Below are 72,089 nucleotides of genomic sequence, written 5' to 3' on the forward strand. Positions count from 1 at the left end.
GAGTTATGGTCCAAATACTATCAGTCGACGCAGCAGAAAAAAATATCTCGTTTGAGGTTTCCCAAAAATTTAAATTCGAGTGGGAATTTAAATATTGCGTTTTTCCCATATTTTTAGGCCTTCAAGAAGGGAGTTGATTTCATCAAGCAACTTCAGAGAGAAAAAAAGAGAGAATTCAGATACAGAGTGGAGAGATCAACTGCAAAATTAGAGGCATACTTCTCAGGGTTTTCAGCATTCTTCTCTTCTTCTCTTCTCTATTTTCATCTTTTTTCTCAAAGTTAATATGTGTAATTGTGCTTCAATGAACATGAGTAACTAAACACTTTATTAGGGTTTAGATGGATATTGTTTGACATTGTTTATGGTTTTAATATGAGTTATTTTCCCCCTAATTTCTATGTATTCTATTTTATTTGTGCTTAATTACTTTTAATTGCTTGATCACCAATTATCTGTCTATGATTTTGATGCGAGATCTGAGAAGTGAGTGTCAAATATGCTATAGTAAAATAGAACTGAATTTCGATATAGGACGAGAGTACCTATATGGTTTAGATAGCTTATAGGGTTTTTATGCTTAATGCCTGTTGCATGTTAAATTTATCACGAGAGTAGAAAGTTTACATGTAATTGAGGTTTATATATCTGAGAAGACTATAAATTACCTTAGTAAACCTGCTATTGCATAGGAATTAATATTAGGAAAATAATCATATTAGGCTATATTCAATAAAAACAATTGAAATCGACACCCTAGTTTATTAACTATTAATTTTCTCGAATCGTTGCTTCCAACTCTTTTTCTTATACTTCATTGTTTTTTTTTTCCCTATCTTTTATTTAATCAAATAGAAGTAAAAGTTTAATTTCAACGTACTTAACTACACTCCCTGTGGGATCGACCTCACTCCTAGTGAGTCTACTACTTTAAACGATACGTACACTTGCGTGTGCTAAATATCGCAACAAGTTTTTGGCGCCGTTGCCGGGGAGTGATAGTTAATATTATTAAAAATTAAATTTTGTTCTAATTTGGTTTTCTTTTTAGTTTTAGTATTAATTTTTTTTTGTTTTGTTTCAAATTTTTATCTTTTTAGTACTAATTTAGTTTTATTTTATTTTACTAATGTTTTACTTATGAGTTTGACCAGCGAGATAAATCTGAATGCTATATCTTGAGGATTTTGCCCAACAACATAATGAGCCATTCTATTCTGCTTGGAGGAGATTTAAAGAGTATGGAGAGAGATGTTATCCCACTTTCTCAAGTGGGTGTTTTACGTGGCTCTTTTATAATGGACTTAATAATAAAACAAGAAGCTGGGTTGATTATGGAGCAGAGGCAACTGGAGCACCTCTATTAATGAGAGGCTATGATGTAATAAATCTGTTGAATAACATGGCAGATTTTGATTATGACTGGCATTGGGATCCATCACTTCAAGGTTGGAGTCACCAATACCCACCTTATTGCCGAAATTCATCCCAACAAACTGAAAAAGAGGAGCAACTACTAGCACTTATGCAATCACTTCCAGGAGAGATTAATCGCTTAACAGACATGGTGAGATCCTTGTGTGATAATTTAGTGGCTCATGATTCAGAATGTAATAACTCCAATAATGAAAGTTATGAGAGTTCTTGCTACAATGAAGAAGGGTCATTAGTTGAATACAAGGAAGATAATGAGCCTACAATTGAAGATCAAGATCCTTGTGAAGAAGAACTCATTGAATATGAAATCACATGCAAGGATATGGATAGCCAAGTGGAGAGTGAGCAACAAGAAGAAGGGTTGTTGGATGAAAGTGTAGATACTGTGACATTGGAGGATGAGGAAGAACATGACATCATTGATTCGACTTCATCAATGATATTGACTAATAAACCACCAATGAATCCATATATTTCATCAACACCATATTATATCCTCGGCGAGCTACGAAAGGCTTCTCCCCAAGCACATCATCCAAAGTCTTATGTTGTTGGTGCTGATTTTGGTTCAAACTCATCGCTTGCCAAGCTTGAAGGCAAGTACAACAATAATTTTCAAGTTGTCTTGCATGACGCTTATTATGGGCGTCAACCGCTTATTGATGTGGCGCTCAGGTAAGTTTCCTTTCCTTTTTCTTTAATGTCACATTGGGGACAATGTGTCACTTTAGTTTGGGGGGGTGACTTAATTTTTATTTTTATTTATTTATTTTTTTGAGTTTATGACTTTTAATTTTTAGTTTTTAGTTTTTATTGTTTTGAGTCAATTTTCTTAATATGAGTCAATCTGAAAGTAGGTAGATAGCATGATTTGAAAAGTTTATTTATTTTTTTGAAAAATCCGTGTGCTTGGTGATGTTATACTCTTGACTAATTTTAATTTTGTGCTGTAAAAGAACATGGAATCATATTAAGTAATTTTTCTAGTAATTGAATTGATTTATGTATGCTAATTTGACATGTAGAAAGTTGTTTGGAAAATTCTAGAACTTGCTTGCTTGCTATTTGAGGCGAAATAATAAATTATGCATGATTAGGAAAGTGATTTAGGCAATTTTTTGGATCGATTGTACCTTTCAAGCCATCCTTGTAATTTTTATCATAGTTACCTTTTTTTTTGAGCCTTAACCTATTCTTTGTTTTACACATATTGAGCATAAAAAGATAAACCCATGAATATCCACAATTTGACCCTAATCATACCATAAGTAGATCTTTAGTTTGGGAGAATTTGGAAGGGAAGTTTGTTGTATGTGTGTGGAAAAAGTGTGAAAATTGAGAGAATATAAAAAGAAAAAAAAATTGATTGACAACAACTTGAAAAAAAAGGAGAAAAGAAAGAAAAATATGACAACCAGTGTCAAATAAAAAAAAAGATAAATATAAAGTTGTTGCAACCTTGTTGAAAAATATATCTCTCATGTAATTAGAAAAAGGGTATTGGGATTGTGTGAACAATATTGTGGGTGACATGATTGGAGAAGCTTATGGTATAGACAAGCGTAAATGACCATCTCATCTACCCTTACCTAAGCCTAACAATACAAGCCTAGAAAGACCTTCTGATTTTTGGTTGTGCATTAATCTATATTAGTGGAGAATAGTAAGTATTGCAAGCATATGGAATTTTGGGTTAGTGGATTGATGATTGTAATTGGCATGCATAAAGTGGTTTAATTGTTAGTTAATTGTATTCTATGGTTTCATGAGCTAAATGAAAATAAATTGAAATCTGTCAAGGGTGTAATTGAACTAAAATTCTGGATTATATGCATAAGTGAATTTTTTCATAATCATATTATTGAAGCTACTTGAAAATTACTCATGTTTTGGAGATTGACTTGTTTAATGTTTATTTAGTGTTTTACTCGAGGACGAGTAAAAGCTTAGTTTGGGGGAATTTGTTAGGTTATTTTTAATATTAATTTTAGATTAAGTTTAGTATATTTTTAATTAAGTTTTAATCGTATTTGGAGCATTTTTACGCTTGTTATCTTTTATTTTTACAGATTTAAAATAGAAGAAGATTAGAAAAATATCAGAGAAAAAGATGGGAAAAAGATAAAAAATATCATGATATTTTTTATAGAGAAAATTGTGGAAGCCGAAACTTCAAGCCTAAATTCGACGTTTTTCTGATTGGATTTTGGAAAAAGTCAAAACATGAAAGTTCTAGATCTCTCTTTTATCTTTCCGGAACATCTTGAATCGTTCAATTCCGAGCAATATTGAGAGAGTTATGGTCCAAATACTATCAGTCGACGCAGCAGAAAAAAATATCTCGTTTGAGGTTTCCCAAAAATTTAAATTCGAGTGGGAATTTAAATATTGCGTTTTTCCCATATTTTTAGGCCTTCAAGAAGGGAGTTGATTTCATCAAGCAACTTCAGAGAGAAAAAAAGAGAGAATTCAGATACAGAGTGGAGAGATCAACTGCAAAATTAGAGGCATACTTCTCAGGGTTTTCAGCATTCTTCTCTTCTTCTCTTCTCTATTTTCATCTTTTTTCTCAAAGTTAATATGTGTAATTGTGCTTCAATGAACATGAGTAACTAAACACTTTATTAGGGTTTAGATGGATATTGTTTGACATTGTTTATGGTTTTAATATGAGTTATTTTCCCCCTAATTTCTATGTATTCTATTTTATTTGTGCTTAATTACTTTTAATTGCTTGATCACCAATTATCTGTCTATGATTTTGATGCGAGATCTGAGAAGTGAGTGTCAAATATGCTATAGTAAAATAGAACTGAATTTCGATATAGGACGAGAGTACCTATATGGTTTAGATAGCTTATAGGGTTTTTATGCTTAATGCCTGTTGCATGTTAAATTTATCACGAGAGTAGAAAGTTTACATGTAATTGAGGTTTATATATCTGAGAAGACTATAAATTACCTTAGTAAACCTGCTATTGCATAGGAATTAATATTAGGAAAATAATCATATTAGGCCATATTCAATAAAAACAATTGAAATCGACACCCTAGTTTATTAACTATTAATTTTCTCGAATCGTTGCTTCCAACTCTTTTTCTTATACTTCATTGTTTTTTTTTCCCTATCTTTTATTTAATCAAATAGAAGTAAAAGTTTAATTTCAACGTACTTAACTACACTCCCTGTGGGATCGACCTCACTCCTAGTGAGTCTACTACTTTAAACGATACGTACACTTGCGTGTGCTAAATATCGCAACAGGCTGCCAGCAGGGTGTCCGCACGCGCATAGCCCCCAATTCAGACAAATCTTGCCCATCTGACCGAGAAAACTCGGACATGAAGCTTGTTCAAAGCCACACGCACCCGAGAAAACTGGGAATCCACGCGCGTAAGGGAGGTGTCACACCTCCTGATTTTTCTGATTTTCAAAAATTCATAACTAATTTAAATAAAATCGAAATTAAGTTCTGTAAAAAAGTGAATTGCTTAACTTTTCCTATACTATCCAATAAAAATAATTCCAGAATAAAATTCTAATTATTTTATGTAATATTTTTGTAAACATCAATCAATCATCAATAAACACATAGATCAACTTGAATCACATCCAAATCACACATACATCGTTTTAAATCCTTATTTCTTGAAAGTAAATCAATTACCATGGCTCTGAGGCTAGTTGTTGGAATATATTTTACCAGGATCTATATTTACTAACAAGTATGTTTTCAACATCCTAATATGAATTTCTAAAACAATAAAAATAAACACATAAAAGGTATGAGAAACCTTACATTGGTTTAAACGAAATTAAATGACTCCTTCCGCTCAAATCTCTAACCCTTGTATCCTTTCTGTCGAAGAGTATCACCAAGATCTGAGCCCGAAACTCCTTCAGTTGTTTGGATTCTTCACAGTCTTACACACTATGATTGAGGACTCACTTGTTATGTGTGGGCATGCACTCAATCACTAAGGCTTGAATTTGGTTTGTGAAGAAGGCTATAGGTTTCAAAATTAGAAGAAGAAAGGAAGAAGTCTCATAAACCTAAAGAGGAAGAAAACTAGGTTTTTAGCTTTTGAAGCATTAGTTGGATAATGAGACTTTCTTTTCCTTTTATACTACTTCTCTTAGGGTTAGGGTTGATTTATTTGGAATAATAAAATGATAAAAATGGAGCAAAAATAGCACTAAGTGGCCGGCCATCAGTGGGCCCAACACTAGTTAGATTTTTGCCATTTTTCTCAACTATTTATCTATTTTTCCAAAATACCACTTTTTATAATTTCAACCCTATAAATGCCAAAACTATTTATTTAATAATTGAAATAATTATCAAATAAAATTTTCATTTATATTATTTATTAATTAGACTCCACAAAGTCTCTTAATTAATAAATTAACCCTAAAATCCTATTTCTTCACAATCAAGCTATAACATAGTGAAAATTCATAAACTAGATATAGTTTAATTTTAGAATTAAAATTGATTAACTAAAATCAATTAACCGAGTCTTACAAGTAGTTTTTCTCAACTAGTATGGGGACCATGGACCTATATAACCGAGCTTCCAATAAGCAGATCTAGAACTTACCAAGTAAATTCTCTAACTTATTAATTCCTCATTGCACCACTATAGAACTTGGAATTGCATTCTTAGTTATGTAGAACGCTCTATATGTTCCACGATATAGATACGCTATGTTAATTCTATTTTTGGCATATTTAATTGACAAAAATATTTTATTAATTATTGTATATTTCGGCTGGTATATTTTAATATGGTTTCCTTATTTTGTGTATTCAAACTTGAAAGGAAAGTTTTCTAGCTTTCCTATTTATGGAAATTGTGGTAAAAATGGTAAGTTTGGTTACACAATTAATTTCTTATCTAACCAGCTGTATTTTCTGATCTTGTGTGAGTTTTCCATTTTCTTAGATCAGATTTCTTGAAGAGAAAACTGGAGCTGAACTTTCCTTTTCTATAAAAGGAAAGTTGTACTTACTGCCCACGATTCTGTAGGTACAGAAACAAAAATTCCTAGACTGATTGAAGAATTATTTTAGGGAAGTTTCTAGTGGGCTGGGGTCTGGTTCAGACCGTGTGTAAGCTGTCAATAAGGTGTATATTGATTATAAATACACCTTATAGCAACTAGGTTTAGTATCTCTTTCAAACACTTAGAATTGTATTCATATCTTAAGGAAAGAGTGTCTTTGTTTTGTAGAGAAGAGATGTTCGACTCTTACTCTGTTTATTTGTAGTTGTATTGTCTTGAGTCTGTATTCAAGCCTACATCAAAGAAGAACATCAGTGCAACCTTCAGGAGAAGGTGTTTACAAGCTTTCGGGAGATTTCTTTTGAAGTCTTGTATCGGGAGGATACAAGCACACAACCTTCAGGAGAATGTATTTAAAAGCTTTCGGGAGATTGCTTTTGAAGTCTTGCATCGGGAGGATACAAGCACACAACCTTCGGGAGAAGGTTGTACATGCTTTCGGGAGATTGCCTTTAAGTCTTGAATCGGGAGGATTCAATCACTCTTCAAGGTGATCGAAGGGATTTTGAGCTCTTGGAGTTTTATCAAGATTCGGTTAGTAGGTGGAATGCATCAAGCTTGCGACATACAATAAGAGGGAGTCTATTTATGCATAAGTCAATTACTTTGTATTTTTGATACCGATCTAATGAATCTTATCTCTAGGCGTGACCCCGTGGACTAGTAACAATCTGAAAGGATTATTGAAACCACGTACAAAAACCTTTTGTGTTTTTACTTTTATGCACTGTTTGTTTTTCTGGGTTCTTTTGGAGTTACAGAGTTGTATTCTGTAACTACAGAAAAACTGTTTTCAGTACCAGTTTCATTATTCCGCATTTAATTAATCACTTAATTAAATAATTAAACTGGGAATATCAAAATACGGAATTTCAATTTGTATCAGAGCAGGTCACTAAATTCTTAGTGAGATCTCAAATTTATTCCGTTTAATTTGTTTTGTGTGAGATGTCTTTGTTTGCAGAAGGAAGCTCTATCTCTCGACCACCTTTGTTGAATGAATCGAACTATCCTTATTGGAAGGTCAAGATAAGAGCATTATCAAATCACAAGATGAGAAGGCTTGGAGAGCTATACTTACAGGCTTGACACAACTTACTGAAAGTGATGATAAAGGTAATACTAAGGTAAAACCTAAACTCAATTGGACTATCGAAGATGAAAAACTGTCTCGTTAGAATAATAAGGCTTTACATGCTATTTTTGATAATGTTGGTGAATGCTTTATTAAATTAATTTCATCTTGTGAATTTGCAAAGGAGGCGTGGGAAATCCTTCAGATTCAGTTTGAAGGTACCGCTGATGTAAAAAGATCACGTTTTACCATGTTGAAAACTAGATTTGATGAATTGAGAATGTTAGAAACTGAAATTTTGTCTTATTTTTATGAAAGATTATCTGATATTTCTAATGAGTTTTTTGCCTTGGGAGAAAAATTAGATGAATCTGTCTTGGTTCGGAAAATTGTTCGTGTGCTTCTTGACAAGTTTGACACAAAATTGCTAGCAATGGAAGAAGCAAAAGACTTTGGCAAAATGAAAGTTGAGGAACTCATGGGTTCTTTAAGAACTTTTAAGTTAAATCAACAAAATCAAGAAAAAGAGTAAGCAAAGTTTCTCGAATGAGAAAAGCAAAGGTATTGCTTTCAATGCTTCTGAAAATATTGTTTCTGATGATGAAAATGATGACGAAATGGCCTTGTTAGCAAAAAATTTCCAAAGATACATGAAATCTGTTGGAAATAAAAAGAACTTTTCAAAGAACTCAAATGGTAATATTTCAGGTAACAATCCCTCTAAACCTTTTTCATCTAACATTAAAAAAGGTATTCAATGCAAAGAGTGTGAAGGTTTTTGTCATACTCAATCCGAATGTGCTAATACCTTAAAGAAAAATAAAAAGGGATTAAATGTTACTTGGAGTGATGATTCTGAAAGTAGTGAAGATGAAAAAGAAAAGGCTACTCTAACAAGTGCTTTGTCAAGAAATTTACAAGAAAAAGGAAAAACCATTTGTATGAATAATATCTTGATCAATGACAACAAGGAAGAAGCTAGATCCGAATCAGATGAGTTAGAAATTGATGAGAACTCTATGGCTGAATCTTACAAGGTAATGTTTGGTAAGTGGTTGGAAATATGTGCTGAAAATCGTTCCCTCGTTAAAGATAATAAAGTCTTGTGTAACAACATTAATGAGTTGGAAGATAAAATCAAATGTTGTGAAACTGAACTGTCTTCAAAAGAGTCTAAAATTATTTCTTTAACTAAGGAACTTGAAAACATTAAAAAGAATGTTAAAATGCTAAATCCAGGTTCCACCATTTTTGAAAAAATTCAAAAAACTGGCCAAACTAATCATGCTGGTCTGAGTTATGTTTCTAATCAATTTGATTTCAATACCACTTTTGTTAAATCTAATAGTTTTGTTTCTGGAAGAACTGTTTCTACCTCACAGGATTCTGTCTCTACAGCAAAACATTCTGCTGTTACAGAAAAGAAGCACCACGGTAAGTTTGACAATTCCAAAGGGAATGGAAGACGTTTCATCCCTATTTGTCATTTTTGTGGGATAAAAGGTCACATTCGACCTAAGTGTATAACTATGCAGAACATGTTTAAATCTAATTATCTTGGAAATAAATATGTTTTACAAAAATAAAAATGGGTTGTCAAAAATAAATGCTTGGTAGGTTCTTCTTGTTTTAAAACTATTGATACTAAAATGTGGTACTTTGATAGTGGTTGTTCCAGACACATGACAGGTAAAAAAGAATATCTTGTGAGCATTAGACCAATGCAGTGTGAAGAAGTTACATTTGGTAACGGTCTTGTTGGAAAAGTCATAGGGATAGAAACTCTCAAGTTTGATGGGCTTCCTAGACTAAAGAATGTTATGATGGAAAAGTCATAGGATAAAAATTAATCATTTTAAGAAATAGTTAATTATAGTTTATTTAATGTTCTTAAAAAAAATTTACATATTAGTAACTTGTTATTATAGGTCAACAAAAATATAATCATATAATAAAAATGTAATTATTGAATATATATATATAATATATATATTTAAGAAGATAACTTATCCAAAAAAAACGGAAAATGTCTTTCTTGAATGAGTTTGCTATTGTTTTATAATTATTTGATAACCGAAGGTGTATTAGAAGGGAAATTTCATAGTAATTACATTATTAGTTAAAGAAGAGTGTCACAAATTAATTAATAAGCAAAATTCGATAATTTATTTGACTCGGGATTTATTAGCACAACCAGAACCACATGTTTCTTGTTGTCTTTAACTCTCCAAATCCAATTATGTGTTTTTTTTTCTTCCCAAACTAATTTTTAGCTGATCAAAGACTTCATAATATTTGGCCTTTCATCTCCAAATAGTTGACTTTTTAAAGTGAGCTCAAAGTATCACCTTCCTCAAACTCAAACACGCAACCTAATAGCAATACATAATAGCTTATAAACTAGTATAGTGAAGGAACAAGAACTATTTACTACGAACACATGAAACCATGATGTCACATTTAAAATAATTAATGGATGAAATACATCAAAACTGAAAAGTTGAGAATTAAATTATCGTGACTTCTTCAACAGATTAAAAAAGTCATTTAGCGTTACTTAAAAATTGACTACAAAAACATTTATTGTATATCACCAATTTTAGCGTCAGTTATGTTCAACTGATAGTACCACTTCATTGACGCTAAAAGAGAAGGTCAATAGTTAACGTAATGCACTAAACAAGGTCAAACAAACCAAATTGTTTTCAAAAAATAATTTTTTGTTTTTAAAAACAGAAAACAATTTTTTAGTTATAATGCTAAACATGCACTAAGCATTGCTTAACTTTTAATTTCGAGTATTAGTGACGCTGAAAGACATATTTTGGTGTTTCTTTTCTCCTTTAATATAAGCAATACAATAAACTACAATAGAGTTTAAAGAATTGAAAATCATCACAAGAGCCTGTTAACCAAATATTAGTATTTGCTTGGATGCCCACTTTCCAACCAAAAATATTTCTAACTCAACGGTTAGTGAACATGTTCTTGGGGGTATAATTGAACCTAAGACACTGACTTTATAATTAAGGACGAACCTATATGGATAATGACTAATGAGTATGGACAATTGTCTCGCCTCATTTTTTTTAAGAGAGAAATATAATCTTGTTATAAAATAATATAAAATAATATAAAGTAGATGAGAAGAAAGAAGAAGAAGATGAAGAGAGAAAGAGAAAGTGAATGAGAATTTCTGAGTTGTTTATTCCAATGGGGTGAACCCCTATTTATACAAATACAAGAGTGAGATATTAAGAAACTAAGAAAAAGGGAAACTAAGGAAAAGAGGAATGTTATTACAATTCATGGTAATAAATAAAAGATTTGGACATCCACATAATTATTAATATTTATAACACTCCCCCTTGGATGTCCATAATAGCTGCCTTATTAAAAATCTTGCTGAAAACTTGGTCAAAGGAAAAAGAGTATAGTGTAAACTAACTCCCTCCCCCTCATTTAGCCATTTGTGGAGATCTTCTAATCGACGAATTTCGATCTTGTCTGCCGTCTTCTCAAATGTTGATGTTGGTAATAACTTTGTGAATAAGTTTGTGAGATTGACACTTGATTGAATATATTGAACACCAATATGCATTTTCTTGAAGCGTATAAAGAAGAATTTCGTGAAATGTGTTCTAACTCTATCTCCTTCAATGTACCTCCTTTTAGTTGAACGATGCAAGCAGTATTATCCATAGAGAATTGCTTGGGTTGATACTTCTTTATTGAGTGCAATCCATATGTTTCCCGAATATGCTATGCCAATGATCTCACTCACACACATTCTCTACTTGCTTCATAAAATGCAAGTATGTTAACATGATTTATAGTTGTCTCGTTAAAAACCTTGCCAGAAAAACCCAGTGGGACAAAATCTGAGCTAGGGAAAAGAGTACAATATATATTTCATATTCATAATTATTTGCAAGTTGCCTCGTTAAAAACCTTGCCAGGAAAACCCAGTGGGACAAAACCTGAACTAAGGGAAAAAGAGTGCAACATAAATATGTCTCCCCCTCATGCACATATGATCCATAATTCTTTTGGTGATAATAGATCTCATAAGATTATTGTTATCACTTTTAAAATATCACCATATACAATCTTTGATCATATATTTTCTATAACTCTTCCAGAGTATGTATAGATTTCTAAATTATAGATGAGGGGTTCGTGGAACATTAGTCTTTATCCAACTAATTGTATCATTCATGTGTGTATACAACTTTGTTCATACTAAAATTTAAAATTTCAAGTAGATATGAACATAACACATTAATGGTACTACAATTTTCATTTGTGACAATGATGGTACTCCAAGACCATATATTTGTTCCATCTTGTTGTATGATCTTAATTTCCATATCAAATGATCATATATCTATAATTCTTGATACATATGAAGTACTTCAGGACTTCAATACTAATGAACAAACTTTATACATTAATATTTTTCGAAATACAAAAGAAATAAAAGTTTGTTCTTCAATTAATCAAAAACTCTTCAAGAGTCTATCACAACGTATAATTTACGTATTTATATTGCATAGACAACCATAGGTATTTTTCAAATAATAATTTACTTACATGTCTTTATTTCATACAAAGATCTTTGTCATATAGTGCGCGCGACTTTGAATTTATATCACTTAAGACATGTATTAAATTCTTCTAGAATTTTTAGATAAGGCTTATTTCAAATTCTCACTATATTAGGAGCTCTAAATGAATAACCTTTTGTTGCAACATTTATGTGACGCTTATAAATCCTCATAAAATATATTCCAGGCTATAATCAAATCATGATTATATTTTCTCAATATTTAAGCCTTACTTCAATCAATCTCATGTCTATGCAAACTTTGTACAGCAATTCATTATGTACAAATATATATATGCAAATTTCTCATTAGAAATATTTATTTGCACACCCTACAGGTCTTACTTCACTTTATGCGAGTAAACTTGCCTGGACTGCGTCATAATATTTTGGCCAAAAATCAAAATGTATGTCGATAATTCTCGAAAAATCTAATACCATGATCCTTGCTATCTCATGTTAGTTTATTGCATATGCAAACATTCAACATCTATTGTCGACAAAAATTTCATTATATGATAATTTCCTCCCATATTGACATAACTTATAGAGATCTCTTTAAATTACATATTTTCAAATATGTTTATCATTTATAGGTACCTATATAGAATCACTTCAGGGATTCAATTATGATCAAATTTGTTATGTCTAACTTCTCTTGGGAGTCTTTTCGAGTACCGTTTTCATCACGGTTATCATTTTAATACTTTATAACATTAAGGTATCTCCATGAGTACCTCTAGATTTAACAACTTCGGGGCAAATCAAATGAACATTTATTAATAGTTTCTACATTGTTCATTTACGCTTCAGGCGTTTTCAACTCATTCTATCTCAACTTTGAGTAATATTGATTTGCAGTTGGTATATATCATTTTGAACTATATTGTTCTTATATACTTTGTGCAAGGATCATTTTTCAAAAATTATCATCATCCCAACTGCTTCTCCCCCCCTGATCGAGACACTACTACAAATATTCGTTTTCGCGACGGTTTTAAAAACGAATTTTTTTTGGGACCGTCGCTAAAAAAATTAAGTAACTGTTCAAAACCGTCGGGAAAAATAAGCATTCCCGACGGTTTTGAACAGTAGCAACAATAATAGGCGACGGTTATTATTAAAATAATAAATATACGAAAAAAAAAATAATGGGGTATACCCGACGGTTTAAAACCGTCGGGTATAGTATAGCCGACAGTTTAAAACCGTCGGCTATACTATACCCGACGGTTTTAAACCGTCGGGTATACCCCATTATTTTGTTTTTTAATTTTAATACATATAAAATATTATTTCCCCCAATTTTATTAATTTCAGCCAATATTAAGATCAAGAAGAATGTTTTTATATAATGAACTAATTAGAACAGTTACAATGAACTAATTATATATTTCTATTTATTTATATAGTGAATTATAACTGTACAAAAAAGAATTGATACAAAGGATAAGCTAGCACATTATAACTGTATATTATTTGGTTTGGTAATATTATAGTATTCAAATTTTTATTCACATAATTAAATCATTTCTTCTTTGGTATGATGACCTTGACTTTCCTAATTATATTAATCTAGGCAGGTCAAATATATGAAGAATGATTTTTATTATTTATTTCCTAAATTATTATTATTATTTTTAAATATTCCCTCTTTATTTTCTTTCCAGTTTCTTTTTTATATACACTCATTAAAAAAAAAGTTACCCTTTCACATTTATTTTGGGAAAAATTATGTTATTATTTGTTTTTTTAATTTTAATACATATAAAATATTATTCCCCCCAATTTTATTTCAGCCAAAATAACCTAGTCATTGATTCCATTTTCATTTGCCGCCCACTCTCTCTCGTAACCCCATCTCTCTTCGTCAACCTCATCTCCGATAAAGAACGAGGCGTCAAGACCCAGACCAACTCAACAAAGCGAACCGCAATCGTCAAAGCAATCGACGCCTTAGCTTCTCTCGGAGCTGACACCGTTACCACCGGGAGTTCGCTCTCCGCTACTTGGCGGCTGCTCTGGACCACGGAGAAAGAACAACTTTTCATTATCGAGAAAGCCTACTTGTTTGGTACCCAAGCCGGAGACGTATTGCAGGTAATCGACGTCATTACTTTCCCTCCTCATGGAGTTTTCTTTGTTCGATCCAATATTGAAATCGGTGCTTCTTCTAAGCAGAGAGTGAATTTTAGATTCACGAGTGCGGTTTTGCGTGGGGAAAATTGGGAGATTCCGTTGCCCCCATTTGGACAAGGCTGGTTTGACACTGTGTATTTGGATGATAAGATTCGTGTTGTCAAAGATATAAGGGGAGACTACTGTGTATTTCAGAGCATTCTTCACACACATTTGGGTACATATATTCTTGCTCTTTCTCATAATTTATGTGTGTGGTTTTGATAAATTCACATTTGTTTTGATTTATTATTTATGGTGTGGGACTTCATATACATTCATTTTATTTTTTTGTTAATCGATTTATCAAAGTAGGATTGAAGTTTGCTACCTGGATTTGAATATAAAATCACAACGATGTTATCTGTAAAGTTTTCTTCCTTGCATTGAATTTGTCTAGACTTGAATAAATTTGTGAGTAATGAATGATATAAAATGCTTGTACAAATAAATAAATATACCCGATAATTGTATCCAAATGTTTAGCTATTGCACCAAGAACACCCATGGCTAAATATTAATCAAGTAATTTAGATAATAGAAAATAGTTGTAGTTTCTGATAATATTAAACTTAATTATATATTATAGAACAATAATGGATTGCGTGATATGATGATCGATGATGCATGATTATATATATATATATATATATATATATGTAAGATTGGAGAAGTGTTGGAAGGGGTTTAATTTGGTGGCATATCATATGGATGGGGTTATTAAGCGACAAGTAAAGAATTTTGGTTGTTGATGAGATCAAAATTCTTCTTTTCTCTTGGTAGAAGATATATGAAGGAACAGTTCTACTACTACTACAACATCAATGAATGAATGAATGAATATGCGTTTTTTTTAAAGGAAAAAAATAAAAAGTAAGAATAAGGGAAAGGAATAATAATAAGGTAAGTATAATTAGTACGTATACATCTGCCCATGTCTGCCTTTTACAACCTTCTTGGGTTCCATCATATATATTAATTAATTAATTAATGTCAAAATATATTAACATTCCTTTCTTTTACTTTACTTTTTTTTCCATGTATTTTTTAGATATTAAATTAGGATTAATGATTAAGTTGATTTTATTATAAATACTTAATTATTTTTATTTTTATGCTTCTCAATTAGAAAAAGACAGAGAAAAGAAAGCTTTTGTAATGAAATTTTATGCAAAGCCAAATTTCTTTATATTAAATTAATGAGGTGAAGTTGATACAATTTTTGGTGGCATACATACATGAAATAAGAGTCCATTTGTTTAATGAAATTAATTGAATTGGTAATTGATGATCATGTAGTGAGTGATAGATCTATATGTGAGTACAATTAATAATACAATACAATTTCCTCTTAGTACAATACAATACATATTTATATTAATATATTGCATTTGAGAGTTGATACTTGTTAACAGATTATGTATTTATTTGTAGGTTTTGGGTTCTTTGTGTTGACTAAAGGTTGCGCAATTGTAACTCTATCTATTGGAGAAAGGTATAATCTCTAAAAACTTTATAATTCTTTGTTTAGTGGAGTTTGAATATGTTAGATATTCATCCGTAGTGAAGTAGGTTCTCATAACTGTACTTCGGTGCCTGGGATGGGTGAAATATATATGCATGTTAGAAGAGTTTGAATATCTTAAATATTCATCCGTAGTGAAGTAGGTTCTGCGAATACATGTACTGCGGTCGGATGGGTGGAGAATTTTATATTGTTAATGTTATTTTCTTATTATTATATTGTTTTATGTGTTTATTAGTTATTTTTTTTTCATGTTTTTAATTTTTGGAATGTCCGATTACAGCTGTTATGCTGCCGAAATTTTACTAGAATTAGGATAAATTTCACTAAAATGCATAAAATTCAATAAAATATATACACATATTTAAACAAATAACTGAATAATTTTTTTTTTTTTAGAAGTTTCATAATGGATAGAAATTGGATGAGTGCGAATAGATTATCAGCGGAGTATAGTGAAGGAGTTGACCATTTCTTGGACTTTTGTCAGAAGAATGCTAAAAATACTAAATTGGTTCTTTGTCCTTGTCTTAAATGTGGTAACATGGAGCGTGTGGACATTGCTAGTATAAAGGAGCATTTATTTAGAACTAATAGACAAGAGTTATAAGGTTTGGGTTTACCACGGGGAAAAGAATAGAGTTCCGGGCGAAGGAACGTCTAAGTCTAACAAGGTTAAGGGTGTTAATTTGGAGTATGAGGATGATCACATTCCAGAAATGATTGGAGATGCACAATATGAATTAAATGTCGATCCTTTGAAATTTCAAAGTTTTGTAGAGGATGCCGAGAAGCCTATTTACCCTAATTGTAATAGGTTTACTAAGTTGTCGACACTTATTAGATTATACAACATAAAAGCCAAACACGGGTGGAGTGATAAGAGCTTTTCGGATTTACTAGCTTTCCTAGTAGAGTTATTACCGGAAGGTAATGTGGTGCCTTCATCTTTTTATGAGGCGAAGAAGACACTTTCTTCGTTAGGCATGCAATATGAAAAAATACATGCATGTCCTAATGATTGCATCCTATACCGCAAGATGTTTGTGGATGCAATATGGTGTCCCACTTGTGGTGAGTCTAGGTGGCAAAAAAAAAAGAATTCTGACGAGGTAAAGGTTGGTGTCCCTGCAAAAGTATTATGGTACTTACCCCCAATACCTCGTTTGTCTTGCTTTTTTCAAAATGCCAATCATGCAAAAAATTTAATTTGGCATGCCAGCGATAGAAAGGTAGATGGTAAGATGAGACATCCACTCGACTCACCCGCTTGGAAATCAATCGATGCTAGGTGGCCCGAATTTGGCAATGAACCTAGGAATATCCGTCTTGGTCTTTCCGCCGACGGAATCAATCCACATACCGGCCTTAGCAAGTAAGTATAGTTGCGTCGCCTTTGCTCTGTGATGTATAACTTGCCGCCTTGGTTGGTAATGAAGAGGAAGTTCACTATGCTTACACTCGTTGATATCGAATACTTCACAAACTCGGTAATGACATTGATGTGTACTTAGCCCCTCTAGTTGATGACTTGAGTCGATTGTGGCATGAGGGTGTTTTTCGCTACGATGCCTTTAGGAAAGAAGATTTCAATCTTAAAGCCATATTATCGTGGACCATTAATGATTTTCCAAATTTTCGAAATCTTTCCGGATACAAGTGTGAAAGTGGTACAAAGCATGTCCTATTTGTGAGGAGAGAACATGTTCTATGTATTTAAAACACTCGAAGAAGATGTGTTACATGGGACACCGAAGGTTTTTGCCAAAAGAACATGTGTTTCGCACTTGGAAGAAAGCATTTGACGGTAAGCAAGAATTTGGATTGCCACCGCCACCTTGCTGGGGAACAAGTGTTAGAAAAGTTGAATAAAGTTCAATTCCACCTTGGAAAGCGAAAAGCAAATCCAAAGAAAAGAAAAGGTCGTCGTGAGAAAAGTGACGTTGTTGCAAATGAACCTCGAGGGCCATGGAAGAAGAAGTCAATATTTTTTTCGAGCTCGAGTATTGGAAGCATTTGTTGATACGTCATAATCTAGATGTGATGCACATCGAGAAAAATGTGTCGATGTACTCTTGCTTAATACCTTGTTCAATATTCCCGGGCGTAGCAAAGATGGAATCAAATCCCGCTTAGATTTGAAAGAGTTAGTGGATTCGTTCCAATTTACACCCACAAGTTGTTGGTCGACGAACGTTCTTACCACCAAACCTTGTCATGCTCTAACTAAAGCGGTAAAAACAATCTTTGTGCGGTTCTATCTCCTGGTGAAAGTACTCCGAAGTGGTACTCCTCAAATGTCTCCGATTGGGTAGATATGAAAAAATTAATTGTGAGTGGTCTGAAATCTCACGATCATCATATATTGATTCAACATATTCTACCAGTGAGTATCCGTTTCCGTGTTGCCAAAGAAAGTTAGATATGCAATTACGAGATTGTGTTTGTTCTTCAAATCTCTTTGTCAGAAAGTGGTTGATGTGCCTAAGTTACGAATCTCAAGATAGAAATTATAGAAGTTTTCAGTGTTACTTGGAACAATTTTTCCCGCCTTCCTTTTTCGACATAATGGTCCACCTAACAAAGGCATTTGGTGAGAGAAGTAAAGTTATGTGGACTCGTGTACTTGAGATGGATGTACCCATTCGAACGATACATGAAAATCTTGAAGGGTTATGTCGAAATAGAAGTAGGCACGAGGGTTGTATTGTTGAATCATACATCGTTGAAGAGACGATTGAATTCTCGTCGTACTACTTGTCGTAGGTTACCACCGTTGGCTCTCGCTCTACTCGGGTCGATAGGGAAATGCTGGTAGGGGGTAGGGGTTTTTCCGTTTGTGGTGTGAGTCGAGCCGATTGTGAAGAAGCGCACCCAGCTCGTGTTGCAAAATACTGATGTTGTCCAACCGTACATTGAGTAAGTTTAAGTTAATTTTTCATTGTTAAAACATATTAATAATATCAATTCAAACTAAAACAAATCCATTGAACACAAGGGAACATTTTAATTGGATCAAGACTACTAATTCGACTAAGGCACAGAATCAAAAATGGGTACAAGATGAACATTATAGAAATTTCAGTACATGCATGGTTAAAAAACAAGGTACTATTAACAAAACTATTTTGTTATGCATCATATGTTGATTTACATTGACTCACTAATCAACTTGTATGTTCATAGGTATATGCAGAAATATGTGAATCTCCGGGTAGTGTGTCCAACACACTACTTTCTATCACGAGGTCCTTCGTGTGATGTACTCAAGTACCCATCGTACTATATAAATAGTACTCAATTTTGCACCCAAGCCCGTGATAAATCTAGAAAAACTCAAAATAGCGGTGTCATGATTGTTGCTAAGGCTTTCCAAATATCTAGTTCAAAAGACAAAAACCCTATTGAATGTGACATGTCTTTTTACTTGCGGTAATTCAAGAAATTTGGGAATTAGATTACGTAGTTTTCGAATCCCCGTTTTTCTTTCGTGATTGGGTTAGGAGTGATAATGGGGTCAAAGACGATGAATTTGGATTCAAGTTTGTGGACTTGGAACCGACCTGGACACAAGTCCGATAGGTTTATAATGGCGTCCCAAGCAAGTCAAGTGTTTTACATGAGTGATCCATTAGATGCACGCCGTCGGTTTGTCTTGACGACGCAACCAAAAGATTATGATAATCAAGAGTTTAATGGCGATGATCTCATGCTTAGTGACCAAATTCATCAAATCACCCCACCACCTGTTGATGTCACCGTTGGGGACGATATCATATCATCTCGTGATGATGGTGAAGGATTATGGTTGAACGAATCTATCAACACATGATTCATATATCAAACACGTATTGGTATTTAGTCTTTTTCATATATTTACATTTAGCTATTATTTTGACTATTCTTGTATATTCTAATGTATGATTTTAAATTTGTGTAGGCTTTTATATCATGGAACGAGGTGGGGACGATGAGTGGAGTGCATGGATGGATTATGATGGTGATGATGGTCCATCCTTGCCAGAAGGACCTAGTGTTGATCCTGAATGTCTATCCGTGGAAGAAGGTAAAGTGGTGATCCCGAAGAACAAACACAAAAAAATACTCGCGGGAGAAGCAAACGAAATGATATAACAAAAATGGTTAGCGAGGGAAGAAAGATGGAGATTGAGTACAATCACTACGACAACACCTGGGAACGGGAGGGACGGCAAAAGTTACCCGAATTGGAGCATGGGTGCGAACTAATATTCCACTTAGAGACATTACGTGGCCTAAAGTGAGCCAGGACCTTAAAAACCAATTATGGGAACACATAAAGGTAAAATTAATTCTATTATTCGAGATCTTCATTATTGATTATAAAACAATGTACTTATAACTATACTATTGTCAATGTTGCAGGTCGCGTTTGATGTACCGCATACGTATAAGAGGATGACAATTGCTAAAGGTGGAGATAGGTGGAAAGATTGGAAAAGTACCCTAACAGAAGGTATTTTTACATTCAAAGATGTCGCTCCCCATCTTCTCGAGAAGCCCCCCAAACTTTATGAAAAAATAATTAATTTGCAAGAATGGAGAGAGTTTGTGGACTCGAGATTAAGTCCAGAATTTGCTGTGAAGAGGAAGAGGGCCCAAGAGAGTAGGGCTTGTAATCTTTATCCCCATCGCACTGGACGAGGTGGTGTAAGGATGATTCAAGAAACGTATGGAGAAAGAGGCTCCGCCACCAAATTACCGAATTTGATAAAGTCCGAAATTTGGAAAAGATCTCGCACTAAGTCTAATGGCGAGGTGGAGGGCCCAACTGCAGAAGTCGTTAAACGGATTGTAAGTTTAAAGTTTAATTTTGTTTGTATTAATTCTTATGCTTCATAATTTATTTCTAACTCTAATTGTTTTGTTTGTAGGATGAATTACGCAAGCAAGTGGCAGAGGGTCTTGTACAAGTGGAAGGTAAAAGAGACGTGCTGACCATGGCGCTCGGGACAGATGAGCATGGTGGTCGGGTTCGAGCCATGGGTTTCTAAGCGTCACCCAAACCCAATATTTCAACACACCACGCCCTAAAAGGAAAAATGTCGATGGGTCGAACTGTGCATCATCCGAATTGGAGAGACGCGTGCGTGAGAGATGAGGAACGCAATGCAAAGTTGGAGGATAAAGTGGATGAGCTCATGCGTTTTATTAGTTCCCAAAGCATAGCAAGCAGGTATCCGGTTCCGTGTTGGAGGAGCATCAACCGAACCACCGAACGTTGACATTGCCTCCGAACCCGCAGGGCACGACCGTCGAGTGTCGCCAATGTCTACTCGCACCCGTATCCCATAGCACAACCGTCGGTGTGATGCCAATATCTACTTCCGCACCGTATCCCATAGCACAAACCGTCGGCATCGCTAATGTCTACTCTCCATCACCCCGCGTTTTCGAGAGGAAATTGCTCCAAGAAGAAGCACGCCACCTACTGGTGGTAGTTCGGAAGAGGTAATCTTAATGTTAGTTTACGAATTATTCAAATGCAAAATTATAAATATGGTCAACTTACAAATTGAGTTGTTGCTTGTTTGTTTTGGATTTATAGACCTTACCATGTTGGATGCACTGTTTGTTGGAGCCTAGTGGGATGGTACTGAAGGTTGCTTCAGGCCACATTGTGAAGGAGAAATATTTGAAAGATGGAAAGTTTTCCATTAACATGGAAGAATACCTACACAAAGATTATCGTCGGGTATATATCGAAGAAGCCAATATGGAGAATGCACTGCTCCCGTGTCCCTTAGTCGACGATTCATTGATGACAGTAGGTCAAGCTGTAAATGGTCATGTGGCATGGCCAAAAGACTATCTTACACCTGTTGGGAAATATTTGGTATGTTTCAATTTGTTTACTTAACTTATTGTGTTTATTAGTTAATGGCATTACTAACTTATTGTTTTTTTTCATATATATAGACACAACCACCCACCAAGAAACTTCAGAAGCAACCCGTGAAGAAAAGCTCTGAAGATTTACTCTCATTCTCCAACACAAATCTAAAACACCCTGGGAGGCCGAGTAAGGCAAAAGTTAATGCAAAGTATGCCCAACCACGCCAAACTTCTTCCATTATTGCATTTTGGAACTTCGTCAAAAGGTGGCCCAAGTCATCCATGCTCCAATTCCAAGTCCAATGAGCTATTCGGGGTCGCAGATGACTCTATTTGGCTTGCTAAGAGTGACATTCAAGAATTGTGCACCATGCAATACTTGGGAGCCCAACAAATAGGAGTTTGGTGCAAGTATGATTTATAACTCTTAATAATAAACTCGCTAATGTTCATTTGACAGCAACAGTTATTAATTATGACATTTTATCAGGTACCTTAAAGAAAGACTGTTGGACATGGGTGGGTTGAATCGAGTCTATGAATTTTTGAATCCGGGTGCGATTGCCACCGACGCAGGGGATGAGAGTAATCGTTGCCAAGCACTAGTCGCTCGAATGACTAGGATGACTAATTCAGAGAAATGGCTTATTGCCCCATATAATAGAGAATTTTTAAAAATTGTGATATCTAATAATATTAATATACCTGTAGGGATTTCAGTATATCACAATGAATCAATATTTGTTTAAACTCATATATACTATATGACATTGAACTTTAGGTTCAATGAACTTCAGTTTCAAGTTCAATCCTTATGAACTTAATTCATTTCTAAGAATGAGTCATACGTGTATAATTAGAAATACATAAATTTACACATTTTGTAAATACATGATTATATAATCTTATCACATCGATAAGAAACTATGCAATAAAAATCTAACAATGGCTCAAGATTGTTAAGAAAATATAATTTAAATATTTTCTATGTGCAAATATATGCACATTCTTCTTTTGAGCCTTATAAATAACAATGAGAAGAATCTTCTGGTTCTTCAACAAAATTTAGTCAAATTCTTTGACAATTTATTGTATATGATTGATCATGTCAAAATAATTCAATTCATGAACTTCAGGTTCACTATAATTTGTATTTCAATGAAACTTTCAAAATGTAATGTAAATTCATTACAACATAATCATTACAAGTTTCATTTTTATATACACGAATAATATAATTATATTATTCTCCAAAACATATACACTCTTCAGGAATCACTATCATCAATTCAATGATGTGTATAATTTAAAAGATACATGACAACTTCATTAGGTTATTGTAATGGTCAAATAGATATAACCATAACATATCATTCATTTTTCCTGATATCTTTTTAACAAGTCGTCTAATTTATTAATAGACTATTCATCAGTCTAATTATCATGACTTGATATATTATATATTTAAATGTACAACAAGTACATATAATAAGTTATTTATTATCACTTTCATAACTAGATAAAAGTTACACATCTAGGTACATACAAAGACATTTTAATGCTCAAAGTAGCAATTGTATGTAAGACTTCTTCAGGAAGCTTTTCAACTAATCATTTTGTGATTCTTTATCACTTTGATTATATTGGATCACTAACAAATATTAGTAAATTATAAATCCACTTTTGGGAATATGCAAACTGAATTATATGGTAACTATATATTTACATATCATGTACCAACAATAGTTTGAAACTATTGATTTCAAGAAATAATAAAATATGTATATATTAATTTGCTTCTGGCATTACCAATATATGTGAAATCTATATTCTTTGAAATAGAATTTCATGTCTATTCATTCTCTTTAGGTAATGATATTTAAATATTCTAAATGTACAATAAGTTTGTACAATTCACATTCTATTAAATAATCAAGTATACTTTTATCTTGACTATAAGTGTGTCCGTACTACAGGTACGCGACCACTATTATTCAATTCCACACATGATATATAGATTTCATGCACTTTGATTGTGTGTGGTATCTCATCTTTTGGTTATTTCCAATTTCTTCTGGAAATATTTGAGTAGCAAACAATGCCATTGATTATTTAAAATCATTACATTCACTTCGGGGAATGACGTTGAACAAGTAGAACATTATTATAAATTTCTTAAAAATTTATTACTTGTTCATCCATAAAAATATAAGAAATTATTCAACAATTTCTTTTACGATATTTTCAAAGAATATATGAATGAAATTTCTGCATAGTCTCCAAGATGTATGCAAAATTTAATCTTTAATATATGTCAGATTCAATAATTTCCAACATTGCAAGTAATAACAATGTATAATAACATGACTAATACAAACAATCTTTAAAAGTAATTGACTTCAATTCGTATCATTCTCTGCAGGGAATGATGAACAATAAATACATGTCTCATGTATTTAAATAACATTAGTCATGCTCACTGTTATTCTTATACTTTGATGTTTCAATGCAATTTTCTTAATATTCTTTTTAGGTACTCAAAACCCACTATAAAATTGCATCAATAATAATCATTTTCAATGATTCTTTAGTTGTATTCACATAAATACAATCATTTTTTTTCTTCGATAAATATAAAACATTTACTTCAGGAAATGTTTGTCAAAATCTATATCGATATTAGATTACTTTTCATTGTCCTCAAAGAATACAAGAACATATATATAAATATGTATTCATCTCTTTCATTATATATCCATCAACTATATAATGAATATTACGTTTGCATAATCTTCAGGATATATGCAAGATTTTATTGAGGACGCATAATCATCAGGATATATGCAATATTTTATCGAGGATGCATAATCTTCAGGATATATGCAATATTTTATCGATGATGCATAATCTTCAGGATATATGCAATATTTTATCGATGATGCATAATCTTTAGGATATATGTAATATTTTATCGATAATACATAATCTTTTGGATATATGTATAATTTATATAGATTTTCTCTATCATATCATAGGCACACATATATTGTAAATATTATGAATGATAAGAACATAATATATATATATATATATGAAATCAATAATAAATATATAAAAACATATACATACATATATAATATATAGATATATAGATAAAAAGAAAAAAGAAACCAAATGATTCTTGAAATTGTTTCAGTCAGATGAGTATATATATAAATATATATTTAGTGTATCGTGACTTTGAAACAATTCAAGAACTTTAACAAAATACTTACATTGGGTCTTAGGCAGAGATTCATGCTTGAAGCTTGGGCAGAGACTCGTGCTGATAACGTGTTATAAAATAATATAAAATAATATAAAGTAGATGAGAAGAAAGAAGAAGAAGATGAAGAGAGAAAGAGAAAGTGAATGAGAATTTCTGAGTTGTTTATTCCAATGGGGTGAACCCCTATTTATACAAATACAAGAGTGAGATATTAAGAAACTAAGAAAAAGAGAAACTAAGGAAAAGAGGAATGTTATTACAATTCATGGTAATAAATAAAAGATTTGGACATCCACATAATTATTAATATTTATAACAAATCTCTTAATTTTTTTTTTTATTTAAAACATAATTTTATTTTTCATTTTGTGCCCCTTTCCAAAATTTACTTAAATGCCCATTTTAAATAATTTTTCTGTCACTGGCTTGGATTGTCTTTTTTTCTTTCTTCCCAACTCCAACAATAAAATAAATATCAATATAGTGTTGTAAATAAGTCTCCAAGATACAATTAACCATACGAAATATGTAAAATAATAACTATATAAGTTTAGAGGAATTGCTATATTGAAATTTAACATATAATAGAAAAATGACATGTTTTCTTACTCTTCCCCACTAGTTTTGTTCATTGTCAACTTATTTTTTTATTTTTATTTTTTTGGAATGAACTTAAGAAAGTTAGGGACATTGTTAATGTGAATATTATGAATTTCGTGTAATTACATACAAAAACCACAAAGTAACGACTGAACTGGATGGACACAGTCATGGTCATTAATAACTTTATTAAACTTCAAATTAATATTACTAATTTAGTTGACAAAGGTTGGCACCTGCAAATTTTATATAATTTAGCTTCTGACCCTACTAATGAGTACAAGGACAATTTCAACAATCAACCAAAACTAATTTAAGTAAAGAAATTAGGCTAATTCATTACCACAACATGCATTAAAAAAACTTAGCATAACATAACCGTGTTGAATATACTTGATTATTATTTAAAAAAAAAAAATACTTTGGAATGATATTTTCAAAAATATATTCCAAATTCTTGTTATTTAGCCCCAAAGCTTCCAAGTCTCAAAGAAGAAGAAAATTTAATCATGGACAAGAAAAGATTGTCTTTGCTTTTCTTAGTTCTGTTTCTTTGGTCTTCATCAATGAACTTGACTTTAGGTTCAACTTCTAAAGAAGTAGATGCCCTTCTCAAATGGAAAGCTAGCTTGAAAACACCAAATAACTCTGCCTTCTACTCATGGACAATTGATCTCCCCGCTGCTAAATCCATCAACAGTTCTGAAAATTCTCCATGCAATTGGTTTGGTGTTTTTTGCAACACTGAAAAAAGTGTCATCACTATAAACCTTACCAACTCTGGTTTACAAGGTACACTGCACCAATTCTCATTCTCCTCTTTTAGTAATCTTTCAAGTTTGAATCTCAGCAGTAATGAACTCTATAGTGCCATCCCACCTGAAATCATTAATCTTTCAAAATTAGTCTTTCTTGATCTGACAGATAATAAATTTTCTGGGAAAATCCCACCTGGGATAGGTAACTTGACCAATCTTAAGACCTTGTTCCTCACTAAAAATCAGTTAAGTGGCTCAATTCCTCAAGAACTAAGAAACTTAAAATCTCTTTCCCAGTTAAGCCTCGACTCGAATAATCTTTCGGGCTTGATCCCTCCATCACTAGGTGATCTAACAAACCTCACTCTCCTTGCACTATCCACTAACAACCTTTCTGGTCCCATTCCACAAGAGTTGGGAAATTTGAAATCAATACTTTATCTATTTTTGAACGCAAATAAACTCAACGGCTCTATTCCATTCTCATTTAGTGGCCTTAGAAAGTTAAGAATGCTATGTCTTCACCGAAACCAGCTTTCGGGTTCTGTCCCTCAAGAGATAGAGAACCTCTTAGAGTTAACTTCTCTTGACTTGGACACTAACCAATTCAGTGGTTACTTGCCTGAAAACCTTTGTAAAAGTGGAGTTCTTCGAGGCTTTTCAGCATTTGACAACCATTTCATTGGTCCAATCCCCAAATACTTTAGGAACTGTACTACTTTGTACAAGCTTCGTATACAAGGCAATCGATTCCTTGGCAACATAACTGAGGTCTTTGGAGTCTATCCAAACTTGTCTTACATAGATATAAGCCGTAATAAGTTTTATGGAGAGATTTCACAAGACTGGAAACAGAGCAAAAATCTCACTGTTATGAAAATGGCAGACAACAACATTACTGGCACTATACCATCTGAGATTGGTAGCTTAAAACAGCTAGCTGAACTTGATCTCTCCTCAAATAATTTAGTTGGGTTGATCCCAAAACAGCTTGGAAATCTTACTTCTTTGCTGAATATGAGACTAAACGACAATCAACTCTCTGGTGGTATACCCTCTGAGTTTATGTCACTGACAAATCTTAATCATCTTGACTTGTCATCCAACAACTTGAACAACTCAATTCCTGGATTCTTTGGTGTTTTCTTGAGAGCCAATTATGTCAACTTGAGCAGCAACAAGTTTAGTCAAGAAATCCCTGTCCAGTTTGGTAACTTAGTCCATCTTTCTCAGCTAGATTTGAGTTACAACTCGCTTGAAGGAGAGATACCATGGCAGATGAGCAAAATGCAGAGCTTGGAGAGTCTTAATCTTTCACACAACAGTCTTTCTGGTTCGATCCCAACAACTTTTGACGGCATGTTGGGCTTGTTAAACATTGACATATCTTATAATAAGCTTCATGGTCCGGTTCCTAACATCACAGTTTTTAGAACTGCTCCAAAAGAAGCACTAGAAGGAAATATGGGGTTATGTGCCAACTTTGGAAGCCTTGAGCCTTGTCCAGGTAGCTCAAGAATTGAACCCAATCCAGCTTTAATAGCTGTACCTGTTGTGGGAGCATATCTACTTATAGTTGTTGTCTGCTTAATTGCCATTGTTATTGGAAGAAAGTATAAAACCAAATCAAATGAAGAAGAAGAAGAAGAAGAAAGAGACGAAAACCAAGATGGGGAAGTAGTTTTTTCGGTACTGAATTATGATAGAAGAAAATTGTACAAAGAAATCATAAGAGCAACCAATAACTTTGACCCGAGATTTTTCATTGGAGAAGGAGGATGTGGAAGGGTCTATAAAGCAAAACTTTCACTACCCAATACAGATATTGTGGCAGTGAAGAAACTTCATTCTCCAGCTGAAGGTCAAAGGAGACTAATTGGGAAGGAATTGTTGAATGAAATAAGAGCGTTGGTAGAGATACGACATAGAAATATTGTTAAGTTTTATGGGTTTTGTTTGCATAAACGAGAGTCGTTTTTGGTGTATGAGTATGTTGAAAGGGGAAGCTTGGGGAGTATGTTGAGGAGTGAAGAGGGTGCGAAGGAGTTGGACTGGGACAAGAGGGTGAAGATCGTTAGAGGCGTGGCTCATGCATTGGATTACATGCACCATGGTTGCTCCATTCCAATTGTTCATCGAGACATATCAAGCAACAATGTGTTGGTGGATTCAGAGTTTGAGGCTCGTGTTTCAGATTTTGGCACTGCCAAGCTTCTAAATCCGGACTCCTCCAATTGGACCTCACTTGCAGGCACCTTTGGATACGTAGCCCCAGGTAAATCCTTCAACTATATTATTAGTATTACACATAACATTTTTTACAAGTAATTAGCTTTACCAAAACTATGAAAATCATTGCAAATGTTACATTATGTATGTTCATTTTTTAAAACAATTAGTGATGTAGCACTAATATGATCCTAATCTATTGCAAATTAAGAGCCTAAACAGAAGAAAAAAAATACATCAGTTACATGTGCTCATGATTGTTTAAAAAAAATGAACATAATGCAATTAAAAGGAAACATTTGTAATCATTTTTATAGTTTGGAAGTAGTAAGTAATATAAAACTCTACAATGGTAATACTTAAGAGATTAAAATCTTATTTATTCGTTAAAATAAAATGTGTACAACAGATTTTAATCTTTTTCGTAACTCTACTCTTGCCATAACCTTATTTTGTAGGTAACAACAGTAATTCATGTTTTCCCATTTAATATGTGCACGAATATTATAAGTTACAGGGTATGTAATATGGTTTTGTGTTTTATATTTCTTTTATGGACGACAGAGCTTGCTTACACAATGAAGATAAGTGAGAAATGTGATGTTTATAGTTTTGGGGTGTTGGCATTAGAAGTTATGATGGGGAAGCAGCCAGGAGATTTCATCTCCACTCTCTATGCATCATCGTCATTAGAGTTAGAGAACAAGCAAAAGTTGGTGATGAAGATCATGCAAGTTTTGGACCAACGTCCACAACCACCTTTACCAAATCTTGAGATTCAACTCACAACTATTGCCACTCTCGTAATCTCATGCTTACAATATGACCCAAACTCCAGGCCACCCATGAACATAATTTCTAAGATTTTATCCACCCAATCTATTATTCATCTTTAACTCTACATAAAATCAAGTTTTACACTGTTTAGTTATGTTTTATGTATGTATAAATCAAATGTAAAATGATTAAAAAAATAAAAAGGTAAAATAAAAGGATCGATTACTTCGTTGTCAGTTACATGGTGTAATAATAATCACTCGCTTTGTGTAACAATTATTAATTTCAATCTATTTCTATAGAAAACTTCCTCTTTTAAAATCCAGTAAGACTATCTTTGTACTTTATAGGCCAATTATTTAACAGAAAAAAGGACATGCTACTAACAATCTTTGTAATTCTTTCAAAGATACATTAAACATAAGAACATATAATAAGTATTAGACAATCTGGATTTCAGTTTCAGATATTAGGTAAACTATATTCCAAAGGAAACCCAATGTTATGTCACAACAACATAACAGCATACTGTAACAACACCAACAGAAGTACAAAAAGAGAAACAAAATTCTCAAGTTTCTTCTTGTTCAGGCAAAAGTTTTAATTTCCCTTTTTTAGTGAGTTCAAAATGGATGTTAGTTCAGTTATTCTAAACTAGCTTTTACTTTTCTGTTACTTTACCACCATGCACAACCAAAAGTTTTGATATGGTAAAAGTACCACATCATTTCTTCAGTGGGCTTCTGGAGAAAATCTTCTTGCAGAATGGTCTGGTTTGTAGCAACACGTAAGGCTGAACTGCACTGAGGATGGACTCATGAAGAGCGCCCATGTCCTGTCACAAAGAATAAAGTTAAACCTTTGAACACAAGTGAAATTGATAAGGAGAAAGAGAAAGTGTTTGTGGGGTTTGATAGTCATGAATTCAACTCCTTGCCTTCGTAATTTCGAGAGCATATCGAATGACATAGTTAGCGAAAGGATGTTCCAACAACTGATCAAATTGAGAAACTGAGAGCAATTCATAGATGATGCTTGGACGAATCTCATCGAAATGCTTTAGACATTTTTCAACCACATGACTGCTAAATTTATGCATTGAGAGGTACTCATAGTTCCCTCTAAACTGAGAAGCCAATTTGGCATTGGCAGATGGAAGCCTTAGCCCTATGATAAACTGAATAACATAATTCCTGCCATTGAAAAGTAAAGAGTGATGGGCAATGCAAAAGTGTCATGAAATACATAACTGAACTAATAGAAGATTTCTTTCATATTCAAAACTTCTATTTTACCATATAACCATTCAGACTAATCATCTTAAGCAACTAGCAACATCTCTCACTAAATATGTACTATATAAGTTTGTATTTTACATATAGAAGGAAACCTAAGGTAGCAGAACAAATAGACAGTAGTGCAAATTAGAGTGAAGTTATAAGATTGTTTACCCATAAGGATCTTGAGCAAGGAAAAGTGCATTGTTAGTAATTTCCGTCACTAACTTATCTAGATGCTTTTCCGGGGCACGTGAAAGGCACCGCTGCAGTACACAACATCCTTGCCGATGAGTTGCAATATCTATACAATACTTCACAGCATCGTGAAATATATGCTGTCAAACACAATCAATTAATTATAGAATCACTTAAGAATTTTTTTTCAACAGAGCTGCAAGAATTCTAATAAAATAGTGGATTTCATTCTATAGACAGGACTTCTAGGTGCATAGGTATGAACTGTGCAAATGTGAAATCAGGAACTTTGGGATAGTGTTATTACACACCAAGCAAAGCTATCATTACTCAGCTTGTTAAATTAACAAGTCCATTTCAATCCAAGAGTCTACACATATCTCTATAATACTCCAATCAAGGTGACTAACAATTGCCTAAATCAGGGAGTCCATGAATTCTTAGTAGCATTGTCTATCAAGAAGCACACAGTGTTTAAGATTCTAGAGTTGTAAACTAGAAAATAAGCATATTGCTATTTTTTTTTAAAAAAAAAAGGAAAAAAGAGAAAGGCTTTGAGATGAAGATCCCAAGAACAAGGTACTTTCAGAAGTCAGGTGATGGCATAGAAACCTTAGCATCCAAAGGAAATCGAATCTCGGAGTCACAAATCAGCATTAGTCCACGCATGACAGTACTCTCTACAGGACCCCTAGTGACATACTATCGAGAAAAACAGAAACACTGGACAAAAGTGCACCAATATGTTTTGCTATTAGAGATATCAGGCTAACAAAACTCAAATAGTAGGATACGAGACTGAAAGGTCTTGCAGCAATTATTTCTCTCTTTAAAAATCAACTAACATGACAATAGTGAAAACATTTAAGTTGATTTTGTGACAAGAAATGCAAGCACCAATTAGTAATAAAGTTTGTAAGCTCATCAGGAGATTGATTTTCAATGCATGGCAACATATTTTTCCTATTAATTGAAGATATGACTTTGGTATTGCTTGACTTGAGTTATTGGTGTTCAATGAGTCATTGCTGACTCCAAAAAAGATGGGGCATGAGGTTCACATGGTTCATAACCTTTTTGTGATTGGTCTCATAAGAATTCAGCACACAATAAGCTTTGTTTCAGCAACTTGAATATGATCTTAAAGAAAAGGCATGAAAAAGCTCATTCAGCTTTGCCCATTTGCTAAGTTAAACTCAGTTCATAACAATATTTAATCTACAAAAATGTTAACATCTTAAAACAAAACGTGTTGCCTTTCGACAAAAAAATGACTCAAGAATAATTTTGCACGAGTGGTATTCTACTTGTTATGATCTACACTACCAACATGTAAAGAAACTCAAAAAGAACAGAAGAACATCAAGAAATACAGAACCTTAATATGCAATACCAAAAAGCATGTCCATAAATCAAGCTATAACCAATAGAAAGAAAACCAAATACCTCATTGTGTTCACTACTAAAGCATTGCAAACAACGCTGCACAACATGATTTCCATTTAAATCTTTAGCAAGAAGAAGGAAACCAGGTTCGATGGCTGACATAATCAACTCTATAAGATCTCTATCTTCAGCATTCTCAATCAACTTCTGTACCACACGCGAGCTAATAGAAAACATTACCAATTAGTTGAGAGAGAGTGGAAACAAAAAAAATTACAAAGGTACTACTGCAGGAGCCATAAATACTTAGAGAAATGAATGAACCATTGAGGATTACCCATGTGCATCTAGAGAAATGTCAACAAGCTGTCCTGGTTTTTGGGTTAACACAACCGCAATCTGTAGTTTTTGTTGTTTACAACAAACATCCAAAAGCTTCTGTATAAGGTAATTTCCAAAAGGGTTGATGGAGAGCTCCACAACATGATCAATTACTCCATCAAATATTATTTGCACATCTCGACTTGTTCCCTGTTCAAACAACGTTTGCAAGGTCCGGCAACCATATTGATCCTTAGCTATGCAGTATATGTAATCCTTCAGCTTATCTAATGAAGATAATACTGCCGGAAAGTGCAGCTGTGAATCTTTACTCGAACTCACTTTATTTCCACTCAAACACTTTCCTTCTATGATGAAACTGTCTTCAAAAATAAAACCCTTAAACTCCCCTGCACATTGTTCACGCCTGAAAACTTGTGGAATCTCACCTCTTGGTTTTGCTTTCGTCCATTCTTCCATCATTAAAGTATTATACAATGAATTTCTCATATTCTCTTTTAGTTTGGGTTCCAGGAAACGAGAGGTGGAGCTAAATGAGTCTGTGAGATTCTTACCTCTATTAGAGTCATTTCCATGTGGTTGTAGCAGAGCATCAACATTTTGTTCCTGTGTTTGGCCCATCATATGAATCATTGGATTGCCATTGAAACTGGGAGTGGGACCAAAGCTCCTTGAAGTAGAATGGATATGAGTGAGAGGAGACCCTGGTTTAAACCTTTTATCACCGTCAGAACTGATCGGAACAGCACTCTTAGATGATCGGAAAGCTTCAAAGCCAAAAGGGTCATTACAAGGGATGGCTGCTCCCCCAAAAGAAGCATTACCAAGAACAATTCCATCTGGGTCTCTATCAAATCCCCTGTTTCTGATTCCTTCCTCACTGCTAATATGCATTCTACAGAAACTTTCAGATAATCCCAGATCATTAAGCAGCTTCTCTTTGGTTTGAGAATAAGAAGCGTCGGGGTTGGACAACAATTCCCTCGAGTAACCAGTAGTAGTACTCCGTCTGGGATACTTAGACTCCTCAAATGGGGTTGAATATGAACCAGCGTCGTCAGAGAAATCAAACCCATGGCCATTTGAGAAGGGGTTTGAAGGAGAGTACTGGGTTTGCTTAGAAGCTCTACTCATTGATGAGCTTCTGACCAAACGGTTATGGTGTTGTTGATGATTCAAATATGATGATGGTGGTGGATTGAAGATTCCACGCATTGAGTTTTCAGACTCTCTTTCACTATTCATCTTCTCTATTACTTGTAAATTTTTCTTTCTTGAAATTTTTTTCAAACAACACAAACACAGTACATATGTATATACTAATATTTTCTTGAATTCTTTCTACATTAACGTTCAATCATTATAGTCAGAAGAAAGAACATGATGAGGAAAAAAAACCCACAATCAAAATCGTGAAACTCACACAAGAAATGGATTTAAAGAAACCCAAGAAGCAGAGAACGAAATTGTTTTATTCATTTCCTTTGGTATGTTGTGGCATTCGCATTTGAATCTTAATATTTTGTTGGAATGGATTTGGTGGGGATGGAGAGAGGAAACGGAATTTGATTGATTCTCTTGGAAAATAGCACGTTATGGTTACTCTCTATGAAAACCAAGGAGGGAGTCAGTCGCCACTCGCACACCCCATATAGTACGCATTTAAAGTGCAGAGGAGAGAGAAAAAAAAAAAAGAGCTCTGCTCTCATCTAATTCAATCTAATTAATAATTAAATTTTAAAATTTAAATCTAATTAAACCTCAAAATTTAATCCAATCCAAGTCTAATTACAAGTCTAATAATGTTAATATTAACTTAAATATATATATATATATACTAGCAAAAAACTACGTGCAAGGCACGTATACTAAATTTTATGCTAGTTTTTTTCTATGTTATTTGAAAGTTATATAATTAAAAATTAAAGAAAAAACTATTATTAGTTATTAGGTGAGATTATTATTATGTGTATAGGAAGAAATCACAAATTAATTAATCTTATAATCTTAACTTTAATCAAATAAGGTTCTAGATATATGAACAATAAATAATCACGTAAAAATCAAAAATAATTATTTGAATAAAGAATTCAATATACACAGTTATATATATGAATCCCATTATTCAAAAATAATTATTCAATATATGAACAATAATTTGTCACGCTATATGTTTCCCAATAAAAAAATCTGCCTCCTCATAGTCAAAAATAAATAATACATGTAATACAGATCTTTGTAATGGAGTACTTAAAAGAAACAAAACTTCAGTTACCATAATCGGAAAAGGTTTAAGTGAACTAAATAATGACTAAAAAGATCTAAATTACAAAATGAAAATAACATGTCTATATGAGTATGATTTTTTTGCTATATGAGCATGATTGATCTAAGAGAAAATAGATAAACCTATAAACATATAAATATACTTAATATTAATTTTGACAAAGAAACAATTTAATTATAAACAATTCTAAATATCAGCTTGACAATTTTAACACACTAATGTATACATCATGATAATTTTATTTTATTTGATATCAAATGATAGAGATTATTGAGGTTTTCAGCCATGGAAAACACACTATGATCAAAAAGTAATGCTCATTAATTGTATATTTCAAAGAAACTCCAATTTCCATGAATGTCCCTAATAAGATATAAACAATAAAGTTGTAAATTAAAAAAAAAGTAGCAAAATTTCAGTTAATATAAGAAATAGAACAAATTGAAGATTTATACAATACTGGAATTTGAACTCTTAGATGCCATTAGCGAAGAGGGAAAACTCGTTAGGTCCCCTAGTAGAACACTACCTTAATGGTCTGAACACAAAAATTGTAGAAATCAAAATATGAATAAATTAGCATCATCAACAAAAGGAAAATTAAAGGGAAAAGACTTAATAATTACGTGACAAATAATTATTAATTGAATTAAAAAATTAAGATTATAAGATTAATTTAAATTATTGTTCATATATTGATTCTAGAAAGAGTAAAATTAAGATTATAAGATTAATTGAATTAAAGTTTTTGATATTAACAAAATTGTTGCTTTAATTTTTCATCACACTGAAAACATATTGTTTTAGCTCTATTAGACAATCATATTTTCCCTCGTAAAAAGTCATTTTTTTTATAATTGAAAGATGTGATGTTTGAGTAATTACATGTATCGTGTAATTGAAGATTTGATGTTGAGTCATTTTTTTTATTTTTATCAATGATGTTTATTTATTTTTATTTTTTTTTTTGATTTAATGAGATTTATTTTATTATATATAAATAAAAAGTGATACATGAATTTTTCATAAACCATTTTATTTTTAATAATAAAACATTTTATTTTTAATATAAATAAGAAGTCACCCATGAATTTCTCATAAACCAAGAATTCGGTTATATAGGCACACTTTATATAGAATAGATATAAAATACACTAGTGAATGTACGTGCCGAGCCACATATTGCTAATTTCATTTAAGATTTTAGTCTTTTTAAGATTTTAAATATATTTTATTTTTAAAGATTATAAATTTTTTTCTTGAAAAAATTAAATATTTATATTTGAAATATCTTTATATATTTGAAATATCTTTATATTTGAAAAAATTAAATATAGAAATGGTATTTCTGTTAAACCATGACACTTGAATCATCGGGACGAATTAACACCAACCAATAAGAAAGAAAAAAAACAGAGAACGGTTTCAAGGTGGAGTATTGTGTTTAATATATGAGTTTGTACGATCAGATTTAGAACAATTACAAATAATGAGAAAGTAGATACAAAATTAAATCTAATCAAATTTAAATTTAAATGGTATATGATTTAGATATTTTTAATTAATCTATTTAATATTTAATAATTATTTTAGTAAAAAAAAAAATATCTACAAACATTATAGTGAAAAAAATAATAACAATAAAAAAATAATTATCCTTATATGATAGAAAAATAGAAAAATTAAATTTTATGATCAATTAAAATTAATATTATACCTGTATAATTAATAGGTTAAAAAAAAGAGTAATGACCTATATTATAGATAGATATATAGATTATGGAGTGCAAACACTTGGACTAATTTGATGACTTTCTATTGCCAAAAATTTATTCAAATAGAAAAGAAATTAATAAAGCAATTAATATTCTCCCTATATAGGTTTGTTAGAGAGATATGTGGCTAAGATCATTTTTTTAATTTAAAAATAGATTATTAATATTTAAAAGATTGTTTAATTTTTTGGGTTTAATTATTGGGTTTATTTGTTAATAGGAGATCAAACCTAATCGTTACATTTAACAGAATATTCTTTTATTTTTAAGTATATTCTTTTAAACCAAGAAATGCCGTTAGATAGACACTTTTAATATATAAAGATATAAACTAAAAAAATTTATATAATAGACCAAAATTCTAAAAAATTTTACAAAAATACATCAACACAAACAAAATTTCATTTTTACATTTTGAACTTTTTTATTTATAAAAATACATTTTCAAGTTTAGTTGTTTTATAATTTATTTATAGTTGTATTATAATTATTTATTTTTTATTATTTTATAGTTTTCTTTTTTTGAATGATATTATTTTATAGTTTATTTATAATTAATTTGTAATTGTGTGTGAGATTAATTTCTTGTTGTTTTTTTAGTTATTTTCTTACTTTTTTTTAACAATGCATATTTTTGTAATTTTAAAACTTTATAAACGTATTTTTATAAATAAAAACTTTAAACCATAAAATTTTAAATAAAACATAAATAAATAATACTTTAGAAATTTTTCCGATATCACTATTCATTTTATAACTTAATATTCTATATAAAGATATAATTCTTACAAGTTTAATACAATTAAAAGTTTGAAATAAGTAAAACAACACTACCAAGTAATAAAATAAAACAAAACATCATTAAAACAAATACACGAAACAATCAAGTATTACAAATTTAATAAAAGAAAATAAATAGCTAATATAAGTATAACTAAAATATATTTTTTTATCTTTTAAATATTTTTTATTATATATAGATAAATAAAAAAAATTAGGGATTTTTTCAATAATATACTTAAAATACAAATTAATTTCAAAAATACCTTAACAAATCTCATTTACAATAATACCTTGCTACGTCTTCAAAAAATACCTTAATTTGAAATTAATATACCTGAAACGAAATTAATCTCAAATTCTACTTTTTATTTTTAATTTACCTCCGTTTTCAAAAGTAACTATTTGGTTACTTAGTTATAATGTTGATAAGAAACTAATTAGTTAATTTTACATAAAAAAAAAAACCTTCATTTTTATATCATATAATTTGAGATACAATTTGGTTACCTCCAAACTTTATTTGTAAACATCTTAATAATCAATTAATTATTTTTAAGTTATATTATTGTATCTTATTATTTAAAATATATTTTGGTAATCTTAAAATTTATTGAAACTAATGAGTTGTTATGTAATATAATAATCTACCACTTTTATATACCAATTATTTTGTATACCTTTTTGATACTTTAAAATTTATGTGTTTATTTTTAAATCATATTAAATTATTCAATTATTTTAAACTTTTACGTTACTTTTTATTTTTCTTTTGTAACAACAAGTTTATTTAATAAACTAATAAATTATAATAATAATAAAAAAGCTCACATAATTTATTAGTAAAATTAGTAAACATTTAAATTATTAATTGCTTATTTTAAAATTACATTTTTAGTTACCTTTTAAGTTTATTGTAGAAACTAGTTAGTTTTCATATATATAATATAAGAAGTAATAAGCACAAATATGAAATAGTTTTATTTAGTATACTTCATAGTTTGAATATTATTGGTAAACTAAATATAAAAAAAAAATTGAAAAAAAAAAAAATAAAGAAACTTAAATGTTACCTTTGATTTCGGCTAGCAAAAAAATATTTGTGTCTCACATATCAAAATGATTATCTTAAAGTGTAGATCATAATATGTAATTTTTGAGATCAAATAATTATTAGTGTAGCCAAAAAAAATAAATAAATTAAATATAAAAAAAAAAAGAAGAAAGAGAAAATATTTTAAATCTAAATATTTATTAAATATATGTACAGTAAAAAAAATATTAGATGTAGAAGACATGATAATTGATACAAACATTGAGATATATTGTAAAAAAAAATGAAGAATGTACATCACAAGGATAACTAAGAAAAGAATTTATGAACTAAAAACAAAACCAATATTAATGAAAACGTTACAAATATAATAGTAACTTTGATTATTTTAAAAGTCACGTTATTTATGTAATTGAGATGTATTTTAAGGCTCTAGATGTAAATTTTCCAAAAAATTAATATATATTAAAAGTAATTGGATTGGATCAATTTCTAATTGAATTTTAAGATTGACATTCAATAACCAATCCAATTATAATCTAACTTTTAATATCTAATCCAATTATAATTAGATGTCTAATTTTTATAATTGGCTTAGATTGGATTTGTTTAGCTCAATTAGATTAGCTTAGATCCTGTCCACCCCTACCTCTAATGATGTGAAAGTTGTGTGCTGAAAAAAAAAATAAATAAATAAAAATGAGTGCTAAGAAAACTCTATTTAAAGTGTAACTTTCTAAATTATATTTCAATTTTTACTAATGATAATTAAAATTTTATTAATATTTCTGTTAGTTTTATATTTGGTATCTTTAAATTGATAAAAATATTTTATAAATGTATTATTATTTTCGGCTAAGTTTTTTATTTTGTTTTCTTTGTATTTATATTGATTGAATTATATAAGGTAAGAAATATGACTAATTTTTTTATATATGGAAAGTTAGTCAAAAATGGTAAGTTTAATAATTCAATCAATATCTATCTATCCATGTATATCTAATTCTTTGTAAGTTTCCTAAAATATTTAATTAGAAGAAAAAATTTATGGGCTGATTTAATATCTATTTTAGGGAAGTATCTAGTGAGTTTGTAGTCTAGTTTAGAGTGTGTATGAGTTGTTAATAAGGTGTATATTGATTATAAATATGCATTATAGTAGTTAGGTCTTGTATCTCTTTTACATCTCTGTATTTCATTCATATCTTGTAAGAAAGAGTGTCTTTCTTGTGTAGAGGAGAGGGTGTTCATCTCTTCCACTGTATTTATGTATTTTGTATTATCTTGAGTCTGTAATCAAGTTTACAAAAGAAGAGCAACAATAGTGCTACCTTCAGGAGAAAGTTCTACAAGCTTTCAGGAGATAGTTTTTTAAGTCTTTTCTCGGGAGGAAGCAAGCACTCTTAAAGGAGATCGAAAGAGTTCGAGCACTTGGAGTTTTAGCAAGATTCAGCTAGAAAGTGGAATACAACAAGCTTTCAGCATACAATAAGAGGGAGTCTATTTATACATAAGTCAATTACTTTATATGTTTGAGATCTATGTAACGAATCTTATCCCTGAGCGTGGCCCCGTGCACTAGTAAAAATCTGTAAAGATTATTGATAACACGTACAAAAACCTTATGTATTTTTATTTTTTTACACTGTTTGTTTTCTAAATTTATTCTACAATTACAGAGTTGTGTTTTGTATCTATAGAATAACTATTTCAGTACCATATTTATTATTCTGCATTTAATTATTTATTAATTAATTAATAAATTAGTAATACTAAAATACAAAATTTTAGTTTTGTATTTTTTTTCTCTAATAGATAATATGTGTTATCTCAAATTTTTGGTTGGGTGACACCTATCCTTACCTCGAGGCCTGAGCGGATAAAAGAGTCTCATGGATTGGCTGCCCAAGATGTATTCAAGGTCGATAGAAGTAATAGACGGATTAAGTGTAACTAGCCGCACATCATTAGCACAAAAACACCTAATCAGAGAGAAGTGGACCGACCCGCGTATGATCTGACCAAGGGGAAAACACATGACATAATTATTTTTAATGAAGTTTCCTATTTTATGTGTAATCAAGACCCAATTAAAGGGGAATCCCATTTATACTTCTAGTATTTTAAGAAGATCAGTTTATTCCCTGAATTGGTGGATTGACAGCTTGAGAAAACTAAATTTTATTTTGAATATTCCCTATAAATAGTGGATCAATTCTACTGTAAAGGGATCCCAAAATCATTTGTTTGAGAGAGGCCATACTGCTCATTTTAACTGTAAAGCTTTGTAAAGCTTTCGAGAGAGATCAATCTATTTTTGCTTCTCTACTCCTAAGTTTATATGTTTTGCAAAGATTACATGCTTTGCACACACCGTAGAATTTCTTATTTGAAACAGGTATACTACATTTGGATAGAGCCATTGTGACAATTCTAGCAGCAGGGTGGCCAAGCCTGCTATGCCACAAAGAAAACAAAGAGTTATTTACATTTGTTTCATGAGTATTACATTGAGAAATGAGGGATGGAGAAGACACAGATGAGATAGAATTTGGCTAAGACTTGGGTACAGAATTGAGTTGAGTGCCTTGTTCAAGGTTCCCAGCCAACAAGATCTTCTAGGTTGCAATGTCTTTAACACAACAAGAAAATGGGTAAAACTTAAAGAAAACTACATTATCTTGAGTAAACTGAGAAACATTAAGTAAATTCTTGGTGATAGAAGGAACATGCAACATATTATGAATGCTCAATTGTTTAGATGTAAAGGGAGATAGGATGGAGGAATTACCAATGTTTTTGATGCTCAAGCCAGTGCCATTACCAACATAGACTTGTTCATTACCTGAGTACAGGTTGCTGGTGTTCAAATTTGCAGGATCTGGTGTGAGATGGTATGTTGCTCCAGTATCTGGGTACTAGCTTTCATCATTGACAAATTTTGGAGTGGAATACAATTCTTGCTTGTCAGCTAAATTGGCCATGGGAGAGAAGTTTATGAAAGACTCAGGTCCTGTAAATGATTTGTCAAAGCGGTAAAAACACTGCTTGATAGTGTGACCTATTTTATGGAAAATCTAGCATTGTATCTCTTGTCCCCAATTGTTGGTCTGACCACGACCATACGAAGCAGGACCACCTCAAGTTGGTGTGTTGTGTGTGGGACCACTGCTATTGGATGGACCACCTCGTGCCACTGAGGTATAGTATGAACCACTATTGTTGTTGAAGGAGGGACCACTAGAGCCACGTCCTGGCCCAGAAGTAAAGCCTGGTGGTACAGCGGGAGCAGAATAAAGAGTATGACTTTAGGTGTTAGGGCTAGGGGTTCTGGTTTGAGACAAGTTAACCTCAGCTTTGGAGATATCAAGATTTTTGGCATTTTTCTTTATTCAAACTGACTGAGCCATTAACCAGGATTCCAGTTTTGCAACAGTATAGGCCTCTTTTCTTGTGGTGATCAAGGTGACAAATACATCATATTCAGATGTTAATCCATTGATTATAGCCTCTATATGATCTTGAGGAGTTTGAGGAGGTCCAATAGTAGCTAGCAGATCCACAATGCCTTTGATCTTGAGAAGGCAATCATTAAGAGACCCTGTTAGCTTTGTGTTTCGAAGATAAGTTTTGTAGAGACCTATGTTAGCTGCATTTTTAGTGTTGTGTAATACTCAGTGAGATTCTCCAAGATTTGTGAAGTAGGATCACATCCAATCGTTCGATTGGTAGTCTTTTTGGACATGGAGGAGAGAAATCAGGAAATAAGAAGATTGTCTTGTTGTTCCCAGTCTTCAAACTCTGGATTGACAGTGTTTAATCTTTCATCAGCTATTGTCAAGAACTTTGCTCTAGCACGAGTAGATTAAAGAAATTTTTGAAGTCGGCTACCTTTGATTGAGGCTAGAACTTGGTGTTTCCAGGGAATAAAATTGTGCTCATTGAGTTTTATCGACAGAGAATGGTTGAAGGAGATAGGGTATGATCTAGGTAGAGTAACTTGTTGATTAATAAGTGGTGAGCATTGTTCAATTTTGATGCTCTCCACCAGTCGCGGAACTAGGAATCTTCATTGATGAACGATTGGAGCTCTAATACCATGTGAGTGTTTAATCTTTGAGAGAGAAAAAAGGAAGAAAATAGAGTTGTTCATTATTGATCAAGAAATAGTGTACATAGGATTATATACAAGAGCTACAACAACTACTCTAACCAATACACTGCATAACTAACTAATAACAGAATTAGTTAAAACAATTAACTAACAACTAGCTAGGTGACATCATCCTTGACAATGTTTAATCTATATATTGGGAACAAAACTATTATAATTGGATCCAGAATAAAACAAAACCAATACGTGCATATATTTGAAGTGAATATACCAATTGCAAGAAAATAGTCTCATGAAAGATGAATACTACCATAGATTCTTAAAAATTAATTTAGAGATATTCTTGATACTACATGTTAGAACACTGTAAATTTAAATTTAGCCCTAATTAATTCTTGAGAAATTTAACAATAGATTTAAAGATTAGCGGAAGCATACCGGAGTTTATAGAATCAACTTTAGAATAGTATGATCTTTTAATTTTGCACCAAAACTTTCTCTAGAACCTTAATCTCTTGATAATGGAGATTCAAGAGTGAAAATATACGATGCAAATTGGGGATCATTACCTGTTATTAACAATTGACAAAACAGTAACTAATCTTTATTTACTATTTCTAGTTTAGCCTTTCATCAAATTAGAAATTATCTTTATGGTATTTACATGTTAAAATCATGACAATGATGCCCATAAGTCGTAAACTTTATTTTAAAATAGACCACATAAATTTAACTCATTTATATGAAAACTCAACACATATTTTATATATACAATTGTAACTCTAATTAAATAAATTTCTAAGGTTTTGATCGCTACAAGAAGGCTAATAATAAAAGTCACAGTTTATCTAAGGTGGGTAATGGTTGTACTGATGTGGTTAAATAAAGAAAGCCTCGCCTCGTGGTAATTTGGTAAAAGTCAATTGTGATGTTGCTCTTAATTAATATTGATAAGCAAAGATATGGGATTGGTGTTGTAGTGAGAAATAGCCTTGGTGAGGTTCATGCTTCTGCTACCTTAGGTGTTGGTGTTTCGGTCCAGCCAGTTATTGCTGAAGCTTTAGCTATTACTCTAGTCTGACAATGTGTTCTCAACTGGGATATACTTGTGTTCTTCTTGAGTCTGACTGCTTTAATGTTATCAATGCTATCAATAATCGCTCGATTGGTCATTCTTACCTTGGGTGTGTATTATTATTATGCAACTAGTTTGTTGATCTCTCTTTTGTCTATTGTCCTAGGATTGTCAATAGTATTGCTCAGGCTTTAGAAAAACTTTTCTCAACTGATTCCACAATAATAGCCTCTTAATATCTCTATTTTCATTGGATTTGATTTAATGTAACAGAATTGTTTCAAAAAAAAATGTAACAGAATGAGAAAATTATGGGATTCACATTTAAACCTTTCCCAATTTATCTCTTATTTTTTGGGTAACTAATGTATTCTATCTTGATGCCAATTCACTGTTTAGGGACCTTTTTACACACTAAAGAACATAAAGAACGCGAAAAATATTTGTAATTTTTTTGAGAGATATTGAAAAACTCACATGATCGGACCTTGTAATCTTAATATTCTTTATGAAGCAAGGCCAACCCTCAATGCAGACATAATGTCAACGTTGAAATAAAAAAAAAAAAGAGTAAATTTTAACACCAAATATGGTATTCGTTGGAGATTACCTTTAACTAACAAGTAACAACTAAGAGAAAACAAAAATATGCTATTTCGTAAAAGAAAAAAGTGCATGCTTCAAGTTACACTTAAATATCTAAATTTTTATTTTTTCTATAATAAAAAGATCTTCAGTTACACTTTTGAAATTTCCGTACTTATTATTAAGTGTTAAGTTACTCTCTTTCTCTACTCTATCGATGGTATTCAACCTATCAGTCTTAAAATGAATGGAAATTGTTGAGTGGGGCTTGGCAATGTTATTCCCTCCAAAATGAGAAGAAAAGAGAAGGAAAAAAGTTTCATAATTATATAGGAATATCAAACTCCCAGATTACCTTTTCCTCTAAATTTTGTATTATTAACATAACGTTTAGTAATTTTATAATAATTTCTTTCCTTCTTACATATCAAACAACTATGAATAAAATAGTAATACTTCCATTCCATAGGTGAAATGTGTTGTTTGAATTATGATTTCAAAAACCTAAATAATGCTAAATTTTCATGTGTTATCTCCTATATTTATATTATACGTTGTCATATAAAAAAAAATAGATGATCTATAAATTCTCTAAAGCAGAACCATTTTAATATAATTTATTTTTATTTTCAAAATTTTAATTTTAAAAAATAAAAATAAAAATAATTTTACTGAATATATATCTTAAAAATATTTTCACTTTTCTAATTTTTTTTTTAAAAAATATATATTTAAAAAATTATTACCAAACCATCATTATTTCTTTAATATTTAATAAATAGATTTATGTAATTTTAATAAAACAATGTATATAGTAATAATAATTAAATAGAACCGGATGAGAAAGAAAGAAAAATATGAACGCCACCCATAATTTTATATATTGAGAAATATTAAGCATCAAGCACCATAAGATCTTATTGTTGGTGTATTTTAATATCGAGTCCTACACATTTTAATTAAATAAATGATACAATTACAGAGTGTTACATCGGTATAGTGTTGGGCACCTTAAAATACCAAATATCAATACTCTAATTTATTTGACGCAAGAGAAACGTCAAAGAGGGAGTCACTAGCAATAGTTGACGATGGGAATCAATAATTTAGATGCATTGTTTTATTAAACGTGTTGACCTTGACCTCCTTATTCTGTCACCCGAGATCAAAGTCAACACCGACAAACATCTCTTGATTCCTCGCGATTGAGTCGACATGGAATCAAACTACCGTACCGAAAGCTTACCATAAAGCCACTCCAAACCCTTTCTATTCTCTATATGAATGATCAATTGAACAAGGAACCCTAATAATAGGAAGGATGCCAACTTAGAGCAAGTAGGGTAAGAAAATTTCATGCATTAGGAATCTAAGGTTTGGTACGTCGTATTATATCGTATTATACTCTATTGTATTGCATTGTATTATATTGGATTATATATCATATTTTTATATAATATTATGTTAAATTTTAATTTATACTAAAATATTATATTTATATGCCCATAAAAATTAATAGTACGTATAATTTTACATAAAAGTATTATATAAAATACAAGTCAATCTAATATTATACAATATAAATTTTTTTCTTCTTTTTCTCTAGTAGATCTTTTATCAATTGTAGTGGTTAAAGCTTTTTAATCCATCATAAATATGATGACAAATATGGAAATTATAAATTTTATAACTTTTAATGAGATTATGTATATAAGATTTTGTATGGTTTTTTTTATATAAGATAAATATATTATAACTTTTTTTTCTAAGTTATGGATCTAATTTCCTATGTTTATATACAAAATTTAATTTAAGCCATAGTCTTAACATTAATTATATTTTGGTAGGTACTTATCTGAATTAATCTTTATTTTTCATTTTTTTGGAAATTTTCCCCTAAAATTTAGAAATGACTAGGGATGTGAAAATATTAAAGTAAATAGAAATACATTAGAAAAATAAAAGTCAAAACGCCAAAAAGTATTAAATATAATATCAATAACAATAATAAATCTTTAATACTACATGATAATAAAATTATTTTTAGTAAATATAATATTTTTTTTTTATGTATTACAATTTAGAATAAAATTATTAACTCCACTTAAATAAATTTTCAAAATATATATTTTTCATTATGATATAATTATATTCTTATATAGAGGTGTAAGTTCTTAATATTGAGACTTAAAAAATGTATGGATAACTATAATTTAGAAATTATTCTTATTTACAATTAATCAATCAAAATTATAACTTAATTACTATATGGATCTACTGTATATAAAAAATTAAATAATAAAAAATTTATCTGTTATACCTTCTTTATAAGAATATATCATAATAAAATGTAGCCATAGGTAAAGTCTTTTCCGCATGAAATTAACAATACTTATATATTTACTAGTATCAACGTTCATGAACGTTGTAAGGTAAAATAGAAAAGAACATCACAGAAACACGTCCTAAGACTCACATAAGAGTTTTAAACAAAATCACCAAGCCCACTTGCGTAAAAAGCCCCAATATATTTTAGCCGTTTTACTTCAAATAATAATAAAGGCCAAGAAAATAATAAACCTCGTAAATAGACAGCCCAAGCATTCGATTAAGACACGCAGAGAAAAAGAAAAAAAAAACAATTATGGACATACAACCCAATTAGCAGATGTAATAGTCCATACTCCATATAGCTCCGGCCGACGACACGTTAAAACCTAAAACAATAAATTCCTCCCAAAACCCAAAATACAAAGGTCAAATAATAATTGTAATAATAACAATAATTATATAATAACACATCCCCACTATGCGAAGAAAACAAACCAAAGGATTGAAAAATACAACCCCAGTTGTTAGACCACCACCTAAAACAAAGTTAAACCAAGGCGATGCTACTCTCACCACCCGGGGGTTTGCGTACGCCACCAAGGTAGTCTCGAGACTCTACCTTCCCATCAGCAAAGATATCATTTCCACTAATTTCCCGCAGTTTTGCCACGCTTAGTGATTTTTCAGCAGACGATGGGGCAGCATCCCCCTTGAATATGTCATTCCCTGAGAGCTCATTAAATTTCTTGTCGTATATCTTCTTCGCCGTTTTCAGTGGTTCATCAGCAGAAACTACAGTGCTCTGACCTCCAGCGGGCTACAGTAAGAATTGAAGTGTTTCGACCCAGTTAGAGGTTTAAAGGATGGTATAAAAGCACTCCCACATGTAAGTCAAAATTGGAGAGAGCCCAAGTGAAAAAAAATCTCAAATTAAGATGATTATAATGTCATGTGTAAGAAGTGAATCTGTACGTGAATCAGCAATTGATCTATGGTGATGATTACTAATATAATATGCATGCATTCACACAAATTCAGTAGAACTAGAAATTTTGACTGAAGTACTTACATCAGGTGAAGCAGATTCTCCAATATCTATGTGTCCTCTCAAATCCAGGGTGCGCGCAGTAGTAGGCCTCGGCAAAATTTCAGGAGGGGGTGCAAAGATGTCGTGTCCACTAAGCTCCTTGCATTTAGCATCTGAAAGCTGCTTCTTCAAATTTGCATCCTCACTTTCCAAGGTTCCACTCAGCTCGCGCTGCTTGGCCACCTCAGGAAGTGATACAGGCTTTTTGGGAGAAACATTATCATCTTCAGCGAATGAAATGTGACTAATTCCAGCCATCGCTTGCTGGAATTTTAAACCATTAAAATACAAAATTACCTCATAGGTTTCGCCAAAATGATATTACCATAGAAATAGGCAATGCTATTAAAATGCAACAATTGTTCGTACCTGGTACATACGTATTCCAGTTTTGTTATTTGGGGTAGCACTGGCATTACCAGCTTCTGCTTCCTCATCTTCTCCATCGCCTACAAATATTCCACTACCAGTCATCTCTTTCATTTTATACCCTGAACAAGGTTTCCTGAATAATGCAAAAGTTCACTGTCAGAGCCACGGACATGGGATATTTGGTGTGAAGTGAATCAAAGAAATTTACAGAAATATTCTATTTGAAAAGCCTATCATAGATTCAAATGCATTTACATTTGTGATAAAGCAAAAGACAACGGATGAAAATGCACCAAGGAACATTATGCCTCTTTGGGATCATTTCTGCTTAAAATTCTTCATATCTTACACCTCGCTCTTAGGTAATAACATGCATTAAGGAGAAACAATGGCTAGTGAAGATGGAAAATGATCACTCCATTTGATGAAAAATGTCCAAGCATGCTTTTAGATGGAACAAAATATATATATACATATATAATATATGATTGACACAGAAGCCTACAACAACATTTTCTGAAAGAAAATCAGCTCACTCCAAGTCTCCAACTACATGTTTAAGGTGAAACTTTAAAGCATCAACGAGTTGCAGCTACATAGGAATTGGTGTAGATATGTCCAAACTAGGCTCCTGCCTAACTATGGGGAGCAGAAAATAAAAACAATTGCTATTTAAGTGCCTAAGGGAGACTGGAAACTCAAACTTTGTGGAGCTAATTGTATGCCTAACCATCGAGCAGTGTGAACATGTAGTTCAATAGTCACAATATTTAGTTGTTCCGCCATCTTTATAATCTTAGCTGTAAACGTAAATACGTGTCTTCAGAACCAAACACAAAAGAACAGGTTCTAGCCCTAGAAATCCAATTTAGGATAATGGGTTACAGACGCCTTATGGCACGTTCTACAACTACATTTCGTATAAGTTAAATTAACTCTTTAAAAACGTTCAATTAGAGCTAAATTAGGTAAAATTAAATATTAATGCACGAAAAACCAATAGACGCTTGCTTATATTTCTAAATCTGGGTCAAACCACCCCAGCCCCAAGAGACAATTTTAGATTGTTACTTGACACGTTTCGAAAACTTTGGATTTTTGATTTCTGTACAAATAAGATGAAGAGACTGGGATTCATAGGCCGGAAATACAGATCGATGACAGATCAAAAACTTTTAACTAAGATATTTTAATCCGTAAATGCCTCAAAACGTTACGCATTCATTTAGGTCAACCTAGTGAAGAATTTTTAAAAAGACGAGAGAAAGACAAAAAAGAACACGCAGAAAACGGAAACCGAGAACTTAGCATAACAACGAAAAAGAGTAGAAAAATTTAAAACAAAACTAAAATCTTCAAGAGAAAAACGATGAGAACCAAATTCAAATAACAGAAATATTTTTTTTTTTTTTTAAAGAAAAAAAGAAAGAAAAAACAATAGATCTCACCGTTTGTTTAAACTTTGAAACTCCTCCTCCGTCACTTGACCTCCAAAAACCACCTTGCTGATCCCATCCGAAGGCTAACATTATCCCCAAATCAAATGAATTAATCTCTAAAATCAAACATTGAAATAGAAAGATTAAAATAACAAACATATCTATTTTTTTTTCAACCTGGTGAGAACGAGCGCCGGAACGAGATGCAGCGGAGGCGACGGCGGGAGATTCAGCCGGTGGAGTTTCAGACCAAGTAAGCAGATCTGCGGTGGATGTGTGGGGCTTCCTAACCGGAGTGCTCCTCTCCATCTCTTTCCTTTTTGGCTTAAGTTTGTTGCTACTTCCCTTCTTTATTCTTCTTCTACTTCGCAAGTATGGAGTCTTAGAGTGAGCTTAGGATTTGGACAAAAATGGCGGAGAAACGCACAGCCGTTGTATCTACTAATATAAGTAGTATAGATTTAAGAGATTAAAGAAAGATTTGCAGAAGGAGAAAAAAAAAAGGGGAAAGAGGAGGGAGGCTTTGGGGAGAGATGTTAGTTGGAAAATGACGAAAATAACCTCGGTGGCCTTCAACTTTATTGGCTTTTTTCCTTTTTTTAATTAATCTGAATTCTGGGTTTGTTGGTGTTTTCGTATTTTAAATATATATTTCTATTTATATATTGGGAGTGGATTTGAAGGGAGAGCAAGAGACCATATTGAGTGTAGTAGTAGCTACTTCTCTTCTGTTTCAAAACAAAGAAATCATTTTCCTTTTTTTTTTTTTAATTATTAATATTTTTGTTAAAGGCTAAATTTGAATTTTGTACCGCCCCGAACCATGTGCTTATACCGCCACGTGTCGGTTGTTTTAAGTGGAACAACCCGAATATTCTTTGCTGAATTACTAAATTGCCCTGTATCGTATATGTAGATGTAGTATTGTATTTGTATGTTACCCTTTTTATGTTTTATTGATTATTATTTTAGTAAACAAACATACAAATCTTGATTGAGGAATTATCGGGGTTCACATGGATTTGTTTGAGTATTTTAATCAAAACTTTTGATTTTAATTCGATGTATATAAACATATTCTTCCTAATTATTGCAAAACATCTCACAAGAAAGAGACAAACAAAAAAGAAGTTTACCTACTCTGCAAATATTGAGTAAACATATTAAGTGTTTTTATAATGTACTCTAAAAATAAATGCATCTAATTTTTTATATTTAAAATAATTATTATTTTGTAATTACAGTTTAGTCATAATGAAGAGATGTACTAAATTTGAATATTATGTATTTTATACTTTAAATAAAACTCAATTTAATTTATTTTTTTTCATTATCAATAAAAGATTATTTGGTTCACATATTTATTTTATTATTATATGTATGATATAAAAATTCTATTAAATCCTTATCATTATTGATAATTATAGTATTTTCTGCACAGTAGAAATTAAGTATAACTTTATGATATAAATTATTTTAGTCTCGTAATTTATCTGTACACTGAATTTATATTGACATGATAATTAGCGATGTAATTTACTTACACTTATATAAGTAAAATATTTTTCCAGTCATTAGCAAAGTAAGCCTGTATCGGATATATTAGTTATACATCAGACTGGATCGATATTAACAATGAAAAAGATATCATAAACTTATCGTAATATCTTTTCTAACTCAATGTCACTTAGTTGATCTTAGATCAATGATCTCAATCTGGAAATAGTTAGGTTCTTGCCTAATTGTACTATTCGGGTTCTTTGATGTGTTCGTTACCCGCTTACCTGTAGGACTAGCTCATACTTACATCTTAGAAATACCATACTGCAATTGAGTGGGAGCGCTAATCATAGATATGGAATCTATAACTTCTATAAACTCTTAGGAGTAAAACGATAGTTTCATTAGAGCTTGACTAAACGAGTTTAAATAGTGAAATGGTGGAGTACCCATTTCAGTAATTATATTAGTTTATTGAAATATCATTTACAAGTGGCTAAGTATTTTAAGGATAAAATACATTGAAGGGTAAAATAATAAATTTCTCCCTACTCGATGTAAACTAGGGGTGGGCATCCGATCCAATCCAACCTTTTTTTCCTCATCCGATCCAATCCAATTAGTAATTGGATTTGGAAAATCATCATCCGATCCAATCCAATTAGATCTCAAAATCCAATCCAATCAAATCCAATTACTAATTGGATTGGATCGGTTTTTTAATTGGATATCCAATTACACACCTAAATTTCAATATCAGCTTAAAAATATAAAGAAAAATACGTAAAAAACTAAGAATCACTTTTTATTTAAGTTTAATACTTCATAAATATACTATTCTTACAAGTGTATTGTAGCTTAAAGTTTTAAATAATTAAAACAATAACATTTCTAAGTAATAAAATAGAACAAAACATCATGAAAATAAATACACTAAACAATCAAGTGTTACAAATTCAACATACAAAAAAAATCTAATAAAAATATAATAAATATTTATTATATTTTTCAATATTTTTTATTATATAAATAATTTTTTAATATATATAAATGTAATTGGATTGGATCGGTTTTTAATTAGATTTTGAGATTGACATCCAATAACCGATCCAATCCAATTAGAATCCAACTTTTAGCATCCAATCCAATACAATTGTAATTGGATTAGATTAGATCGGTTCGTTTCAATTGGATTGGATTGGATGATGCCCACCCCTAATGTAAACCATTCATAGAGAATCATTGATTGTTTAGATTGATACAATGGTGTTAATGCAGATTTTAATTAACTAAATAATTAGCCTTTACTGTAATAAATAAACTGCAGAATTAATTATATAGGCAATAAATAATAAGAATGTTTTTTATGTGGTTTTGAAGTTAAATCTCCATAGTCCACGTGTCCATCTTATTCAGATTCGAGAGATTGTATATGGAATACAATAATACTATTTTTCAGGAATTAATGATAAATAATCACAATATAATCTATTTTTTCAAAGAATGGTTGTCCTCTATTTCTTAGATTCTGTCCCTATCTATAGAAGTCTAGGGTGACAGTTATTCCCTTAGGATATGATCATATGAGATAATTATAAATAATTGTCTAACTGATCTTTGTCTTTATCTATAGACGATTATGCTGATTGTGCTCAATTATTCTCGTCATTCAAATAATATCTTTCTTAAACATCTTTGTGAAAAAATGTTTAAGTGTTGTGTCATGGTGTGTATCTCGTAGCCTTCCTTAACTGTTGAGTAAGGTATAAGCAAGATGGTTACTTCAACGTGTTAAGAGTGAGGTGAGTGAATGTTGAAGTTGTTGTCTTTATTCTTTGAACATACTCACAAGTATGTGGGTCAATGAGCTGCAAACTTCATTATCTACCCGTTCCAAACAGTTCTATTATGTATTCTATTTATCCCGAGATGGACTTGTTTACCTTGCTGATCTCATCAGTCAATAGTTATTGCTCATGTCTTGCTATTGTCTATATGGCAGCGAGTTCGAGTATTTCTATTAATTGTATTTCCCAAGGTGAGTCATTTAAGTACATTTAATAATGCGTAATTTGAGCAGGTTTATATTCTAGCTTTGATACATGTGTCAGCTTTTTATTGATGCTCAAAATATAGGTATTAATTGTCCCCTAAAAATACTTTTTAAATGCCTCAAGGGTACGATCGTATTTTTCCCGTTTAAAATTTGTATGCTTTTATTTTGGCAGTTTAAAACTTCAAGGCAAATCATTTCACCGTTTAATGCTCTGATCGTTTCTTTTCCCATTAGTTCCCATCTGTTCGATCTACTCTTTTCATGATTGAACGATTATCTTCTTTTGGGTATATATTATGAGAATCCTTTCTCTTTCGCCTGCCCACCAAACCTTTGCACTTGAACACTTGTTAACCACCTTCTTCTCTAAAAGTGCATGCCCTCACTGTCTCTCACCTTCTTTCTTCAAATTTCATCAAATAACACCCTTCGACTTCAAGACCTAGTCTCTCTGAACTCAGAGTTTCCATCACGAAGTCCTTTGCAACCCAAAGTTTTTCAAACAACCAGTAAGTGATGTTTCCTTCTTCTGACTTTTTTAAGTTTTAAATCTTGATTTCCTTATGTGTATGTTATTTTTCATTCGCAATTTGTTTGAGTAAGCTCTATATGGATGTTTGAGTAATTTAAGGCTTAAAAAAATTTAAGGTTACCTAATTTGCAAGTTCTGGGTTTTATTTGTGCTCTATTTTCCTACGAATTGGGGAATTTTTCTCTGTAACCACGTCCTAATTTAACCCAAAATTCATGCTCCCAAAATCCTCAGAATCAGAATGTCCTCAATTCAGGCCTTAGTTTATAAACCTTAAACCCAAAAGCCTCAAACCTTACTTCAAATAAACGATATAAAAATTAAGGACCACCTCGTTAGGTTTTACTAAGAAGAAACTTCTAACCACTATAGGCAATTATTACAAGAAGTTATTGAGGGTAAACAAAGCTTCTTGCGAGAAGCAGCTTAGCTTGAATCGTCTTGCTTAGTTAATATTCCCTTAGCGAAGCCAATATTTTTACCACCAGTCACTGTTGTTTTTTCACCAGGTGACTTAGAATTTAAACATATGGCTCATAAAGTTCGTTAATCCAAGACTCCATAGAACTCTTCTGTCACTTTCAAGGCAGAATTGATTGAATTCAAGGTCAGGTCCATTGGCCCTTACGTTGGGGATGTCTTAAGGTCATGTGGTATAAGGAATGAGAAAGGTGTTGGGATTATTTTACCATGATCTAGATTTACTAACAAGTATGTTGAATTAACATTCTAAATATGAATATCTCTAATCGATGAAATTAAAGACACAAGAGTTTAGAAAACCTTACATTGATTGCAGCGGAATAATATGACTCCTTTCGCTCAGATCTCTAACCATTGTTCCATTCTACTGCAGAGTATTATCAAGATCTGAGCCTGGATCTCTTTCTCTCCTTCAGGTTGGTTACCACCGTCTTCCGCACTATGATTGAGTACTTGACTTGCTATGTGTGGGCATGACACTATATCACTATGGGCGAATTGATGAAGAACAATGAAGGAGGTTCAAAATTCTATAGAAGGTGTCTCTCATCTACTAGTTGTTTGACAGTGTTAGAAACTATATTTGGCAGGTTGAAAGTGTTGGATGAGATGAGAGCATCATGTTTCTTTTATAGTATTTCAACTAGGGCTTACGTTTAAATTAGATGGATTAAAAAAATAAAATAATGGACAAAAATGACACATAGTGGCCGACCACTAAAAGGCCTCTTACTAGTTATAATTTTGAGACTTATTCTTCTTTCAGTAATACCATATTTTTCAATTTTAATCCTATAAATGCCAAAACTATTTATTTAATAATTATAATTAATTATCAAATAAAATTGTCATTTATACTATTTATTAATTAGACCATACAAAGTCTCTTAATTAATAAATAGACCCCAAAATCTCTTTTCTTCACAATTAAGCCCTTGCTTAGTGAAAATTTATAAATAAGATATAGTCTAATTTTAGAATTATAATTAATTAATCAAAACCAATTAACTGAGTCTGCAAGAAGTATTATCTCAAGTAGCGAGGGGACCATGGACCTATATAATCGAGCTTCCAATTAGTAGATCTAGAATGTACCAAGTAAATTCCCTAACTTATTAATTCCTCCTTGTGCAACTATAGATTAGGAATTGCATTCTCAATTATATAGAACACTCTATATGTACCAAGATATAGATACATTATGACTTTCCATTGTTACAATTCTAATAGTCAAAGATCCTCTATAGATAATCTACATTGAATAGGGACAAATTTACCGTTCTACCTTTCAATGTATTTTATCCTTAAAACACTTAGCTACCTATAAATGATATTTTAGTAAACTAATATAATTACTGAAATGAGACCTCAATCATTTATCTCTATTAAGCCAAGCTCAAAGGAAATCATCGTATCACTTCTACATACTTATAGAAGCTATAGATTCAATATCTATGATTAGCGCTCCACTCAATTGAACTACCATGTCCTTAATCTGTGTGTCACGAGAAGATCCAATTGGTCGACTTTATTGAACAAATTGAAGAACATAAATACTACAACTAAGATTAAACCTAACCATATCAAGATTAAGATCTATAGACCTTAGATCAACCAGTGATATTGACTTAGAAAGATATAACAGTAAGTTTATGATATCTTATCCAAGTTTAATATCGGTCCAATCTAATGTATACTCCATACCTTCGATACTGGTATACTTTGCCAATGTCCTAGAAAGGACATAACACTTATCCAAGGTGTAAGTATACCTTTTCGCCGATTATCATGTCAGTCTAAATTCAGTAAAATAACCAATCATGGCACTTAAACTTATGAACATATAATCATGATTATATTCCACTGTGTTGACAACACTATAATCATGAAAAAATATATATGTTCTGGACTTAATAGAATTTATACATTAAACATATAATCATGAAATAAATCATGTGAACCATGCAACATAAAAAATGATTTTTGATCTTTTATTAATTAGAAATCTGATTATATTAAAATGGGTTTTATTTAGGGCACAAAATCCAACAAACTCTCACTTGCACTATATAAAACTAAAAGTGTATTTCAATTAATCTCAACACCTTGATATCCAGATCAAGTGTAGTATGTAGTATTCTCTTTGTAATAGGATCTGACAAAATATATTTAATACAAACTTTTCTCCACCATTACATATCCTTAATCACAAAATCTTTGATATTGTGAAATTCTTCTCTATATGTCTACTCCTCTAGGGATACTGGATTCTTTATTTTTTGGCAACTACATCTGTGTTAGTTAGAAAGTAACACTAGTAGTCAATTCATTATTGGTACAATGCCAAAAACTGTATAGAATTTTCCATATTTTAAAGTATCTTTCATGTAACTTTAACATTTAGTCTCACTGGTAGAATTAGAGATTTCAGATAAGTTTTTACACCTCTCTAAAATCATTGCTCCACCCTTAGAGTAATCACCATCTCATCAGTAGACTTTCTAGCAATAACGCAACTTTAGAAACTTGGTTTGGTATAGTCTAAGAGTATAAAAGTACCACCTTTATCGACTAACATATAGTTCCTCTTTTTGATCTTAAGATTTGTCTGATTATATTCTAATGTTCCTTTCCTAGATTAATCTGATACCTACTCATTACTCCCACTCAACAATAAGTGTCTGGTCTAATGCATTGCAAAATATACATGAGACCTCTCACTGTCGATCCTATGGAATTCTTTCCTTGGCCTTTATCTTTTCTGGAATAGTTGAAACTGTTCTGTAGATAAATAAAATCCATATATAGGAGTCAAAAGACTTCCTTTAACTTAGCCATTAGAAAGATACTCTAACATCTTACTAAAGTATGTTGCTTGCACTAGAGTAAGTAAATTACCAGGTATACCATAAGCCATAGGTTTAGATAATCTCAAACCTATAATACTAGGATCGAGAAGTTTTGTTAAGTCCATTGAATAGATTTATAATTAAAATTTCCCTTCTTGTCCTTGTAATAAAAAACTTTTTGGTAATTCCATATGAATAGTTTTTACCATAGTTCTCTTAGCTTTGCTTCTTAGTTTCTTATTCTGACCATCCATTACTTGTTTAAACTAATAATGGATTTTAATCACAAGTGTCTCCCAAGTCATAACAGGGTGGGTTCCTTGAAACCCTCCCACTACGACAATTAACTGTGACTTTCTATCTAAGAACAATAATGGTATTAACCTCATCAGTTGTATCAAGAAAACAGAGGCAGTGGGACCATCTTATATAGAATAAGATGATAGAACACTTTGGAAAAAATAATATCTCTTCTACTTTGCTACTTTCAGATTTAGTCATTTTCTTAGAAAAGTAGTATTTATTGAAACAAAGACTTTCTTATCTTAATGACCATAGGATGATCCACCCCTAATTACTTAGAATAGTTATCAAACATGTAAACCTTAGTTAATAGTTTAGCTTTTCTTAAGTTCATGATCAGAACATCCATGAATCTAGTAATGGTTTACACTAAGTACACAACCATTTCATAATTCGGAAGTTCCTATCACTAGGGTATTCCCTTAGAAGGACTTAGGCAACTGCTAGTAACTAACCATAAACCTTTCACTTTCATCAATGCAGCTCCTTCTTATGTAACACATCTAAGTAGCGGCATGGAGAATCCATTTCTATACATGACTCCTTCTACGATGATATACTGTCAACTTTCATTCTCATCTTCCGAGCTTTGTTTCTATCATTTGGAAGTTCTCTAGTATTGAGGTAGGCTACTATTGGTGTCATCCAATTTGGAGCTGTGTCAATCATCTCAATTTCTTCCGCATAGGTGATGCTGGGTTCTTCAAGGAATTGGATTGGGACTAAATTAGCCTTATCAACTATGTTGCTACTCACAAGTCGGGCTAAGGCATCAACAGTTGTGTTTTTTTCTCTTGGAATTTGCCTGAGAGTATAGCCCTTGAATTGTGCAAGCAGATCTTGTATTTTTCTTAGATAGGCTATCATTTTCTCCCCCTGGGCCTCGTACTCTCCTGAGACATGATTCACTACCAATTGTGAATCATTACAGATCTCAATTTGTTCAGCATGCAGCTCCCAAGAGAGTTTCAAGCCAACAATGAGGGCTTCGTACTCTGCTTCATTGTTGGAAGCTTTGAATCCAAATTTGACTGCCCCCAGGTGTGATAAGGGCAATCCCTGCACCAGACAGTTGATCTGTAGCTGACCCGTCTGAAAGTCCTAATTACTACAAGTTCAAATTGATGATTCTTAACAGAGTAATTCTATGTTATGAACTAGAAATTAAAATCAATGAACACAGAATTTACAAGCTTCCTCTGCATTGGAAACGCATTCCAACCGAGTAGTGCTTGGGTTCCCTTGAACCGGGTACAGTAACTTTCACTAAACAATCAATTCAATTACAATATCCAGTTCTAATTCTTCAAATCAAATAATGTAATCTAAATTGACTTTTGTACAAAGTTACCTAATGCTTGAACAACCTCAAGCTTTGAGATCTAAACACATTTAGATCTCAAACACAAGAAACACACAGCTGAACTACCTTCAGCAAAGAATCTGAACTCCCTTCAGATCAAGCAGATTCGAACTCCATCTTCAAACTCAGGAAGATCTCTCGAATTTCAATCTGCACATCCAAGAAACAAAAACAGAAAAATGTTGCCCTAGTAGAGCAAGAATCAAGAAGAAGATTCTAACAGAAGAGAGTTAGTTAGTACAACGGTTCTGACCGAATTTATATACTAAAGATAATAAACCAGACTAACTAACCAACCAGCAAAGTACAGCTGGCACAACCTAACAAACTTGCAGAAAGCTGACATGGCACTAAAATGATATTAGTGAAAACAGATGCAACTAACTACAGAACAGATGTTAGAGAAAACAAATACTGAACAAAAGCAATATCTAATTTGCCACACAAAACATGACACTTACAATCTCCCCCTTGGCAAATTATGATCAACAACAAACCACATTGAAATCATCAAACCCCAAAAAAAACTGTGTAAAAAGTTTATATCAAAAGGTAAGTACAAAGTTTATATCAAAAGGTAAAATAACTCCCCCTCGATGATCATAATCAATCACTGCTGGAATAAGAGACCAGAGGAGCAGCAAGAATCCTTGAGTCACCACCATCAGGAGCAGAGAACTGAGCCACAGTGGAAATCTCCCCCTGAACAGCTGCCACATTTGAGGGCTCCCCCTGGACTACAACAGTGTGTGAAGACTCCCCCTGAATACCAGCCCCAATATCCTCGCCTTGTTGAAACCAGGAATCAATCTCTTTGTCAAGACCAGCTGAGGAAGAAATACCCTGAGCACCTTGAATATCAGCAGATAAAGGTACGGGAGTGGCTGCAGACATCTGTGGCTGACTTTGTTCAGCAGATGGATCTATGGCTGCAGGAGATGGAGAGAGACCAGGAGAAGTCTTATGCTGGTCAGACTCATCAGCAGAAGAGCTAGACACAATCCCCTGAGAATGAACAGCTGGAGAAGCTTCAGATTCCTTGAGGACATTGGCCATAGCAGTGAGAACATCAATGACTGATTTTTCAAAGCGACGTTGCCTGAGTTGATCACGAGCATAGGAAGTGGCCAGATCAGTAACTGTGGTGATCAACTGAGAATGCCAAGGAGTGGAAGCAGCCCCATCTCGTGAGGAGGAAGGAACAGTTGTTGCAGCAGGTAAATCTTCCATTAGTGAAGCCCCAACAGCAGAGACATCCATGACTGACAGTGGAAGTGGTTTGCTATGCACAGGAGTAAAGGATTTACCAATGGATGGAACTGGAAGAATTTTGTCTTGCTCATAAACAACTGGAGAGCCCCTTTTAACCACTCTGTTGATCAAGCTGGGATAAGGCAGGGTATGTTTGATACTCTTGGCAGAGGTAGAACTCATAATTCGATCATACATGAGTGTTGGAAGATCAATGCTGACCCCAGTACCTAAGGCATACAGAAATCGAGCTGTATTGTAGTTGATCGTGGAAATATGGGAATTTGCCCACCAGTTGGACATAGCTATTTTATGGAGGATCCTGTAAAACTCGGAGAGAACCGTGACAGGTAACTCCTTCCCATTCCAAACAAAATTAGGATTGCCAGTAATCTCAGCTCCTATAACCTTAAACTCTGGTTTATACTCATCATTAAATGTGGGATGGGTGATGGTTTTGATTTTCAGGACACAACTAATGGTGGAGGGAGCAAACCGAAACCTATTACCTCTAATATAAGCAAGATAAAGGAACTGACTCTTCCTATTTAGAATGCTTTCATCAAGGTTGGCATAAAACTCTCTCACCAGATTCTCATTTGGGGGTTGGAGATGAGTAACAGACAATGACCACCCACGAGACTCAATTAACTCCTTAATCCTAGGAAAATGCTTGAGCTTAACACGATATTCAGGCCACAATGGGCGACGACATACATTCTCTTGAAATCTAAGCAGTTTATCATTAGAGTAAAATGGTGCATTGGATAGGTTTTGTTCAGACACACTAGGTTAAGGGATTTTGAATTTTTTAGGCACTGACGAAGGAGTAGCAACATAGGAAACATGTTTCTGTTTTGGGTGAGACTTTGGCAGAGGGGGCTGAGACGAGTCAGACTCAGTGGGAGGGAGGGGTGAAGTGGTGGATGAGGGTGGAGCCTTAGTCGAGGCAAAAGGAATTGACATTGACCGAGTAAACCTTCTAGGAAGACTTACAGAGGAAGAAGGCTTACCTGGGATTGGTGTGCATGGAGGTGATTCTGACCTAGTGGGAGACGAGTGGGGTTCCACAGTTGGTGAGAGAGACGACGAGCCATCGCCAGTTAACGCAGACGTTTTCACGAGACGCCCAGCCTTTTTGCCCATTGTTGCACAGCCAATACACCCCAGAAACAGTAAATCCCACAGAGAAGTTGAACTGAGCTTAAGAAGATGAATAGTTTGACTTGACAAGTTTGGTGAAAGCAAATGATGGTAAAAACAGATATTTATTACCATTTATTGAAAAAGACCAAAATGCCCTCATCGTTATATAGAATGAAGCCCAAGCCCATTAACAATAGAAAAACAACAGCCCAAACTCGAGATAGGCAATACGTACCAAAAAACGACTGGGAAGAAAAATTTTGAAAATTACCACATGTGAAAACAGACACTCAATTTTGAAAAAAAATAGCTCTTCAGAAACAAACACCAATGCTTTGAAAGACAATCTGTAGAAGGACACCTACACAGGACAACAACACTTAAAGCACAGGTAAGTCAGTCAATAAGATTTGAGAACAACAGGGATCAATATCATATGCATGAGAGGATAACAATTGACACATGAGCAAGGATGAATCACCCAACTACCATTTGTGTGTGAAGTGACCTCATGTGAAGCACCAAGAAGTTGACCAAGGCACTTCACTCATCTCAAACAAGACACTCAAAAGAGAAGATAGATGACTTTCCCCAGTTTTTTTTTCTTTTTTGTTTTGTTTTTTTTTTTAAATTTCTTTCCCTTTTTCTAATAATTGATAGACAGACACTCTCTGGGTTTTGCCAACCAGTTGAGGCTTTCACTTTTTCAGGGAGATGTAGCTGTCATCCTTTAAATTTTTCTCTGAGAGTGACTCGAAAAGGAGCAAACTTTCCTAGGCACTCAAAGGTACAAGGATAGCTCTTCCCATTTCATCCAAGAAAGGTAGCCTTTGCAACTGGGGTAGTGAATGATTCCTCCCTAAACACAGCCAATTAATAATCCAAACACCATGTGAACTCCCTAGACTTAGAATATTGACCAACTTACCACAGCCAGAGGCAGTTGACTCATGTAAGATGCAACTTCCACAAGATCAGATAGTGCAAACTCCAATGGAGTTGCGAAGATGAGCAAATGTGTGAGCATCCAGAGCCTTGGTGAATAAATCAGCAAGTTGAGCACCTGTAGACACATGAGTAATAGTCAACAATTTAGATTCAACCATATGTCGAATGAAATGATAACGTATGTCTATATGTTTAGTACGTGAGTGCTGAACTGGGTTTTTGGAAATGTTAATGGCACTTGTACTATCACAATATAGGACCAATGAGTTCTGTGGAAACCCATAATCAGTAACCATTTTATTAAGCCAGATCAGTTGAGTACAACAGCTTCCAGCTGCGATATACTCAGCTTCTGCAGTGGAGAGGGAAATTGAATTTTGTTTTTTGCTTAACCATGACACAAGGTTATTTCCCAAGTAAAAACACCCTGCCGACGTACTTTTCCTATCATCTAAGCTCCCAGCCCAATCGGAGTCACTGTATCCAACAATGGACATGTTGGTATCTCTGGAGTACCACAAGCCAAACTCTGAAGTTCCAGATAGGTATTTAAAGATACGCTTAGCAGCAGACAGATGAGACTGTTTGGGATTAGCTTGATATCGAGCACACAAGCCTACACTAAAGCAAATATCAGGTCTACTGGCTGTCAAATAGAGAAGACTACCTATCATTCCTCTATATAGGGTGGGATCAACAGACTCACCAGACTCGTCTCTGCTAAGTTTGGTAGTAGTACTTAAAGGGGTAGGGGCATGTTTAGTGTGATCTAAGCCAAAATTCTCAAGCATTTTTCTAACATATTTGGATTGTGAGATAAAAATACCTTGATCAGTTTGCTTAATTTGTAAACCTAGAAAGAAACTCAAATCCCCTATAAGACTCATTTCAAATTCACTAGTCATGAGATCAACAAATTTGACAACTTCCTTTTCACAAGTAGACCCAAAAATGATGTCATCAACATAAATTTGAGCTACAAAGATACCTGGTTGCAAGAGTTTAATAAAAATAGTGTTATCAGCAGTACCTCTGGCAAACCCATTTGCGAGAAGGAAGGAGGTTAACCTGTCATACCATGCTCTAGGAGCTTGTTTAAGCCCATATAGAGCTTTCTTGAGTTTATAGACATGCTCTGGGAACTTCGGGTCCTCAAATCCTTTGGGCTGTTTCACATATACCTCCTCCTGTAGGACTCCATTGAGAAAGGCACTTTTGACATCCATTTGGTGAAGTTTGAATTTCAGAAAACATGCCACAGCTAACAGTAACCGAATAGAATCAAGTCTAGCCACGGGGGCAAAAGTTTCTTCAAAATCGACCCCTTCCACTTGATTGTAGCCTTGAGCAACTAACCTGGCCTTATTTCGAACCACTATCCCGAACTCATCAGATTTGTTCTTGAAGAGCCATTTGGTTCCTATAATGTTTACTCCATCAGGTTTAGGAACTAAGATCCACACTCGGTTTCTTTTGAACTGCCCCATTTCATCCTGCATTGCATTGTTCCAGAATTCATCCAGAAGAGCCTCAGTTACATTTTGAGGTTCTACCAGAGACACATAGCAAGCAAATGCAATAACATTTAACACCTTGCGACGAGTGACCATAGTTGCATTCGGGTCCCCAATGACAATTGTGGGAGGATGAGCTTTTTGAATCCAAGACGGTGGACCTTTCTTATATAATCGAGAGTGAGGAGAGGACACTGTATCCTTGCTGATGGGCCGAGGTGCTGAGATGGCTTCATCTCCCATAGAATCAACAGATGAGGTACCATCATTTTCAGATGAGACTGGTTGGCTTTCAGATGGTGTTATCTCTGGTGTTTCTTGATTAAGTGTAGCCAGAGGGAGTGATGGGATACATGGGTCATGGGAATCTTCCTCTCCAGATCCAGACCCATTGTCTGACACCTCCAAATCATCAAACTTTACATTCATTGATTCCATGACTGTAAAAGTTCGTTTGTTGTACACCCTATACGCACGGCTGTTAGTTGAGTATCCAAGAAAAATTCCTTCATTACTCCGAGCATCAAATTTTCCAAGATGATCACGATCATTTAGTATGTAACAGGTACACCCAAATATATGTACATGGCTCAAATTAGGAGTCTTGCCTTTCCACAGTTCGTAAGGAGTTTGAGATGCACCAGTTCTCAAATGTACTCGATTGCAAATATAACATGCAGTATTCACAGCTTCGGCCCAAAACCGGATAGCCACTCCCTTTGCGCACAGCATAACCCGAGCCATCTCCTGAAGAGTTCTATTTTTTCGTTCCACGATCCCATTCTGCTGTGGAGTCTTAGGTGCAGAGAACTCATGGCTAATACCCATTTTATTACAGAATTGAGCAAATATGTCGTTTTCAAATTCCTTCCCATGATCGCTTCTGACCCGATAAACCTTGCCAATGGTGACACCCTTTTCATTTTGCAGCTGCAGACAAAGAGAGGAGAAGGCTCCAAAGGTATCTGATTTTTCTTTAAGGAAGTTTACCCAAGTGTATCTTGAGAAGTCATCTACACACACCATCACATACCTTTTCCCCGCAATGCTTGCAGTTTGCATTGGACCCATTAGATCAACATGAACTAATTCCAGTACTTTGGAAGTAAGTAGGGCATTTATAGGAGGATGAGAGGACTTAATTTGTTTACCTTGTTGGCAGGGACCACACACCCTATCTCTTCCCAATCTGAATTCAGGAATCCCACGGACAGCTTTGATGGAGACAATTTTCTTCAAGTCTCTGTAGTTTAGATGCCCTAGTCTGTAGTGCCATAAATCAGGTTTATCCAAGAACACCCTGTGGCATTTCACTTGATTGGACAGGACATAGCAGTGATCAGCCGTTCTGTTCCCTGTGAGAACTGTTTTCCCTCCAGATGAGACTAAGCATTGTGTCTTGGTGAAGTTCACATCATAGTTAGCATCACATAGTTGACTGATGCTAATTAAGTTTGCTTTCAGTCCTTTCACGAATAGCACGCCTGTCAGAGAGAAGACATCTAAGAGATCTAGATCACCCTGCCCCATTATCTCCCCTTTATTTCCATCACCAAAGGTGACAAAACCTTCTTTGGATGAATGAAAGTTCTTAAGATCATTGCAGGAACCTGTCATGTGTCGTGAGCATCCACTATCAAAGTACCAGCAGTTATCTTTCATAGCTGACAGGGAGGTATGGGCAACAAGAGCCAGATTTTCACGTTTGGATTTCCTCTTCTTCTTAGGTCCATGTTGAGGGGCAAAAGAGAAATTACCTTGGCCAGATTTCCTATTGATAAAGTTTGTCAAGTAAGTTCGGAGTTTGTAACATCTTGGCCTGATGTGTCCTCTTTTATTGCAGAAGTGACACGTTGGAACAAATCGATCAACCTGTTTGACTCTTGATTTTTCACTCATAGGACCTCTTTTGACAGAGTTGGGCTTAGATTCATCAGGTTTTATCTCTGGTTGATCATCCTTGATGGTAGGAGAGGCAGACACAAACTTTATTTTATCACCAGAGGATGAAGCTGAGTTATCTTCAATAGTCAAATCATGCCCTTGATTGTATAACAGTTTGTATCCAATAGATGTTCTGTCTCCATACGGCTTCTGATTTTGGAGAGCTTGATTCAGGGCAGCAGTGCCCGAGGGAACATGAGAAAGGGATTGCTTCGCTCTCACAAGTTCAGAAGTCAATTTGTATATCTCACTATCTTTGGAACACAACTCCAATGTCATCTTCTTGAGCTTATCTTCTAGTTCACATTTACTATCATCAAGAGCTTTGTTCAAATCCTATAGTTCCTTCACTCTCTTAGCCATATAGCTCCATTGAGCAAACATTTCCTCATAAGCCTTATTTTTCTCATCAACTGTTGATTCAGAATCAGACAAGGAGTCATCTCCCTCAACTTCTTCAGGAACAGATTCCCTGACCATAAATGCCATTACAGACTTATCATCCTTCGATTCATCACTAGCCTCTTCTTCTTCACTATCACTCCATGTGACAGCCAAGGCCTTCTTTTTCTTAAGAGTATTTGCACATTCTGCCTGTATGTGATCAAAACCTGAGCATTCGTGACACTGAATCCCTTTTCCTTTCTTTTCTGATTGTTGGGATTGTCGGTTAGGACCAGGGAAGTTCCTTCCAGCAGTATTTTCCTTATTACCAGGATTAGATTTCTTGAAGTTCTTCTTTAAGAATCGAGCATAATTCTTTGCTAGAAGGGCCAGATTAGCATATGTAAAAGATTCAGACAAATCAACTTCCTTAGAGTTCTCTTCCTTATGGATGAAAGCAACTCCCATTTCGATCTTCTCCTTCTCAGAACTCTTGGTTTTCTTCCCTTTCTCCCATCTCTCAAGAGTTAACTCATAATTTTGGAGTGACCCAATCAATTCGTCTAGATCAAGTGCTTCAATATCTCTGCTTTCTTCAATAGACGTTACTTTGGACATGAATCTTTTTGGAAGAACACCTAGTAGTTTTCTCACCAATTTCTTGTTGGAGTAAGTTTTGCCAAGAGCATAGGATTCATTAGAAATGTCACACAGCTTAGCATGAAATTCTGAGACGGATTCATCTTCCTCCATTGACAGATTCTCAAAGGATTTTCCTAGAGATCGAAGTCGAGCCTTTTTAACAGCATCGGTTCCCTCATTCTTGATTTTCAGCTTTTCCCAAGCATCTTTGGCAACTTCACAGTTCGAGATAACTTTCAGTTGATTAGTCGAGACAGCATTGAAGAGGGCATGTAGAGCTTTGGAATTGAAATTAGCTCGTTCCATTTCGTCAGTAGTCCATTCACTGGATTTTTTGATCTTGTCTCCTTCCTCGTCAGTAACAATAGGAGGTGACCAACCTTCGGCAACTGCCATCCAGACTCGTTCATCCACAGCCTTCAAGAAAGCTCTCATCTTTGTCTTCCAATAGGGATAGTTAGAACCTTCTAGCATGGGGGGTCTGGAAGTTGATCCTCCTTCTCTGAACATTTCCATTTCAGGTAGATCTGCACACACTTAGCAAAGAACTTTGTTGCACAACGAGATGAGACTCGTGGTGGGTTAGTTTTCCAGAAAATTACAGAATAAAGATTGACAGAGAAACTTAAGGATGTGCAGAAAATAGGACAAATCCAAGATCGCAATTTCTTTACTTGAAAAAGTTAGCTCTGATACCAATTGAAAGTCCTAATTACTACAAGTTCAAATTGATGATTCTTAACAGAGTAATTCTATGTTATGAACTAGAAATTAAAATCAATGAACACAGAATTTACAAGCTTCCTCTGCATTGGAAACGCATTCCAACCGAGTAGTGCTTGGGTTCCCTTGAACCGGGTACAGTAACTTTCACTAAACAATCAATTCAATTACAATATCCAGTTCTAAATCTTCAAATCAAACAATGTAATCTAAATTGACTTTTGTACAAAGTTACCTAATGCTTGAACAACCTCAAGCTTTGAGATCTAAACACATTTAGATCTCAAACACAAGAAACACACAGCTGAACTACCTTCAGCAAAGAATCTGAACTCCCTTCAGATCAAGCAGATTCGAACTCCATCTTCAACCTCAGGAAGATCTCTCGAATTTCAATCTGCACATCCAAGAAACAAAAACAGAAAAATGTTGCCCTAGCAGAGCAAGAATCAAGAAGAAGATTCTAACAGAAGAGAGTTAGTTAGTACAACGGTTCTGACCGAATTTATATACTAAAGATAATAAACCAAACTAACTAACCAACCAGCAAAGTACAGCTGGCACAACCTAACAAACTTGCAGAAAGCTGACATGGCACTAAAATGATATTAGTGAAAACAGATGCAACTAACTACAGAACAGATGTTAGAGAAAACAAATACTGAACAAAAGCAATATCTAATTTGTCACACAAAACATGACACTTACACCGTCCATGTGTAATTTCTAGGTTGGTCTGTCTTCATTGTTGTTCAGCTGGGATTCTTGTACTGGCTCTAGGTTGTCCTTTAAGCTACTTTCTTCTTTGCCTGTGCACTCAACTACAAAGTTTGCCAATGCTTGTCCTTTGACTGTTGTTCGGGGTTGAAAGATTATTTCATATTGACCAAACTCTACTGCCTATTTGAGTAACCGTCCAAACGCGTCAGGTTTTTGTAATACTTGGCATAATGGTTTGTCAGTGTATACCCGAATAGGATGAGCCTGGAAGTAGGGCTTTCACTTCCTTGTTGCTAAAATTAGGCAGTAAGTAAGCTTTTCTATCAATGGGTACCGTCCTTCAGCTTCAACAAGTCTTTTGCTGATATAATAGATTAGATGTTGGACGTTGTTTTCTTCTCTGATCAGCACGACACTCACAGTATATTTTGTAACAGCTAAGTATATTCCTAATTCTTCTCTGTCCAGGGGTTTTGAGAGTACATGAGGTTTTGCAAGTTGTCTCTTTAGTTCTTGAAAGGCATTGTCGCATTCCTCCGTCCATTTCAATTTCTTGTTACCTCAAAGGATGTTGAAGAAAGGAACACACTTGTCTGTTGACTTTGAAACAAATCTACTGAGTGCGGCTATCTGACTAGTTAAGTTTTGGACTTCTTTAGTTTTTTTTGGCGATTACATATCCAGGAGGGCTTAAATTTTTCTGGATTTGCTTTGATACCTCGGGCATTAACAATAAAACTAAGAAACTTACCTGAGCTGACTCCAAAGGAGCACTTTAAGGGATTGAATTTCATGTTGTATTTTTTGAGGATTTTGAAGCACTCGTCCAGGTCATCTATATGCCCCCTAGCCTTCCTGAATTTGACGAGCATGTCATCCACGTATACTTTCATATTTTGTCCAATCTAGTCTTTAAACATTTGATTCACCAACCTTTGGTAGGTAGCTCCAGCATTCTTTAGACCAAACGACATGACCTTGTAATAGGACAGACCCATATCTGTTTGGAAAATTTTATGTTCTTGGCCTGGTGGATGCAATCTAATTTGATTATACCCCAAATAGACGTCCATAAAGCTTAGGATCTCATGCCCGACTGTTGCATCCACGAGTTGATCTATTCTTCGAAGTGGAAAACAGTCTTTGGGGCATGCCTTATTGAGATCGGTAAAATCAATACATACTCACCATTTTTTGTTGGGCTTGGGTACCAGTACGGGGTTAGCTACCCAAGCCGGGTAGAAAGCTTCGATGATGAACTTGTTATTACACAACTTTTCTACCTCTTATTTTAATGCTTGTGCCCGTTCTTTGTCTAATAATCTTCTTTTTTATTGAACATGATAGAAGTTCGGATCAATGTTTAGGGCGTGAGATATTACAGAAGGATTGATACCGACCATGTCCTCGTGTGACGAGGAAAAAATGTCTAGGTTTGCTCTTAGAAATTTTATTAAGGCTAATTTTACTTCGAGCAACAAACCTTTGCCAATTTTGAGTTTCCTGGTCAGGACATTTGGGTCGATTTCTATCTCTTCCAATTATTCTACTGGCCCCACATTTGTATTTGGTTCCCCAAGTCAGGGATCAACATCTTCGTCCCCGCCTTGGGAAACTTCCTACTGAGCAGTACTTTTCCCCTTGTCCAAACTTTGGCCGGAGGAATTCTCTTTTTTGACCTTGGTCAGGGCAAGGTTATAACATTCTCGTGCAACTTTTTGATTCCCTTTTAGGCACCCTACCCCATTCTTTATTGGGAACTTGATGCACAAATGAAAAACTAAAGTGACAAATTTCAATTCATATAGGGCTGGTCGGCCTAACATGACGTTAAAAGCAAATGGAACATCAATTATCAGGAATTGTGCCATCACAGTCATGCTCTTCGGAGCTTGCCCAACATTGAGGGGTAAATGGATTTGCCCCAAAGGTGCAACACTTTGGGTAGAAAAACCATACACCAATTGAGTACATGGGATTAAATCTTTAAGTTGGAGCCCCATATTCACGTATGTTGTCTTAAACAAAATGTTTGAAGAGGCTCTATTATCTGTAAAGACCGCTTAGTTTAAATTTGGAAATTAGCAGATAAGTAAGGTTTAACTATGAATTAGTCATTAATTCTCAATTATTAATTTATGATGATTTATTTGAATTCAAAATGCATTTTATATGTCATATATAGAAATTTTATATTTTTGCATGTTCAGTGCCCGGCAACATTGGAACGCGGTGTATGGCTCAGTAGAATCACATCTTGGTATTTTAGAATAGCGGGGCGGTATTGTTAGATATTGGAAATGTTGAGATTAGTCGGGAATTTAGAATTTTCCAAAATACCCTTAGTACCCTTTTAAGTCAATTTAATGTGAGAGGGCAAAAAGGTCATTTTTCCCATATATGCTTTGTTTTTTTGTGGATTTTTAATTAAATTATTAATCTGATTTTTCTAGCTTTGTATGGCTGAAACAATTTAATAAAATAAGGAAAATCAATTATTTTATTCATTTATGCCAAAATCAAAAGTTAGACAAAAGTTTGCATTTCACTCTCAAGTTGTCTCTCTCTTTCGAAACCCTCAAAACCAGCTGGGATTGCTGTGTTTTTCTCATTCTTCTTGTCGATTCCAGCAGATTTTAAGGGATTTTGAACTCTTGGTAAGCTTTTGACTTTGTCTTCTTGAGTGTCTTGAATTGTAAGTAAGTAAAAGTTGCATGCTTTGAGGTTTTGCTTGCTGTAGCTGCTGTTAATGTTTAGTGTTGTTATTTGAAGCTTAAATATGTTTAGTTATGTGGATTCAAGCACGTTTTGTTGATTCTGTGTTTGGGTGGGTTTTGTTGCCTTGAAAATGTTCTCTAGGGTGTATAGAACAGGTCTGGAAAGTTTGAATTGGATTGGGGTTGATTTGGTCGAGTTATGAAATTTTTTGGTAATTCCTGCACTGAACCGGAATTCATGTTTAGAGAGGTCTGTAGGAACCGGAATTCCAGTTGGCTTCCAGGAATTTTTCCGAGAACCGGAATTCCAGTTGGGGAACCGGTCTATCGGTTGGGGCAATTTTGGGAACCCTAGTTTTTCCCATTTTTGTGTTATTTAGGGTATTGCCATGTTATTCATCGATAGGAAAACTTTTAGTTTCAAGTTTAAGTCCCCAGGAAGTGATTTAGCGTGTCGCTTATCAGTGTTGTGATTGATGTGGTTTAGGAGCTTGTGATTCGCCGAGTAGATTGTTCCACTTAGGTTGACTGGCACACCTGAATTCAGAATCGAGGTAAGATTAGTTTAACAGTATGCATATGTATTTACATGTTTAGCGTGCATGTTAGTAAGCCTGTTAGATTACATTAGATATGTATGTTGGCTTTCGTACTATCCGACAGTATCACATCGGTACGACTAAAGTATGACTAGCGTACCGAGTATAGGCTGATATTATGGTCGATAGTACCGTAATATTTGACAATATCACATCGGTACGTCTAGAGTATGACTAGAGTACCGAGTATAGGCTGATACAGTATCACATCAGTTTTGGGTTTTATGCCCTAAATAAAACTCATTTCATATAATCAGATTTACTTATTAATAAAGATCAGAAATAACATTTTATGTTGCATGGTTCACATGATTTATTTCATGATTATATGTATATAATGTATGAATTCCTTTTAAGTCCAGAACATATGTGTTTGTTAAAGATTATAGTGTTGTCAGTACAGTGGAATATAATCTTTATTATATGTTCAAAAGTTTATTCCCTGATTTGTCAGAACACTGGATTTAGACTGACATGGTATAATCAGCGATAGGTATTCTTACACCTTGGAAAAGTGTTATGTCCTTTCCAGGACATTGGCAAAGTTTACCAGTATCGGATGTATGGAGTATACATCGGAAGGGACCGATATTGAACTTTGATTAGATATGTTAAAAGTTACCGTAATATCTATTCAATTCAATATCACCTGTTGATCCTAGATCAAATGATCTCAATCCTTATATGGTTAGGCTCAATCTAAAGAGTGTTATACGTGTTCTTTGATTTGTTAGTTAAGCCTAGTTTTGTGTCAGGGTAATACATACATTTTGGGAACACGGTAATGCAATTGAGTGGGAGCGCTAACATAAATATGGAATCTATAGCTTCTATTTGGCAAATAGAAGTAAAGGATGATTTCCTTCGAGCTTAACCAAACGAAGATAAATGGTGGAGATCTCATTTCACTTAGGTGAA

General features: G+C 33.2%; 4 protein-coding genes across 5 annotated transcripts; 2 read left to right on the plus strand and 2 right to left on the minus strand.

Moving 5' to 3' along the window:
- The first annotated feature begins 13,905 nt into the window (after positions 1 to 13,905).
- On the plus strand, positions 13,906 to 26,138 carry LOC115720333 (uncharacterized). Its single transcript, XM_061106290.1, has 5 exons — positions 13,906 to 14,286; positions 14,368 to 14,542; positions 15,799 to 15,859; positions 22,254 to 22,443; positions 26,100 to 26,138. Exons 1-5 carry the CDS (start codon positions 13,921 to 13,923, stop codon positions 26,136 to 26,138), a joined length of 831 nt encoding a protein of 276 aa, XP_060962273.1. The 5' UTR covers positions 13,906 to 13,920.
- LOC133031759 (MDIS1-interacting receptor like kinase 2-like) lies at positions 25,523 to 29,666 on the plus strand. The gene is made up of 2 exons (XM_061105401.1): positions 25,523 to 28,664; positions 29,183 to 29,666. Exons 1-2 carry the CDS (start codon positions 26,141 to 26,143, stop codon positions 29,512 to 29,514), a joined length of 2,856 nt encoding a protein of 951 aa, XP_060961384.1. The 5' UTR covers positions 25,523 to 26,140; the 3' UTR covers positions 29,515 to 29,666.
- Positions 29,667 to 29,849: 183 nt separating this feature from the next.
- LOC133031760 (putative pumilio homolog 7, chloroplastic) lies at positions 29,850 to 34,253 on the minus strand. 2 transcript variants are annotated; one of them, XM_061105404.1, is made up of 5 exons: positions 32,594 to 34,253; positions 32,317 to 32,479; positions 30,847 to 30,938; positions 30,333 to 30,588; positions 29,850 to 30,230 (listed from the first exon to the last, which is right to left on the minus strand). In XM_061105404.1, exons 1-5 carry the CDS (start codon positions 33,841 to 33,843, stop codon positions 30,120 to 30,122), a joined length of 1,872 nt encoding a protein of 623 aa, XP_060961387.1. In that variant the 5' UTR covers positions 33,844 to 34,253; the 3' UTR covers positions 29,850 to 30,119. The 2 variants fall into 2 exon arrangements, with proteins under 2 accessions (XP_060961387.1, XP_060961386.1); XM_061105403.1 differs by having other exon boundaries at positions 30,847 to 31,010; positions 32,594 to 34,252.
- Positions 34,254 to 46,776: 12,523 nt separating this feature from the next.
- Positions 46,777 to 50,268, minus strand: LOC133032682 (uncharacterized). Its single transcript, XM_061106817.1, has 5 exons — positions 49,675 to 50,268; positions 49,507 to 49,580; positions 48,056 to 48,191; positions 47,669 to 47,950; positions 46,777 to 47,416 (listed from the first exon to the last, which is right to left on the minus strand). Exons 1-5 carry the CDS (start codon positions 49,804 to 49,806, stop codon positions 47,147 to 47,149), a joined length of 894 nt encoding a protein of 297 aa, XP_060962800.1. The 5' UTR covers positions 49,807 to 50,268; the 3' UTR covers positions 46,777 to 47,146.
- Positions 50,269 to 72,089: the final 21,821 nt, after the last annotated feature.

The sequence above is a fragment of the Cannabis sativa genome, chromosome X (assembly GCF_029168945.1).
Source record: "Cannabis sativa cultivar Pink pepper isolate KNU-18-1 chromosome X, ASM2916894v1, whole genome shotgun sequence".
Classification (NCBI taxonomy): domain Eukaryota; kingdom Viridiplantae; phylum Streptophyta; class Magnoliopsida; order Rosales; family Cannabaceae; genus Cannabis; species Cannabis sativa.

Excerpts from the sequence above, each read along its gene's own strand:
- LOC115720333 (XM_061106290.1), top strand. The coding sequence starts at position 13,921 with ATGTTATTATTTGTTTTTTTAATTTTAATACATATAAAATATTATTCC. Across the intron at positions 14,543-15,798 it reads CATTCTTCACACACATTTGG|GTTTTGGGTTCTTTGTGTTG; the intron begins GTACATATATTC and ends ATTTATTTGTAG. Across the intron at positions 22,444-26,099 it reads ATAGAGAATTTTTAAAAATT|CCCCAAAGCTTCCAAGTCTC; the intron begins GTGATATCTAAT and ends CTTGTTATTTAG.
- LOC133031759 (XM_061105401.1), top strand. The coding sequence starts at position 26,141 with ATGGACAAGAAAAGATTGTCTTTGCTTTTCTTAGTTCTGTTTCTTTGG. Across the intron at positions 28,665-29,182 it reads CTTTGGATACGTAGCCCCAG|AGCTTGCTTACACAATGAAG; the intron begins GTAAATCCTTCA and ends TATGGACGACAG.
- LOC133031760 (XM_061105403.1), bottom strand. The coding sequence starts at position 33,843 with ATGAATAGTGAAAGAGAGTCTGAAAACTCAATGCGTGGAATCTTCAAT. Across the intron at positions 32,480-32,593 it reads ATTTCTCTAGATGCACATGG|CTCGCGTGTGGTACAGAAGT; the intron begins GTAATCCTCAAT and ends GTTTTCTATTAG. Across the intron at positions 31,011-32,316 it reads TTAGTAGTGAACACAATGAG|CATATATTTCACGATGCTGT; the intron begins GTATTTGGTTTT and ends TGTGTTTGACAG.
- LOC133032682 (XM_061106817.1), bottom strand. The coding sequence starts at position 49,806 with ATGGAGAGGAGCACTCCGGTTAGGAAGCCCCACACATCCACCGCAGAT. Across the intron at positions 48,192-49,506 it reads TTTCAAAGTTTAAACAAACG|GAAACCTTGTTCAGGGTATA; the intron begins GTGAGATCTATT and ends TGCATTATTCAG. Across the intron at positions 47,951-48,055 it reads CTGGAATACGTATGTACCAG|CAAGCGATGGCTGGAATTAG; the intron begins GTACGAACAATT and ends TTAAAATTCCAG.